Source organism: Platichthys flesus, chromosome 1 (genome assembly GCF_949316205.1).
Source record: "Platichthys flesus chromosome 1, fPlaFle2.1, whole genome shotgun sequence".
NCBI classification, from domain to species: Eukaryota; Metazoa; Chordata; class Actinopteri; order Pleuronectiformes; family Pleuronectidae; genus Platichthys; species Platichthys flesus.
In genome coordinates, this window is record NC_084945.1 from 20,196,584 (window position 1) to 20,268,672 (window position 72,089).

General features: G+C 42.3%; 1 protein-coding gene across 1 annotated transcript; it reads left to right on the top strand.

Annotated features, from left to right (window-relative positions):
- Positions 1 to 4,455: 4,455 nt before the first annotated feature.
- On the top strand, positions 4,456 to 52,623 carry insyn1 (inhibitory synaptic factor 1). The gene is made up of 2 exons (XM_062388510.1): positions 4,456 to 5,636; positions 51,717 to 52,623. Exons 1-2 carry the CDS (start codon positions 5,493 to 5,495, stop codon positions 52,539 to 52,541), a joined length of 969 nt encoding a protein of 322 aa, XP_062244494.1. The 5' UTR covers positions 4,456 to 5,492; the 3' UTR covers positions 52,542 to 52,623.
- Positions 52,624 to 72,089: the final 19,466 nt, after the last annotated feature.

The following is a 72,089-nucleotide window of genomic DNA, read 5'->3' on the forward strand; positions in this document are numbered from 1 at the left end:
CGTCTGTCCATCCACCATTTTAAATCTGAGGCAGAGCAGAGCTAAAAGCTATATGTCACAACTACACCACAGTGCCACACAATGGCCAGGAGAGGAAGAGCATAATGGATGCAGATTATCCAAGAGTTTAAAACCACAAATTAAGGCTCATCTGTCTGTTTAATTGAGAAATATCAAAATATTACAAAGAAAGTAGTTCTTTTGACATTTGAAGAAAGTAAACATCCTGGAACAAGACCAAGTGGAATTTCAACTATTACATGTAATTGGCTGCCTGCATAACTTTGGGTGCAACTCTTCACTACAGTGAAAGAGGCATTTGGATCGTTGGTCAGCTGATGGACATGGTTTTGTTTTAAGCATGAAAGAACAAAAGTAGATGACAGGATATTTCTGTGTATGTGTGTGTGTGTGTGATTACAGCTGGTGAGATAATTATTCAAATGTTAAAATAGCTTTTTTATGGCTCAACAGCATTTTTTCTTTCCCTGCATAGTATTTACTCCTCTGTATCTTTCTATCTCTCTAATTTTTTAATTTTGGAGATGATGAGAAAATGTTAATATATATACACAAACAACAGAACGGTATCAATCGTATCGTCCAACTATTGTCAAGACCCAATTTAAACCTCATTTCCCAAAATGCCAGACTTTTCAAATTTTAACTGTTTTAAGCATTTATATTTTAGATGTTGTTTTGGGCCCCCCTTGAAAATGAGATACATCTCTTTTTTTTTTTTAAGAAATTATATTACAAGAATAAGTTTACCAATTGACATTGTAGATTGATTTCAGTCAATTATATTAGTTTGGCAACTCCGGTCATGTAAGAAAGAACTTCACCTTTATAGAAAAACAATATAGATAATGTATTTTATATCTATTATATCATATACTTTGATATATTGTTACTATCTACAGCTCAGGCTTGTCTATTTTTCTTTAAATTGGCACATGGGTGAGCCAGCTCATAAATAAGCCAACATGCTCCGCAGCTCAGCACTGATGTAATCATACATACTGTATGGACGCTGTACGGACACAGAGCCTGCGTATTGATCGCTGTTGCTCTCCTCTCCTCACTTTATTATAAAAAATAAATCCTGAGTACATCCTGTATGAACCCAGAAACTGTGGGGAACGTAGCCAAAAATGAACAATAATAAAAAGAGACCCCTGATCCTCGCTGTATCAGATAAGCGGGAGTATGATAGCTTATTGGGAGGTAAACAATGCAAGCCGAATGAAATCTCTTCCAGGGTTTATTCTTATGGTACCAAATTACCGATATATTTTCCTCTGGATCGAAGTGCCCTGCCTGCTGTTTATGCATTGTTGTGTCTTTTGCGTGTGTGTGTGTGTGTGTGTGTGTTTATGCATCTATGGGCTTGTTTGTGAGCCTGTGCCCAACTAGGGGGGAAAAAAAACATTACGTTCTATAAAATGTCTCCATAAATGGCATGGCACAATAAATCCAAGGCAGAAATATTAAGTGGAACCAATATTTAGCTGGACCCACTCCAGACGCCTAGTAAAACTCACGCGTCGAGATGACCTTAGCGTTAAAAAAATATATTTTACAGGGGGAAATAATCCAATTCCCTACCAATGAAGGCATCACTGACATGGGAGCTATCTATGCGGAGCACCTGGGCCCTTTTCTCTGAGAGGTCATTTAGTACACCTTCTCTCGTTTAGGGACAGCTCTACTAAATGTGCCATGAATATCCAAGCGAAAAAGGGTATTTTGCAATGTCAAGAAAGAATAGAAAACAATAGAGGGGGGATGGTGGTGGTGTGTGTGTGTGTGTGGGGGGGGGGTGCTGCAAACTGTTGCTGTGTTCTAAGATGGGAGAGAGAGACTGCACAGAGACTGAAGGTAAGGGAAGCTACAAAGGAAACATGCTCAAGGACACCTGTTTCAGCGAGCAGTCTGTGAGAGGCAACTTGTCTGTGCAGTGCTGCAGCAGCCGTGTGGAAATGCAGGGAAGAGGCACAGGATGCCATTGCAGTTGTCAACCTCCATAAAGAGCCACCAAGTTCTTCAGGATGTGACACATCAAGAAATTGATGCAGCACTGAGATAACTCGCTGTGACTGTGTACTTAGAGAAGGATAACATGGAATATGAGGCATCTCTTTCTTATTTTTTTCTTTTTAAGAAGCCAAACTCGTTCATTTATTAATCAAAGAAAACATGCAAAAGAGAATTTATTATACAGCAGAATATTCCCCCAATTAGCCTTACAGCATCAGCATAACATCTGTGATCCTGGTAGCAGAAACCACAGAGGACCCCACAACCAACTCAAATTTCCTATCTGGAATCCACTCTGCATTTTTCTTTACAATTATGCTAAGGAATGCATGGAGCCCTTGGCTGCTCACTACACTTATCAGCCAAGAACCCTCTGGAAACTGGAGTACATCGCTCAAGAAGTTGTCCTTATGAATTTGCTTTACTGTTTGATTATCTCCTTCAGAAAACTTATTTCATATGAGGGTAATCGCCTCTGATGGTGGGCTTCTGCAGGGCTGTTTTTCTTGTAGTGAAAAAAAAAAAAAAACCTGATGAAGAGGACGGAGGAGAGAAAAAGTCCTGCCGGCCCTCCCTCCCTATTTCTGTCTCTCAGTCAGATGAGGTCATCAAGCACCAACCTGCTTTGTATTTTAATGATGTAACAGCCGAGGGAATTTTGGACACCTCGTCCTGAGAGACCGCTTGCCCGGCGGCGGAGGAAGACTTCATCCTGATTTAAGAGAGCGATAAACACCCTCGATAGAACTGTGACAAAGGCGAGATAGGCAGTGTGAGGGGAGATAGTGAGGGAGTGTAGGCGCCGGCAGAGAGGAGGCGGGGAGGGGAGCGAGGCAGAGGAGGGACTGTGCGATTCACTGTGCCTTTAAAGCGCCAGGCCCCTCCTCCGCAGAGCCGAGCAGAGCAGTCGAGTGGTGCTGGCAGGAACCTGAGCCCCACGATAAACTCTGGCATCAGCTTCCCTTCATCCGGCAGTCAGCGAGGACACAGCGAGGGCGCAGGGGCAGGGAGACAGGGACGGAGGAAGAGAGAAACAGAGAGCGTGACAGAGAAGGGGGGGGAGGTAGAGAGAGGGACACAAAAGAGGCAGATAGGCAGAGTGAGAGAGGCTGACAGCTCCTTCCTCCCAGCAGCAACCTCAGCCCTGTCTGTTGCCTCCTGATGCAGGCGAAGGCTGACTGGGATGACGGGTGGCTCCTTTTCGGCAGCACAGTGATCTGAGTGATGGTAGCGGCCGCGTCGGCATCACAGTCCGAGGCAGGAGCTCTCCTCACCACTCTGGCTCTTAGTCATCCTCAGCCTCCTCTCTGCCTTCTCAGAGTGCCATCAGGGCCATTCATCGCTCGCATCTCATGCCTCCTGCCTTCTCCGCTTCCTCCTCCTCCTCCTAATTCTGCTCCTCCTCTGATGAGCCACAGCCTCAGAGTGAAATCACCCTGCTGATAGAAGCTTCTCCCTCTGTCAAGACAGTAAGTAGGGGAGGGACAGACAGAAGCTTGTGTGTGAGTGTGTGGGTGACAGTGAGAGAAAGGAAGAGAGAGTGTGTGTGTGTGTGTGTGTGTGTGTATGTGTCAAAGAGAGAAACTGTGAGAGAGAGATAGAAACAAGAGAGAGAGAAAGAGAGGACAGCAAGGTGGCGAGAAGCAAAGATGTGTTTTTGTGTGTGTGAGGGACTGCTAAGGAACCAGCAGGTTGTGTGCAGCATGGATGATCCCTCTGTGCGTGGACAGTGAGCTCTGGGCATAGCAACAGCCAAATGATGCACGGGAAAGGTGAGTAGGTGTGTGTAAGTGTGAATCAGTATGTGTGGATGTGTCAACGCAGCTCGTTCCTGTCCATCTCCGAGTCTCCCTCACTCTCTTCATGCAGCTATGAAGTAGAGAAAGAGGGAGGAAGGAGCAAAAAGAGAGGAGGATGAGACATGACAGAATAAGTGATTGCTTTCCTTCCCATCTGTCCAGGTGCCATGTGTGATTGGCCAGCGCGCCCCGTGGCAGTGGCATCGCCCTGGATTTGGCGAGAAGATCTCCCCCCCGCTTGTTCTCTGGGGCTCCTCTGGGAAGCTTTCATGGGATTTATTTGGTCCTGCTGGATGGCACGGAGCTCGCTGCCTCTCTGAAAAGAGTCCAGGGAGAAAACACACACTACACGGATAAGAAGTAAAATAATTATCCAATCACAGCACAAGGAGGCAGAGCGGGTTCCCTTAGCAACAACTGAAGGAGAGAAGAGAATCCTTTTTTCCCCTCTTTCTGCTCCCTTGGCTTTCGGGCACACCCCTGTGGACTGCCGGGGGTCAGTGTTTTTGCGAGAGGACTTGGCACGTGCGGTTGCATAAGAAGAGCTGCCACCCGAATTCCAGAGGAAGGTGCTTGTTCGCCTTCCAGCCCCCCCCCCCCCCCCACCCTTTTTGTAACTGTGTCTCTTCGACACCATGATTGTTTTGTTATCCCTCCACAAATTCTCATCACAAGTCACGTTCCGCTGGCCTAGAAATCAATTCATTCTGATCCCACGCCACCTGGAATAAGCCCTGCTTTGGGGAGATATTGGACGCTCTGTGCAGAAAAAAGAAAGAAAAAAAAAGTACACACTTACCTTTCTCGCTTTCATGGGCGAGGAAATGAAGGACAAACTGATTAAGTCATAATTTGCAAAGAAAAATGGATGTGAAGCAAAGTTTATGTTGAAGTGAGTTTCTACTGAGAGTCATTTTAAACATTTTCCCGAGGAGGAAACGTCAACCTGCACAGAGGGATATATGTCCTTTTCCCCAAAAAAAGGTTCTGTCCTTTCTCTCTTTAAAGACAGTCGCCCTCTGAGGGACTATATTAAGACGGCAAATCGTGTCCCCGCTGGCCATCAATAATGTAGAACAGGATAATTTGGAAAATTGAGCCACTGCTGGGAGTTCCATTTTTTCTATCTGTGCTGGATAGCTTGTTAGCCTGCCATTATGTTACTGCGTTTCATGAGTAGAAAAGATTGTGCAGGACAAGTGGCAGAGGGAAGAAGTCTCCTCTCGGTATAGACGTTTTTAAATAGCTCCTCCTCGAGAACAATTTCAAAACGTCCACAATGACACATTAGATGAGTTGGCTCATTGTGATTATGTAAGAGTTTCATACCAGCTTTAGCCCATGTATTTTGCCTCTTCCTTTTTCCATGGATTTACAGCGTTGGACTTTTCCCATGCTTTTTTTCTCCTCTTTTCTGGAAGCGTCGACCAGGGGGCATGGATGTCAGAGGGTGACCCTGCGCCGAGTGTGCGGGCGAGGCAAGGTGCTTTGGCTGCCCAGGTGCTTTTAAGATGTTGAGGTCTCCCTGCGCGTCCGGGGCCCCTGTTCGGATCAGTAGCACTGAGGCTCCCCGTAGCCAAAGACATGGACCCCGACTCGGCTCCCCCACGCCCTCAGCCTGTTGGCCACTGGCCCCACGTCGCCCTGTAAAGGATGTCCCTCAGCAGAGCTCCGGCCCGGGACACCTCTGAGACCCCCAGCCCGAGAGAACGCATCCGCAGCCACATGAAGATGGTGATCGACCAGCTGGACGGCATTCTCAAAGAGCTCAAGGATGTGGCCAAGGAACTCCGGGAGGTGAGGTTCAAAACTCTGCTCACACAGATCAGGCTTACGGGGGGGATTTAGCGAGGAGCAGGGGGAGAAGGAGGGAGACAATGTGGGTGCCAGGTGGGTGTGCTTCTCAAGTAGGCTGCATTTAACTAGGTGTGAAATTCCTTTTTTCGCAGCATGGAGATTCTGATTAAGATTTGAAAGTGATGAGATCTCAGTTTTTCATTTTTTGGGGTAACAGGAGGATATTGTTTCTTACAACCGCAGTGAGGCCGCCGACCTTTTCCTGAGAAAACATTTGCTGATCGGGCATTTACAATTGTCCTTCATGTGTTCCCAGTTGTCTTGTGGGAGGTACAGTAGATTTGAAGAGCAGCTCAAAAGCAGCAAAGCCGGGTTGAAAGGAAACAGAGGCATGCTTAGATAAGATACAAGACTTAGTGCTGCGGTAGTTATATAACCATTTTGTTAAGGATCAGCTGGATTCCTACTGGATTTTTTGTAACTGACATGGTTACACTGATGTGTGTGTATGTGAGTGTGTGTGTGTGTGTGTGTGTGTGTGTGTGTGTGTGTGTGTGTGTATACAGTTCAAACAATGATCAGGGAAGACAGATATCGCATGTGTGCATGGGCTCTTACATGCATCTGCAAGTATATGCACAAATTAATTATGAGTGTGATGGCTGACATTCAGAGCACATCTGTTCACGTGTGTGTGTGTGTGTGTTAACACAAAATGGCCTTCATCATCTCTCACTGAGATCCTCCCTCTGCAGCGTCTTCAAAGCCGTGAGCTCCTCTTGCAAAGCTCCTCCAAAGAAAGAGCCGATAGGGCGACAGAGACAAATGAAACCTGAGCAAACAGGTGTGTCCGACCCATCCCACATCTTCCAAGCGCATCACATTATTAGCCTCCCACCTGCCTCCGATCAGGGATGCAGAGGGGGGGTGCGAATCTGCGAATGTTTCCGAATGTGTTGAGGAAGTGAAAAACACTGATGCTGGTGCGTGTAATGACTGGAAGCAAGAGGGAGGGTTTGGAATGGCCACGGCGAAGCTGCCACAACTCAGTCCATCACTGCACAGGGACCTTTCCCTTCCCTCTCGTCTCCCTGAATCCCAGCTCAGTCCCAGTCACCCTGCTCTACTTTATGTACTTGCACAGTTGGAGGTGCAAGGCCACAGCTAACGGCGCACCTTCCCTCTGGTGAGCAGGAAAAGTCGGCCTGCGTGTGGGAGTGATTGATGATTATGGGACAACTGCAAGTGGAATAATGTTGGCCGGGGCTATTTATAAACAAAAGCACGGCCGGTGCCTCTGCCAGCTGCACAGTGGCTCAAATGTCGTTTTTTTTGTTATTGGGAAAGCACAATCCCACATATTGAAATGGCTAAGGAATCACATTAGCTGCAGTGGCAGCAATAACGCTGGTATCAATATCCTGCAATTAGGTGACCTGTGAGACTGCAGACTGTATCAAGGGGGGATGAAGAAACAGAATCAGTGTTGCGCCATCAGATGCATGGGAGCCTAATGTTCCATAAAATCTCTCATTCTTGGCCACATGAAAGGAGCGTCGTAATAGATAACAACTGTCACATAAATAAATGATGAATTGCCATGTGCATGTGGTGAAATAAATATCTCAGTTGTGGAGCAGTAATGACTGATTATCACCCACAAGGTCTTGGGGGAGCCGGAGACGCTGCAGTGCTCCGAGGTGTTAAAGCTGACACCACGGAGCCCGTAGCTGGACAGAAATTAAGACGTTGCCGGTGTGTTACTATTCTTACTTCACAGTGCTGCGCTCACAGCTCAAGATCACACACACCTACAGTGTCCTTGTTCAGCACTTGCACAGAGCCAGTTGAGTCAAAAGCTGGATCCAAAGAGAGAATCCAACCCCACATGGCATCAAACGTGCGTACACCGCAGTGTTCATTTGGACTAATTGATGCCTCCGCATGAGTTGAAATGTGACGTTTCAGGAGGTTTTCTAATCAAATTTTAGCTGTGTGATCATCGCTGTGTTATGCAGCAGCCATTAAAAAAAAGCCTGTTCTCCGGATTTTTTTTCAGGCCATTAGTGCAAGGGCTGATGCCTTTATATTTTCAATGAGGATTCACAAAGTCGTTTTTTTTTTTTACCATTTCTTAAGATGTAAATATTAAAAAAGGCCAAATGCGACTTCTTGTTTCTTCAGCACAATGTTATACTTGATTTCAACACGAATGATAAACATGGATATTAAAAATGTGGGTATTAAAATGGAAATATCCTTTTAAGAAGACCTTCACCTCCACTGATTCCACCCTTATCCTCATAAATGCATCGTCTAAGAAAAGAAAAAAAAAAAAAAAGGGTCATCCATGTCTCTTACTTCCTCTCCTGCCAGAATTCATCATCCTCATTGCGGAATATTCCTGCCCTAGAGGAGCGCCTCAACTCTCTGTTAAATAATGGCAAAACAAAGAGGTTCACCCTTTTCACCAGAGAGTTTGAATCACTGCTAGCATCACTGAGTGCAGTTAATCCAACACTGTTGTAAACCTACCATTAAACTTTAACCACATTTAGATGGAGATCGTTTCCTGGTTGGTCGGCACATGGTTTCTATACTGTTAAAGACATTGATTCAACAATGTTAAATGAAAAAATCACCTGCTCTTAATTTTACTCTTAAAATTTCCTTCAAATCCTCTGGTCCCTGAGTTTTGTAATGTCAGTTTTGGATTTTACCTGAGATACAGGAAACAGCAAACGTCACTGGTCAATCACATAATGTAGTGATCCTCAGTTGGGGAGCCGTAATCATGCCGGACAATATATGTTAATACTATTTAGTTTAAGATGAGTTGATGTTCAACCTCAGCTGTTTCTGCATCTCCGCTCAGTAGAGACTTGGCAACTTGTGTCAAGTGGGCACCTACGTCCAAGCTGCCACATAAAACGTCTTAATCTTTCATAAAACAGGATTTGTGGAGATCGTTAAAGTGAATCATCTACTGTAACCGTGTTTTCAGCCCATGTTGTAGCGCAGTCGTAAGGCAGTAACTGTCTTTCACATGTCAAAGAAAAATGTCACAGAGAACACATGTAGATCGTTCCCTTTCAAAATCCCATTACAGTCAAACGCAGCCTGTCTTACTTGCGAATCCCATTACGGGCGTCACGGCAGGTAAAATGAAAAGGATCTCAAGGAAGGACATCGGACGGTAATATTCTGATAAACTCTTTCCATTTGTAATAATAACACTGGCAGGAGTGGCAACTCTGGAGGAAATAATTCATTTTGGTATCATGTCAACCTTGGACTTTGGAGGATAAGCAGAGGGAGACAAAAATGACACCGCAATAAGAATAACAAGACATTTTCTGATGCAGAGTTTTTCCTTTTACTTAAACTGAATTACACTGGAAAAAAAGGGCAACTAAGGGAATGAAAGTGTGGGAGTGCACCCATGTTGAATATTAGAGACATACAGACTGGCAAATTGAAAGAATTTAATGAAGTGCCGAAGATAAAAAATGAGATGGGGGAGAGGAGGCAGAAACATGGGCTTGGGGGGGGAAGGGGCTTGGCAGTGAGCCGCACATCCTTTTATGGAACCAAACAGGAATGACGGACTGTTATTATGTGAATGTAGTTATTATGCAGAATCATACAATGAGCAGAGAATGCCGTGTGTCTGCACTCGCCTCAGGACAAATGAACACAGGGAGGCAATCAGGACTTGTAGACTTAAACCTCCAAATGAGAGGAGTGAATATAAGCTGGACAAAGAGCAATTATCAATAACGGAGTGCAGCTCGTCGAAGGACCTCGGCCTCCATCAGTCAGCCTTGTCACAGTTGTCTGCACATCCTCCTGCATATGCCGGAGACTTGCTTACTGTTTTCTACTCAGCCCGAGGCCAGCAGATGAGAGGCAGCAGGAAAACACTGGTGTCAGGTGAAAAGCGCGTCCTCCACATGTCAGCTTTTTAGGAATGAAGTACTGAGTAATAGCTTGATTAATGACACTGGCCACCGTGCAGTTTTAGTGTTATATAATAGGTTTTTGAAAGTGCGTCATGAATGCTTTTGATCTACGGAAAATCTCAGTCATCAGGTTTTCACCTGTGAGTAGGAGCAGCACAACTACTGTATCATCTCTCACCCTCAAGCTCAGCTTGTTTATTGGAAACGAGTCCGATGGGGCCCAACTGGGTGTTCTATTCAGGATCTATTCATCTCCCAGTAATGCGGCCACATTATTCCATTGGCCTGGATCTCAAATCAAGGCATTTGTGCTAAAATGGAGTCTGTCAAAGAAAATCTGTGCTGTTAATGATCTGATCAGAAATGCCATCACGCGCTGTTCTTTCATATCTGAGGCTCTCTTCAGTACTGCATTGTTAAAGCCTGGTGTGTAAGGTGACGTGTCCAAACCTCTTGCCTCATATCAGCCAGTAATCCAGCCAGTGGTGTCTCATGATCGAGGCTGATCATGATCAGTTGTGACAAATCCACATAGAACGAGGGGGGGGGGGGGGGGGGGCACGGTCAGCTCTCGACTGAAGCTACCCAGCTCAGCACTGAACCAAGTCTGTTCCAACCCCAGAGGCAGCCCATGGGAGACCGAAACCAAAATCAAAAGGCTATTTTTCTCCTGCAGGGGCCACATCCTCTCCTCATTCCGTTTCCCCTCCTGCTGCTGATGCTGCTGAGCAGGACAGCGAGCGGAGACGTGCCAAGCAAGAAAGGGTGCTATCGCTATCACTTTCTCTCAGGAAGCAGGAAAATATGAACACTGATAAACACATGCAATAGTTGATCCTATTAATATGGGAAATTACATGTATGTGAGTGTTTAAGAGCGTTACAATAATATTTGAACATTTGCTGATTCCGGTGAGGAAAATGGGTCATACGTCACAATATTTGAGTAATTTCAAACTTTATAACATATCCAAATTTATGATATGGATCAAATTTTCATCACACATTAAAAGTTTGGATAACGATGTGGATACCATGGACAAGTAGTGCACATGTGCAAAAAGTTGGAATAATGTATTCATAAATTAAAATCCATTTCAATCTTACTATTTGTGGTACTTTCTGTTTGTCCAAATGAGCAGAGGCAATTTCAATTTCAGTTACAAAGCTGATCCTGGTGGATTATTTCCCACAAAGCAAACAGTTGGGCGGCAGGTGTGGTGTGTTCACTGCCCAGTTGACCACAGCCCAGTCATCTCAACCGGAGCATTCACTTTCTTCAGATTAAGTCATTGGCTTTAGCCCAGCCTCCGACCACGTGAAAATGCAAACCTGCTGTCCTTCTGGGGCAGCAAAGCCTCAGTGGGCAAAGCTGAAGGCAGGTACCCTTCAAACCTGACGTACCTGGGCCAAAGGGTTCCTTCTCATTAAAAGTAATTTGGAGGAAACGACAAGTACCCGGCTACTTTGTCTGTCAATTTGCTCCTCCTTGCCTGACCTCTTTTGTGTGTGGAAATGAAATTCCTAAATTAAACTTGGTGACGTGCCCCTAGCAGAGCTCTCTTTGCTCAGGACAACAACCAGAACAAGGAACCTGAAGCCTTGTCTATTCCTCACTGAATACCAAACACCCGGCCATCTCCACACCTGTGCTGCTGCCTTGAGCTGAGCTCCACGTAAATGTGTTCTCGGAACGAATCAGGGTTTCACTTTCTCTCGGGACTGATGAGACACTGCTGCGATATTCGAAGCCCAATGTCACAACATCTTCAGCTTGAACTGATTTTAAATGGACCCAGCTACAGCCAAGCTCATGTTTGAGGTACACAATCCATCAAGGTGACCCCACTGACTAGAGCACACAACAGATACCCTGATACAAATGGCACTGCTTTGACGAAGGGCGGGGGATATCAAACACCCTGTTCATTGCTTGACTAGACTACCTTGCAACTGCAGATAGAATTGAATTCCTCAATGCCCACGTGAAAGAGAAAGCAGAATTGAGGACAGACTGAAAGGAGAGCAGAATCAAGGATGGAGGGAGTTGTGGTACACAACGGGTTAAGAGTGAGCTGCATCTAACCTTGAGAGCTGTGCAGAGAATAAAACTGCACCATGGAAAGCATTCCCCTGAGTCTCTTTTACCTAGCTCTGCTGTGGAGCTCCAGCTTCTTTAAGATGCAGGCCCAGCATATTGACTAGCCCATCATGCCTGTAAGACCTACTGGATTAGCTGGCCCTTTGAGCTGCGCCTCCCTCCGCGAACCCTGCACTCAGCATAGACTGTAATGAGGGCTTTAGGTTAGACCTCTGCTGAGGTAAACACTCCAAAAATTGCGCTCGTCATGCCCATTGATTTGTATCAACAAATACTCCTACTGTGGGCTAGTTACAGATAAAGCAGGGGTTGTTTTTTTTTTCTTCCACAATGCATGTTTGTACTTTGTGATTCAGCCACTAACCCTTTTGCGTGTCCCTCGGCAATGATAGAGCTGAATAGGATGAAAAGGGATCTTAAAGGCAGAGCAAAGAAAGACAGACTGAGAGAACGAGAGAGATGAAAGGGGGATGGAGATAATGGTTTCTTCTGGTGCATAGAGTTGCGACAGACTGGGTGGAACAGCTTATAGATCAATTGTTGCAATTGTGCTGGTTCGTGGGCGTGTTCAGGATTGTTTTGGCCTGTCTGTGCGCTGTGAATAAAACCAGTAGGCTGTAGTTAATGGTGTGAAAAAATGGCATCCATGGAAGTGCACCAAGCCGCCTCCAAGAATAGCTACATCATCTCATAGTGTCAAAGCATACTGTACGCAGAGGGACAGCTTGCTCTCCATTAGGCCGTCCGAACGACTGTCTCCTTTACCACGTGGGGACACTACTTCTTTTGCCAAGTGTGCAGCTGCATGCATGGCATACCGAAAAATACCTGCAGATGAAGTCATCAGAATCTGAAGAGATGCTATATTTTTGTAGCGTGTGAAAGTTGTCAGAGCAGCAAGGCCCAACCCACTTAGCAGCGTAGCAGCTCAACCCGGCTACATCCCAGGAACTGTGTTATACGGAGGAATCATCGCGATCCTATTTTCTTTTTTTTTGTCCCTCCTTTTATTTTTAGCAGTAGTCTGTGATGCATCGTAAAGCAACCCAGTTTCCAATGTGATTGTTCAGTCTTAACCAGCAGAAGCCGCTCAACTGCACTAACTGTAGCCGAAACACTGCACATGTCACATGTCCATCCTTATATGGAACACGGGCGAAGGTGAGATAGCACATGAGGATCAGCAAGTGGTTTCTTGAGTGATGTTTGAACCGTGTAAAAATGATGATGCAGCTGGTTGTTTGTTCTTTGCGAGTGTGACGAGTACATTTATAACAGTGTGACTCACTTCTCCGGGTCTAATAAAGGCATGACGTCCGTGATGTTGAATATCGCAGGGGAACGTAACAAAAAGAGAAGAGACAAAAGAAGCCTAATTAAAAATGAGTTGAACGTCAAAACAAATATAGATTATGTATGAATTAACAGTGCCTTTGTGAGGATGTGATTTCAGGGTTGTATTGTCAGCTCAGTTTCATGCTCTCACTTGATTGTATCATGTTAATGAATAATAGACTTAGGTTTGGCTCAGTAGCTCGTATTAGGACCTGAAAGGACATCAAAATCAGTTTGAGGTATTTTGTATAGTGGAAATGCGTATTCTAAGTTCTGTATTGTAAAATGCAGTGTGTGTCACTGGCCACTTTAATGGCTATGACTTCATGGAAACCACGATTCAAACTATTAACCCTATTCAGAGACAATACACCTTTTTAGATTATGATGTGGAAGATATAATATTTCATTCATAATGGAGCAAAGCCTGTATATGACTACAACTCCTTTATAGTTTTTAATTTTTCAAGGCATGAGTCATTTAGCAGATGCTGTGTAGGTGGAAAAATGGTGTGAAAACTCCAATAGGACGTTACAATGCCATTTGGACGTATACAAGTCTACGTACTGCGGAAAACTCAACATGTCTTAATTCCATTATTACTTATTCATAGTATGATCTTAATCAGGAAACGCTGTTTACATGGGATATTCATACTTATTGGCTAAATTGTTGCAGTCCAATGAACTGTAATAAAGAAGATGCCAAAATATGTCATAACTATCATGGGAGAAAGGCGCTTATAGACGCTTTGAGTAACGTTCAGCCTGACAACTTGCAGAATTAATTGGCGCTTGCAGTTTGACACATTTAAAGTCTGTATCATTCATTTAGATCCCAGTGCGAGAGGAAGTGTCACTGAAGTATTTCCATGTTGTTGATGTGTTTCATAAAAAACACTGAATGACGCCTCCAGTTCCAAAGCGCGATTATATTATCTCAAAACGATTCTATAAGGGAAGTTGTTTGATCTTAACATAAGCATAGATTCTGGTCATTTATCACCAAGTCTATTCTCCTGGCATCATTTGTTTGTGTGGTGGCGAAACAACAGGCACAGAGGACAGATTAAGGACACGGCACTCTATGGATAACTCATTTCTTAGGGTCTATAACGTTATAACGTTGCTTTATTGATTTATCTTCAGAGTGCAGAGTGCAAAACTGCAAATTAAAAATCTCCAAATGGTAAAACCTTTTCTAAAGATCTCAGCTATGTGTTAAAGCAATGTATGTCTTTGGAGATTTGGGGTGTATTTATTGATAGAGCTAGAGTTTGGATAATTACATCTTCATATTTTTTACAACCTTTCATGGCAATGAACAGAGTTTGACTTTCACAAAATAATTTCTCTCATGCTCTGACAGTTGAGCACAAAGGAAACTATCTCACTTTGTTTTGTATGGCTGAATTTGACCCAGGAAAACTGTTCTGCCAAGGCAACAGCACATTGCTGTTCTTGAGGGATATTTTGTCCTTAATTAAACTCGTGCTTACTCTGGGATTGTGCAGAGGTTCCCTCAAAGCTCATGAATAAAATGGTTGGTTTAGACTTTAGTTTGTGAAATGGTAAAAATGGTTTGATGTAACCTAGATTAACTTCTTGGGGTTGTAGTGCACAGCCTGGGAGTGTGCAGGCTAAAGAACCATGACCCATATGTATTCAATAATTTGCATTTTAGTTGTCCAAATGGTGGGGTTGAAGTTTTACTTGTGTGGCTGAGGAGCATAAGAGCATTTCTGAATGAAACTGTAAATGACATTTGAAAGTCTTGGAGGAATAGACACATCCGCCAAAAATATTGCATATATTGCATTAATATATCTCGCAGGTAATGGGCTAATGCAGAGGTAATACATCTCGGCATTTGAGCAACAGTGCGCCAAAAATGCCAAAACATAAGATTCCCTTACTGGGATTGGTTTCTAATCCGCCTAATTAATGCCAACGAGACAGAGATCCATTTAACATTTAAATGTCATTAATTACTTCACTTTGTGAGGAGCCTGTCTGTCTGAATATCTTAGCAGGCTGTCTGAGCTTGGCCCAGGGTGTCATAACTAATCTGCATTGCGACCTGAGTGGGACCTGTCTTAATAGATGAGTCAGATTTGATTCCTTTTTTGCGTTTTTTTTCACTTATCGCACAAATTAACATTTAATTTCACAATGGGTGAGACGAGAATAAATCTACCAACATTAAGCCATTTAGATTGTTTTGGTATAAATATCATTGCAGTAATGTGACTCAATTTGCATTGTAAAACTAGTGCGGGAGACAGTATCAACGATAAAAAAAGGACAAAGAAAATAGATTTTAGAGATTAGTATCAGATAACTGCACTAAATCGATGAATCAGACACGCCTCTTTGCATGCTGGGAGTTGGATGACCAAACAACAACGAGGAGATTTTAGCCAACCATTGTACGGCTCAGTGGCTAAAGGCTTTTTCTTTATAACTGGACTAATGGTGTTACATTTCGTTGGGGATGGTTTCCAAGGAAAAGGTGTCAAGGATAAGGTATGTGTCAGCATGTGCTGGTGGATCAGGTACTGGGGCTGCAGGTCATGATTAAAACGAGTTATATTTCAAGTATGAATTCAGCTCATTTCTGAAGGAAGAATCCCTTTTGTTCCCCTTATAACAAGTAGCCTTTGTTATGATATGTTTATTCATCTTTTACCACAGTCTTTGTGATTTTCTAGTAAGGGCAGCAGCTGTAATATCTTGGTCGTTTTACATGTTAATCCGCAAAATTAAACCATGCTGAGTGCCTTCCAAGACGGCCCTCCATGAATCTGGAATCTCTCTCTCTCTCTTTACTGTCGTCGCCTCGCACTGGAAGCTCACAATGGCAGCTCGCACTCTGCAAGTGGCACGGCATGGATGGCTGCCGCCACTGTCACTGTCAATAACGTGACAACGCAGCATCTAACGCAGGGGTAAGGCAAGATGAAAGAGGCACAGCGGAGAGAAGGGGTAATTATTTGCACAGCTAAGAGCAGACGGGGACAGAACATGTCAACAAACTGCTTAAGTGATTAATATTTTTCCTCATCAGCGCAGTCACCTGTGCAGTTGCCAGTTCATGGGTAAAGAGATGAAGCCCGAGGTCGGGACACTTATGCAAAGTAGATGACACCGAGAGTTCTGTGAGGGTGAAAAGTATAATTAGACTTTTTGGTCTTCTGTTATTCTCGAGGATATTAAGTCGGGATGGGACTGCAGGTTGATGTGGGCAGCGGCCGGTTTTGTGCTGCAGGTGCAGATTAGAGAGGAAAATCCTGATTGTGATTGTGCAAAAAGCAGTTTGGAAAAAACAGAATTAATTTACTTATGATTTCACTGATGAACGTGCATTAGCAAACTCCCAAGGTTAATAACCTTCTGGAATGTCTTCTCTATTTCCAACACTGCGCTGCACCAAGCATATCCGTATAAACAGTGCACATTCACATTTTGAGATAATATTTCCAGTTTTAATATCCCCCTGCCATCCAGAGCAGGGTGCACATGATATTGCTTTCAGCTTGTCTTAAATATGATAAACTTTTTTAGAGGCTGCTGTTTGTAGTGTCACGCAGACACACTAACTCAGGGCTGCTTAGTTTGTTGAGCTCCAGTGAGCACAAATGTCAGGGATCACAGGTGTCAGGCCATTGAGAGGCTGTCTCTGCCGTCACATGGTGGAATGATCATTGAAAGAATGAGCTGATCGAGGGTCTCAAGATTCTGACAGGCCCCAAAGTATCATTAGCTACTTTGTTTAACCAGATTCTGTAAGATGCTGCAGCTGTTTGATAAGATAAACTTAAATCCATGCCATATAAGTAAAGATACTGTGAGTTACATATGGGCACATGATCACAAAAAGATGTGATGGTTAGAAGTGTCAACAGCATATCTGATCTATAGACATCTGATTAGATAATTTGCATTCAAGGGATTTTAACAAAACAAACAAGGTAAATACTGAGACTACTTAATATAAAGTCAATGTACAAAATATTTACTTTAAAAGGAATTCATAAATACAAGCTGGGCCTCATAAAGAAAAGCATAATAATATTAGTTAATATGTGAATTTTCTTCAATCAGAGGTGGCAACAGATTGTTTATCCAAGCAAAAGTGTCAAAACTGTAATGGGTCCAATTCATTTTTTCTTGTATTACGAAATAATGAACTGATGTTTGACTGATGTTCCCCAAACTGATTGTGTTGATGTTGTGTTTTATTTGAAACAATATCGTCACAAAAATAACAAGAAGCCACAGATGAATCTTTAAATAAATCACCAGCACATAAATCAAAAGGACTTGTGGTTTAAATCAGAAATAGCTGAACAAAGGGTAATCAAAGGGGCAATAATTCAACCTCTAATTATAACAATACTATGAGGTCAACTGCTTAATTATTTTTTTTAATTTGAAGATAAAGATCATCAGAAAAAAAGCTATTTCAATGACAGATCCCATTGATTTTAGCAGTGGACACCTCGACCCTGTCCACTGAAGCTTGCCGCTCCGTGTGGTCATGCATTAAGGTCGACTGGAGTTAATGTCCTTTGATTGACTGACTTCATGTAAGTTGTGCTTCCATTACGCTACTTGGCTCGCATACAAAAATACACTATGCAGTATATTCAATACACTCCGCATTCCTAATCGCCAACCATGGTCGTTTCTGCGGAATCCATTACACAAGAGGTCCTCGTGTTGGTCCATACTGACTCACATTTACTGCAGCATATATTGCTCATTCAAACAGTTGATGTGCATGCCGTGTGTGGTAAGAAAAGAATGAAAAAGATAAAGAGTCAGAGAAGTGAAGCCTCTCTTCTGTCCTCAATTCAACTATGACTCACAGTTGTGTGGCTCACAGTGAGTGAGCACAGCTTGTTCAGTGGCAATGAGATTGTTGGTAGAGATACTAAGAATGATTTTTTGTGAAGGGAAAAGAAATGGACAGATCTTTTAATCAGTTACTAAAACAAGCTATAATGAACAGTGTTTACAAAATTTAATCATCTGTGTATGATAATATGTATGGTTTTAAAGGTCAATGAATACAGTGTGGTGCATAACACAATGTGTTTTGCACTGTGAAGAAATATAGATCCAACTTATGTGTGACGAAGACCATGAGGTAAACTGCGACTGCAACGACTCCCAACAAGCTAAACTCTCTGGCACGACCACATCAATCATACCAGCCAAGTCTGCAGCTCGAGGTTTATCACCATTGCTGTGTGCATGGGTGACTTGCCAAAAAGGCAAACTATTTAACTAATTGACCCAATGTTTAGAGTGTGTCCTTGTTGGGCTTTACAGCCACTGACATTGATTCAGACGAAGGAGGGGACGAGAATTGAAGCATCGGGAGGCTGTGATGATGATGATGACCTCCACATTTTAAGGTCATGGCTGGAGTTATAACTCCTAGAATCAGCTGTTTGTGTTGGCAAAGAGGGCAGCGTGATGAAGTGGGTTGCCCGTGCACACTCAGGACTTTCAGTCAGGTGAGGGTGAAGACACACAGGTCATCCATTGTTGGGTTTTGAGTGGGGAGATTTTTGTCAGCACAAAACAAGTAGGACAAGGGTATAAGCACAGGAGGGCATCTGATGCCCTGTCGCAGCCTGTGTAGGTGTCTGCGTATGTGTGGGGGAAATATTTCGAGGCCGGGAATCAAGAGATGATGGAGAGAAAGAGAAGATGGAGGCATTGTGAGAAAGGAGGAGCCAGAGAAAGAAAAGAGAGAGAAGGCTTATCTCTTGGCCTGCAGACAACAGTTCTTTTTCAGAGCTGGAGCAGCGCACTCAGGGCCGGGAGGGGGAGTGTTGTTCCTCTTCGCGGTGCATGAGCCAGAGGGTCAACAGTTCACCCCATAATTCCACGAATGAAAGTCAGTTGGAGATACACAACGATGAAAAGGAAACAAAAAACGGATCCAGCTATTGAAACCCTGTCAATCCTGCGTCTGTACTGGGAGCTGACGAGAGCGATGTTAGCTGAAGCATATTTGAAAGGGAAATATTGCATCCATCTGTGCCCTTATGTTGTTGTTTTTTTTTCTTTCTCAGAACTAATTTAGTTTTAAGTGATGTTAGAAATTCACAAGTCCTTTGCTCCGAACAAACATCAGCTCCTTTGTTTTGCAGAGTCTTTTGTGACAACCAAACACGGCTTTGGTCTCCATTTAGTCAATGACAAGTGCTATAATCTAAATGTAGGTGATAATAAATCGGCTGCGAGAAGCTAAATTTGTTGTGGCGCACACCTTTTTAAAAGGAGTGTATGTTTTTAGTGCAGCTTCAATTCTAAATTATAAAGACAGGCAAGAAAAACAAGAGCAAAGCAAAGAACAAGCAAACAGAAAAAGCCTTTAAAGTCAGACACCAAAAGCCTCCTGCTTCCTTCAGAAGATATCATATCTTCTATTTTCAGTTTATAGAGAATATTATATAACGGAGCACACTGTGAAGAAATTATTCAGAAATGTAATCTAATGTTACATCAGTTCGGAGGAGAAACAGATTTTTATGTGATGGAGGGCTAAAGGTGCAGCAAAGGATCAGGACATAATTTTCCAGAAAGTAAAATAACTAAATTAGTATTCAAATTGGATTTAGATTTAAAACTACAAGACTATTTTTAAAGGGCACATATAGTTGCCATATATATATATATATATAAATAATGAAAGGATAGACTTTGAATCAGATCTGTTTGTGACAAAAACATCATCATATTTGTGAGTGTCTTAACATAACTAAATACCTATTAACGTACAATAACTCATTGTGTATGTTGTTGAATCCATAGCATGTTAGAAAGTAAATCATAGCAAGGACATAAACCAACTTAAAACGTCTTTGAATACAGAAGTTGGTATAAGATTATTATCACTGACAGTATTTTTTTTAAGTCAAATTCCTTACTAATGAAAACACATACCTTTAAAATAACGTAATTAAAGAAAAATGGATTCACAGGAAAACATTACCATGTAGCAGTCCAGCTGATTAAAGGGACCTTTTGCATTTTTGTGAGTCAAAGAAAAATGTCTCCTCAATTTTCTATGTTTATGAAAACCTCATCTTTCTACTTATCACACGTCTTTACTCAGATCAGTATTCTTTCTTTCAACTTGGGAGAAAGTCCCACAATTCTTTGTATCCGCAGCTAAGTTGCAGTTATGATGCCCCAATTTGATTCTTCCAAAAAAGCAATCGAGACTTTTCAGAGCTTTGTTTGTTAGTCAATGCTGTCCCTATTGACTTTTCTTTTAAAAGTTCAGACAATGTGTTGAATAGAAACTCAATAAGTAAAGATAAAACTCTTCACATCTAGTGCTACTTTTTAGTCATTAAGACACAGGAAAATAGTGTCCTCATCATTTGTGCATCTCAAAGGGATGGAAACAAATGAGCTACACAGCAGTGCAAAGAATTCTAGTTTGAAAACCTTTTCTTAGTCTTCTACTTTGACACAGGGCGCTGACGTTGTGACCTTTGCAGAAAATAGAGCAAATGTAAATCCCACACAAAGCTCTCAAACTCCTGCCTGTAGCAACACAACAAGGTGCTTTGAGGTAGCTGTGAGCATTGACTAGCTGTGAACACAAATGTGTCCTGGCCCATATATGGACCACCACCTCCTCAGTAGACATTCTATGATCTGCAACAGAAAACATGTTTTCACTATTACCTACATAATGATTACTAGGGGGACACCACCACAATATGACCTTGCACATAGTGATTTACATTTATTTATATTTCACTATATAATTATAAATTATTTCATAGTATGACTACAAACAACACATCAAATCTTTCAGCCCTTCCTGGGCTGAAAGATCTGGTTCTTTCATACTCAGTTTCTGACAGACAGACACACACACACACACTCAAACACAACGGGCTGATCTGTATAGTCTGACTGACATGAACAAATTAACAGATATGACGAACAGTACTGGTCACTGGAGACACAATATATTGCCAGGTGTGAACAGACGTACGTGGAGCTGTCCACCTTTGATCGGATCACCCATGACAGACGCTGATGTCAGGTCTGAACACAGCCTCTGACTACCCCCGCTCCTCAGCTTGACCAGATGCAGCCCATCTGGACACCCGGAGGAGAGTGACATCATGTGCCCTATTTTACACCTAGCCTGACACAAGTGCCTTTGCTACTGTCAGACCTGAATGCACCTGCACCCATTTGAGTGCCCATGGGCGTGTTGGTTTTAAAATGAGGTGTGGTCAGGCGCATTGTGAAGAACGACACTATCTCCTCAGCAGATAAGTGCTCTCTATCTTTGTTGGAAAATACGCCATTTGCAAAACACCAAAGTGCAATCGGCACGGAGTGAATTGGAGGTGGCACCCTGATTGGTTGATGGCATGTGATGCCCAAACCACACCCATGATTAATTAAAGGCAGGGTTGGTAAGATGCTTCTGAAAGATCATATTTCTTCAAATTCTCTTTGCGTCCAGAAAGTCATCAGTATATATAAAGATGTTTGGAAAAACCGGGTCCCTCGCAGGACTGTAATAGACCAAATGAAATGATTGGCTGACGCGACTCTCAGTCACTAACCGACTTGCCAGCACAATCCCTGTTCGTGCTCAGGCTGCGCATGAACAGAGACTCCATAAGCCGTAGAGGCAGGGAGACATAGACCGCTGAAGCAGAGACAATAGCCAGAAGATAGCGAGTGACAGTTCAAGTCTTCAGCCCCTCCTATCACGGCTGAAGGGAGGTGGTGGCATGTTCTGGTTGGTTATTGTAACCTACTCTTGCAAAAATGTTTCCTGAATTACCAACCCTTGCTTTAAAAGATGGTATATTTCTTTAAAACTGTTGCTGTTTAACTGGCAAAAATGGATTTGGACACACCTGAGATGCACTAGCACCATGTGCTTATTGATCATTAAGCAGGGCCCCATTACACTCCCCTAGTCTATTTACAGATACATAACATGGGCAGTTATGTAACTGTCCATAAGCCATATTCTGCAGAGAGGTGGCATGGGCTTGATGCCCTGAAACTCATTTGGACAGTCCCTGCCTGAATGACAGATTAATAAGTGTTGACTGTGGGCCCTGCTCGCCGCACGAGGCTCAGAGGAGGTTAGGAAGCGGTGAGAACAGCTCAGGAAACCTTTAGTTGCTGGATTCGAATCTGCCTTTAACTGTCAGTGGTCAGGCAATTAGATTAACACAGAGCAAAAACACAGCCTCATGCTGTTCTCAACCTACTCCTGCCTGTCTGCTCAGCACTATATGTATGAGCGTAAGCTCAGGGAGACGGCAGCAGGAGCAAACCACACATAAGCTTTGACCACGTTCATTTTTAAATGCAGGTTGTCTTCATGGATACACCTCGTGTTTCATGTCACGATGTGTTTTATTACTATATTGTATCATATCAATAGTTATTATTGGGAGTTTTTTGTCCTTATGGTTGAATTACCTGGTTCTCTTACCATTTTTTTGCACAAACCTTTAGATCCTAAGGCCAATAGGTTGCAGTCTAAATAATGAATGAATGACTTTCAATGCACTTAAACCAAGAAAAAGTGAGCAACAATGATCAATAAATATTACTTCACATATATGTTTTTTTCTTCTTTTGTGTTTACAGCATTGAGCCTAGTGAAGGCAGAGGATTATTGATCTCTGACTTGAGGACACAAGTGAATATCCCAGAGGAATAACAAACTTTGTTGCAGTTTGTTGCAACTTTGGTGAACATGAAGTGTATGAACAAACACTGTTGTACCTCTGGCTTTGCACGTCGAGATCTGATGCAACCAAGCCTTAAATCCCAGAACAAACAACAAAAAAAGAAATAAATAATGCTTGAGCGCTGCTATGTCAACAGTTTAGCATTACAATGAGGTGTGCAGAGCATACCAGCACATTATTTCAGAGAGACTGGCTTCAAATGCCCCCGATACTAAAACCTCTGATCCATGAAGATGCTTCATTTGGATTTTATTTTATACTCGTGTACACCTCTCAATATGCACGTCCTTCATCTAAGAGTGGCGAGTCAAACAATATCAGATAATTACAGCCTGATCATAAAAAAAAAGTGACAGACAGAAAACAAACAATTGCAGGTTGCCTCAGGTATCATTTCTTTGAGGGGCACTGAGCCATTAAAGGTGAACACAAGCAACAAAGAAGACAGGAAAAAGGAAAACGGCGGCACAATATCGTCACTCAGCACACACACACACACACACACACACACTTCCTATCCTCCTTTCACACCACAGGGTCAGAATAACTGTCACAAGAGTTTCATGCCTCTGATCTGCCGGAGAAAATATTGGACTTGGGGGAGGTGCTGTACGCTCACAATATTGAGGACAATATAGAGAAAAAGCAATCTGCCATAGCAGTTTAATGTATTTGATGAACGGTGAACCACAGCAAGCTCTTAACTGTTAACTTCATTTTAGAGCAGCGGAGAATTCTGACGACGAACCCCCAGTAAACTTCTCTGACAGCCAGTGGCTTTATTTTCCTTCTATTTTATACTTTATTGGATTTACTTCCTTTATCTGCTATTGCAGTATTTAGTGTTGATGATTTCCAATGAGAGAGGGAAAGAAATAGGCCATCGGATTCTCTTAATTCACTGCACACACTCTGACCCTGTCATTTCATTAATAGATGCGCACTCTCTCTTTTTTCCCCCTCTCCTGCTCCCCACAAAGCTATTCATTTATTGCCACTTTCATTACTCGGAGCAGAACGGTGAGTTTTTGACATCAGTGCTGGGTATCTGGCGGCTAATGAATTGGGTGGACCGCACTGATTGCCTGTGCATCAGCCTTTGCTATCTGAGGACCCTGATGTGGCGTGTTCAGAGTGACGAAAAAGATACAAGGGACTAAAAGCCACAGCACATTTACATATTACATACAGGCCACATTAGTCTTTTTTTATTACCAATTCATTCCTTCATTACCGGCCAACTCTACATATGAGCTGTCTTGAAGATCATGCTGGTTAACATGTTTATTCTTAATACTTTAAGGCAATATGGATTTTAGGGACCAAGGCAGATATAAGGAAGAAATCGATTTTGGATAGAGCTATATCAGCTGAAATATGTATTAAAACAAAATGCCAATGAATCCCTTCGGTAAAAAGAAATGTAATTGAGGCTTAGCATTTTTACAGTTAAACCATAAGTTCCTTCAATAAAAAGGAAAGACAACTAAAACCAATTATCCATCTTTTATCTTCACCGCTGAGGCTTTGACGGTCAGCTGACACTGACTGGGAGCTGGAGCCAATCCCAGCTGACACTGGGCGAGAGACGGAGTACACCCTGGACAGGTCACCAGCGTATCACGGAGACAAACAACCATTCACATCGATTTAGAGTCACAGGCAGATGATGCAAGTAAGGCCCTGGCAGAAACAGAATCCGAACCAAGAACCGTCTGGCTTTGAGGCAACAGAGCAAACCACTGCACAGATGCCATTTTTAATCTGTAAAACAAATTTTTGATCGGCACTTATCATCAAATAAACTGAGATAACAATACGTCTGAAAAGCTCTTTTTGACCCATTGTACCTCCATTTCCATGTGATGCAACATAAGAGAATACGTTTTTTTATTTCTCTGAGGTGGATCCCGGCATTACAGTGACAGGGCAGTGTTGGTGTAAGTGTGTGCCTAAAGCACCCTGTCAGCAGCAAAATGCCATGTCATTAGAAGCACCCAATCATGGCCAAAAGCATGTGTGCTACTCAAGTGTTGTGGCCAGAAGCAAGAAAGGAGAAAGCCAACCCACACGAACATCGGCCCTCCAGCAACAAACAGGAGCAGTTCAGGTCTGGTCAGGTGTGTTCTCTCTGAGCTGGAGGGGTGAGTCCAGCTCCTTATTTTGGGTTAAATTTAGAACAGTGTCCTTAGCTGCAGATAGAATACTAATCAGGCCAGTGCGAAAGACGGAGCTGCAAGAGACTCCACTTCTGTATCCCTCCTCTGTTTCTACTGCATTAAAGCTTTCAGGCTTTGAGGACACCGTACTCCTGAAGTAAGCCCAATGGCGAGACTGTAAACCAGAGATATCTACCAACTACCTCTCACACTGTTATATGAAACACTCAATGCATTACAGGAACACATTGAAGTCACTTAGCGCTTATTTTCACTGCTGGACCATCCAAATAAAGTGTGATCCATTAAATGAATATTTCATGTGCAGTTTGATGGGAGCTGTCAGAGACTCCGCAAATATGACCTGTAATTTATTGCCCCTGCTCGTATCCTCTGATCCATCCTCCATTTTGCATTAGAGAAAATGAATACTTTTTGTCATTTGTTTGACGGTATAAATTATTGAGTAGGTACAGTATATATTCGCATGCATAATTTAGGAGTTTGAGTTGTAGAAGGGAAAAATCAGCGTTTTATGTTTCTCAATCGATCATATTTCAGATGAGAGGTTGTGCTACCACAACACTGCTGATGTACACAATTTCACTACATCGTAAAACAACTTTCCTTGTGGTCGAATGTTTGCCGTGGCATTAAAACAACTGGTCAGTCAAATATTACATGTTGCAATCTTTTTATTTTTAATAACGTACATTTGCACATGGATAATTCATGCAACCTCAAGTGCTGGCACAGGAAGCTTTCCTGGCTTTCTATGGGGCATCTTGTCCGTGGGACTTTTACTGCTTGTTTCTGACCAACATTTGTGGCTGCGACCGACCACCACCTTCTCTCTCTCTCGCTCTCTCTCTCCTTCTCGCTCTTTTTCTTCAGTAGAAATGAGAGCAGATGCCAAATGAAACCACTAAGCAGAGCAGCACTGAAATAAGAAATAGCTGTAACCAGGACACAGTGCGTGAATATTTAGAGCAATATACATATTTTAGCATGCCGTTTAATGTCATTCCAGGTCAAAGCGGATCACGTCTTTCGCTGCACGGATTTCACTGCTGGTTGGAGAGCAAGCTAATGTAAAAGTACAGTAGTGGAGTGCCAAGTAAGCACTCGTGAAGATGTGTGTTGTTTCTCAGAGACAGGGAATGAGCTCCCTGCATCTTTCTTTCTCTTTATCATGCTCTCTCCTTGAACTCCCCTGAGTGAATAGAGACACTCTGCTCGGGGGATCTAAAGTCAGGGGGCCGGGGAGACGGTACCCACGTGTCAGCAGTAGACTCGCTTTGGCCTTGAGAGAGAGAGAGAGAGAGAGAGAGAGAGAGAGAGAGAGAGAGAGAGAGAGAGAGAGAGAGAGAGAGAGAGAGAGAGAGAGAGAGAGAGAAGGGTTGTGAAGGTTAGAATTAGGGCGAGACGAGGGAGCTAAAGACGGAGATTCAGGGTGCTTCATCATCTCCACTGACAACTGCACACAGAGGGAAGCAGAGTACATGTCCACTTACAATCTGCAGCTTTATCCAGCCGGCTGCCAGCTCGCGGTCACCTCGCAGACGTCTGGCCAAGACCATCTATTAACCCAGAACAGCTGGCCACTTTCCAGCTTGAACGACTGTGCTTTTAATTGCGTCCTGGGGGGTGGGGTGCGTTTATATCCTCTGCATATACATTTTGATCATTACAGCGCTGCCTCTCGGGATCATTGTTTAAAAGTATGACGGCCACCGCTCGGCTTAAAGCTGCTGTCGTCGGGATGTCAGACGAAACATAAACGGATTTTAATACAAATACTTTTTTTTATACTTTAATTTCCTTGACCCACCTAAAACACACATACACAGAGAATGCACCGGCATCTCCACGACAGTACAACAAAACTAATAAAACCTGTCTCCTGAGAAGATGAAATTGCTGTCGTCCGGAACACAGCATAATCATCTAGGATTTATGCTTCAAGCTTGTATCGGGATTAATTGCACATGGAGTGAGGAGGGTCGGGAGAGCATCTCATAGAATTGGATTTCACCAAGTCCATCGTGCAATTGCATTAAAGGAAAAATGCTTTCCTTGTACTCTTCTCCTTCATCCCAGCTAACTCCACACAGCAGCTGCTTAACCATGCAGAGATACAGCGCGGCGTCACGTATTAGCTGGTCCGTCAGCATGGCGTGCAGAGTGGAGTATTCGTCTGGCATTTACGTTGAAATAGCTCCGCGAGCCAACATATGATGAGACTAACGCCTGAGGATTATCCCGTGGCTTTGAAGTTCTCTGTTCTGGTTACTTGTGCCAAAACACTTAAGTCACAAGGTGAAACTTGACAGGAAATAAAAGTGGAGGTCTAACGTTTTTAATGGATTGTGAAAAGTGAATACTCCACATTCTCACAAACAGAATCAAGGTGAAAGCTTTGTGAAAACATGTGGATATGGAGTCTGTGATGTTACTCGTGTAGATTTCGGAGGAGATGTTACAAAGCTTTTTGTGATGAATGCCAGTGTTGTCATTCACCATACACTGGAAAATAAGCTGGAAAATAAGCTGGAAAATAAGCTGGTCCTCAATGCCATCTCATATGATTCTATAGCATAAAGAACCTCTACCCTAGATTCATCATTCTTGTCTGACTCCTTCAACAAATTATTTTAAATACTCCTCAGTGTTTCAGTGTGAATAATTATTATCCCCCTATTTTGATAAATTGCCTAATTCTTTTAGTTACCCTCTTCATGTCTTCAATGAAAGAGTAAGGTCCAGTGTGATGGAGGCAGCAGAGATTTAGTGCATCTCCAGGGCATGATTGTGGTACTAAAGCCAACATGACCTATGGCTTAACACAGTTTATAAGACAAAGAACGTATTGCTTTGAAATAATCACAGCTTTGTAACCTTAGTGGGAAGATGTGGCTTTCTCATAAGCATGTATGGTATTCACATATTAGCAGCTGTGTGCAGTATGATGTGTCAGTGTCTTGTTGGCCAGTGGTGTCTTTGAGGACCTTAGTGAGATGTCAAAGAAGCAGTTTTAGAAGAACGACAATGTTCACCATGTTGCACAGCACTTTTGGTGTTAAAGCTTGAGGTAGCAGCACCTCTAGATTGCTTTCAACCATGCAAAGCCTCCAAGCATGATGAGAAACACATCACCCTCCAGAACAACACGTACCAGTGTTTCTGTTTCGATGCCCCTGTCGACCGTATGTCATAGTTTGTACCTCCACACTAAAATAAATAAATAGATTTGTGATCGTACAAGGCCATGTTTTAGGTTTGGTCAGGCTTAGGTACTTAATGATTTGGGTAGGGATAAGGAAAGCCATGGGCTTAAGTTGAAAAAAGCATTAGATGCTGGTCAAAAGTCCTGTTACTATGAGTTCACTATTATCTCGGAGTCCATCTGCGATTCAGCCCCTGTGGGCAACAAAAACCTGCCCAAGCCATATTCAGGAAACATCAGTTGTCCCTCCCCCACCAACCTTGATCTTGACCCTATGAAGGCTTTGAAGTCAACACCATTGTCGCCTGACTTCATCCTTTGCTATATTACTATAGTTGCTTGTGTGCTTGGACGTGAACATATTTCATTATGTGACACTTGGGTAAATTAAACCAAGTCGTTTTTCTTGGAAGGGCAGTCTCGTGCTATAATATGCTCTCTGTCATACTCTTTCTATTGGAACAGCAGTGTGGGTTAAAGGTTCAAACAATACAGCTTTTCTTTGAAACGGTTGGGACCTCTTCATAAACTTGCAGAATAGAAGACCAACTGTGTGTGCACAGGTCAAGATGTATGTTGACATCACCTGTGAAAGACATTCGTAAAATGTTGCTAGTGCGACAACAGCAGGGTGCCATTATGTAAGGAGAGGTCAAGTCGTTATATAGGGGATGGAGAGCTAGAAGACACATTCATGAGCTCAGAAAAAGGGAGGGGTTGACAGTAAACCCGGTAAATCCATTTGGTTTTTCAGACATGGAAGGAGAACGGAACTGACAATAGCTTGAGGGGCCAGTGCTCCATGGAGTGAATACCAGAGCGGAGGAGAGGAAAAATAAATAAAGAATGTGTCACCTAGTGGGAGGAGGCACCAAGGCAGGATCTGTCAGAACTCTGCTGCTGTCTGCAGATTAGATCTGGGGCTATTTAAAGAGGGAGAGCACGCCAAAGCCCCCGACACCAGTGTCCACACTGCACCCGCCACCACACTCCCATCATTGGCATCAATCACGTCGTGACAAAAAAATATGAAGCATTAATTGATGGCACACAAAGAGGGTGGGGAGGCCGGGGCTTTTTATCCTCTGCCTGTGACTGACTCGATCACGTCACACGTTCTCTTCATCTGTGCAGATTCGTCCCGTAAAAGCCAAGGTCACCAAGGAGGGAATTTGCCTGATGATGTCAGAGATGCAGTCAGAGCTGCGGTACACATCTTAAAGGGTTATTGTAGGCCTACGAATTAAACTCCACAAGCTGCCATCACAATAATCACCGTTTCCCCATTTGGATCAAAGTAGCATGAGCCAGCCCGGCAGTCAGGCTGATGTGGTGGGGGAAAAAAGAGCTAGTGATTGATGCATGTGTTTGCGTGGGTGTATGAGTATCTGCCAAAAGGAACGAGATTGGCTGTGTGCATGGGAGTGTGTGTGTGTGTGTGTGTGCACATACTGTAGTTTTGGGGTACCTATTCTGGATGTGTGTTCTTGCTAGACTCCAGTGAGTTTTCTGTCCTCCCACAGTAGATTGATTAGACTGAAAGCTGTTGGCAAGTGTGTTGAGTCACCTCACTCCGACTGTCAGCGATGCTTCTCCTCTTAAATAAAGTAAAATTTACCTAATCATGTTTGCCTCCCAAACAAGAGCCGTGGATGATGAAGCAGTGTGCGCTACCGTACTGCGAGGCCTAAATTACCCTGTGATAGGTTCTCCCTTCCCCACTCCCTCTCACTCTCTTCTCCCTGCAGCAGACGGACTCTCTGCTACAGAAGTGAGTCACTCTCAACCAGCCGTTATCTCTCCATCCAGCCCTCAGAATTCACCACTCCGATTGGTATCATCATACAAGGCTCGGGTGCCAAAGCGACAGAGAGGGAGAAACCCTGAAAGTTGTCAAAACAGTGGCCAAATGAGGACTTGCAATTGCAGAATGGTGCGGCATTTACTCATGTACGCCTATTCCATGGCTTATTAATAGACCCCCTTTTTTTAATGTTTTCAGGAACATTGTAGAAGGGTGTGTGAAAAGCAAGGAGTTTCCATCAGAAGGTGCCTCGACGAACCCACTGGTTATTGCATCATGCAGACTTGCAAACAGGCGCTATAGTACGCCTGGAGGAGGTGGTTGGCAGGCAGGCTCAGCATATAGAGGCGAGGTCACAGAGAAACACAGAGGGAAGACAAAGAAGCGAGGGAAGTGCAGGATTCTCACTAATGTTCCCCACAGATGGCTCGATGGAGCGTCCGCACGCTACCACCACCTGCTAATTACACACCGCGCCTGACTTCACACTTTCTCTTTCTGACCGATGCCTAATTTATTGAAAATATGAGTATGCCTTACGTGGAACAATACATCTCCATTCTTCACGCCTTCCAATTTGTGTCAACAGCACAGTACAATGGGCCCACTATTTATGGACGGGCAATTTAAAAGCATGAAAGCAAGAGATGACGAGAGAAGCGAAAGGATGGAAAATTGTCTCTCCTGTCCTTCACCTTCACTGTACACAGCGGTTATTTGTCTGTGGTAATTGGGCATTTTAATGTTCCCTGAGAATGCAGGTAGTGAACCCCAGTGCTTTGTGTTTTTCTCTCACAAGTTAGCAGTGCAAACATTGGCAGATAGGAGAAAAGCTGATGGATGGATGATGCATATTACGATGGATTTCTTATTTACATTAGCTAAACCATATGAAAACCTCACGATCCAGATTCATTCATTCTGAAATTGGGCTTATTCTCTTGTCAACGTGTGGACATTTGAATTGCAAGTGACCTGAATGAACTGCTTAATTTTTTGAATGCACATTGAAGAGGAGACAGGAGACGGCATGCCTTCATTTCTTATTCATCTGGACAGTCACAACCCATTTTTCGACAGTGGAAGGAGAATGTTCAAAAATGACCACCAGTAAAAAGCAAAATAAATATTAATAGTGCAAGAAAATACTGCCCTAGCTAAACCATTTTTTCCCTTCACTTTGGTGAGATTTGTTTACCAGTTCCTCTTGCCGGGAGGGCTTGTGTGAGTGAGCTAGTGCTTCTCCACGCACCACCATGCTTCCCTGCCAACACTGCGACCTATAATTATCAAGAGACACTCACACACACACGAACACACACATTACAACACAAATCAAGAGAATTGTTTGGGAGGAGATTATGCTGTGGTATCGCTCTGAGGGGAACATATATGTATTCTCTGCACATTCCAGGCACATAATCAATATGTTTTGGATTTTATGAGTAATATTTGAATATGTTATTAAGGGAGCTGATCCATGCACATTGGCTGATTGGTCTCACAACGAAAGGGCTGGTAAAAGCAAGATGAGAGAGAGAGAGAGAGAGAGAGTTTGTTGCAGTTTCCTAATGGAGAGCCACATGTGCGCAACTGGAATTATGATGACGCTAGTGCTGCTTTCACTGGCCAGATTCTATATGAAAAGTTCAGTCTCTACCTGAGTGGATACAAGCTTGGATTGATGCACAAACGAATAAAGGAGAATTTGGGTTTGTATGCAGAGAGAACATGTTTTAGTGACGCAGAGTTTTGCAGTCCTTGCTTCAGTGTAATGTCATTTTACTATGGTTCTTATAGTGTTAAAAAAGTGTAGTGTTCCTAGAGCAATGGTTTTTATAGCTGTGAAAATATTTTCTCTGTGGACTTTATCAAAGTTCAGCAAATGCCTGACTAGCTTGCAAGTGCACATCTGTGCTCGGTGTCGGGTCTCTCAGTATCATTCCCTCGCTGGGGAACGCTTGTTCGATAACATAATACCGATGATGAGAATTCAGCCTCCTCCCTTCAGAGATGACACACTAATTGCTTTATTGATAACTGATAGCGCACTGCTGGTTGACATCTGACATATCACATCATCACAAATTCTGCTCTATTCAACCTGGAATACAAAGATTAGATCACAGGCAGTCTTCTCACTATCTGCCCCCGCCAGACTTCGCCGGGGTAAGTTTTTAACCTCACACCTAGGTGAGTCTTTCTACCTCATAGCTACTCTCACTATTTACCTGAACACAGCCGAGCTAAAAATAGCAGAAGAGTTTAGATGATGACAAAGAAGGTCATTGTCGGCCTCGCTATCTCCGCAAGGTCTGGCAAGGAGCCGGCTGATTGTTCATTTCTATTGTTAGCAGCGGCAGACTGTTAGGAAGATGTTATCCACACATTACAGTGAAATGTGTTGACATCTGTCACCCTGATGATTGATCGCCTGGAGGCAAATCTTCAATTTGCAAGCTTTTGGTTGCTTTTTTTGCGAGCTGTAAAGTGTGGGTGGGTGGACAGGAGAACGTCTATAAATAGAGAGGCTGGTGAGGGAGTGATGGAGGCAGGTATGTGCGGCATCCAGATGGTGCCTCGTGGGGGAATGTCTCCCAGTGATTTTGTTTGCAAATAGGTCTCTGTAAAGTCGCCGGCTCCTCTCCTCCAACTTGCCTGCTGCGGCGGAGCTTTAGGAACTGCCATATCTGATAAAGGAGCCGCAGACTTAAAGGTGTCCTGCCGCTTGGCGGAGAGAGAGTGAAAGTGACGCACTCTGTCAGGTTTTGTCACTCTCTGAGGCGACCGCCCTACAGATTGTCACAGATAGAAATGGCAGAACCCTGGAAGCAATGACAAATTGTTTTGAGAGAAAGAAGCAGGAGAGCGAGTCATGCCAATATCTTTGACCTACTTCAGCGCAGCGGTGGGGAAAGAGGGGAGAGAGCCATCACTCCAGATATTTGTTTTCACTTCCAATTGTCGTACGTGTGGGTGTCATGACCCTTTCGTAAATGGGATTCTCCCTGGAGACGGATGTGACTAAACTTAACTACCTGTACAGTACATTACATATTGTAGGATGCATTTTCTGTTGCTAAATACTGACACAGAAGTGGATAATCTTCCCTCTTGATGATTTGATTACCCTAGATAGTTACAGTTTTTTGTACGTGCACAATAACAATTGTACTATAAAAAAAAGATGTCAAGACTCTTGCTATGTCATTAAGAGAACAATCCTTGATCTGCTCCGCTGAGCGAGCGCAAAAACGACACTGTGAACACAGTAACAGAAGCCAGGGTGATTTCACGGAGATATGGGCACATTTTCTGGTTCGTAACTGCTAGCACTGCACCAGATAAAGCTCATTTGGGTGTAAAAACCCAAACATACATTTTATGAGTACACAAATTCAATCTCCAATTATCTTTTAATAGAGCAGCTAAAGTTTTTTTTTTTCAGTCTAAGTCTTCACTACAACAGTTCTCTTGTTCTCCCTCTACCGCAGCACAAAGATATATGGAGGCACTATCTTTGTTTTTTGTTGTATTTCTGGAATTGTCAAGTACGAGTTAAAAAGTCGATAACACCTTGGCATTTAATGCGTCATTGCAAATAAGACCCTATCACAGTGCACCCATTACCACGTCAAGGTAAAATAGGAGAGCTTATTTTAAACAACACACACCTCCAGACAGTGAGTCATAGTCACAGGCCTGAGGTTGAAAAAGATTTGTTGAAGAGAGGTCAGAGGAAACCTGTTGGAGATAACACAGTGGCCACAAGGAAGAGCTTAGTGCAACAACAGTGTGAAAAGAGACTTCTAAGAATAAACACCTCATCGAGCCGTGGAAGTACAATGGTATTAGTAAATCATGCCAAGTCCAACTCATATTACGTAACCGTATGAACAGGCTGCAAACTGTTAAATAGTGGAACAACAGAGATCTCAAGGTCTCATCAATGCACCAATTTCTGCGGAATAATAGAGTAATTATACACCATGTGACTAAGCATGCATCATTACCAGTTTATTCCAGGTGAGCAAAATGGATGTATATGTCCACACAAGTCTATTTCTCTCCATATATCAAGTCCTTGACTTACAGCACATCATCCTGTTCTGACACGGTTTCTTAGCCAATAAGGAATAATGCTGCTGCAAACATATGGCAGGCTGATAATCACAACAGAGAACCAAAGACAAAGACGACGGAGCAGAAATTAAGTTTCTGTAAATGAAGGGTTAGTGGTTTACTGCCACCACCATAAATCAGCAGAAAAAAAAACCTGCATTTATGTTTTTACCTCCACTGAGCCTGAATGTTTTTGCTTCATGGTAGATCCAGCTATATTTGGTAGGTAATGATATATGGGTTCACACAATAAAAGAAAATGGGAGCACACTCCCATTAAGATAAGCACTGCAGGCCAAGGAAACCTAGAAATGCCAGTGGCATATTGATTGCATGCCCTGTATTAATAGTGGGGTTAGCCTCTGCACTCTGCGCCCGGACATTTCATCTGAATCCGTGGCCTGAGAACAATGAGCAGCGATGAAAAGTAACCCTGAGTTTAACCAAAATGAAAAAGGTACAACTGCTGTGAAGCTGAATAAGACAAGTGTAGTGCAGTGGAATGCAAAGCACAGCAAAGTCGACAGTGCAATTTTTTGTTTTAAGCAATTTCAGCCAATGTTCAAGGTCTAATGGTGTAAGTCAGTGCCTGTAGAATTCCTTAAAAAAAGCTTTGCGGCTATCGTTGTCTGATAAAGGAAAAACTATTTGACTGTTTCTAATAAAGAGACTGTTATATGAGGGGGGTGTTATGATATTATGAGATGATTATTTCCAATGACTAAGTTCAAACTCGTAGGTAAAGATAGATGATTAATAATAGAGAGACATTGATTGTTCTTTCGATGCATTGTGATGTGGACGTGGACAACTCTGCATCGATGCAAAGACAAAACATAATCAATCAAAGTTTTAAGCAATGTATATTTTAACAGCATATCATGTTTTTATTTGTAAAAAAAATTAATCATGCACAGAAATAATATTATTTGATGCATCTAGATGCATAATCATTTTAACATGGAATCGTAGCCCTGAATAGGAAACAAACTAGCATCAACCCGTTGTTACTGTCCGTTTCTAGTATAAGTCAGAACAGGAATTCTCTCTTGTTTTCGTTCATTTACATTTTAGTGCAGGATTAAAAATTTCTGCTGTTGTCACCTTGATGGCGGATATGTTTTACTTCATCAGGGTGTATGACATCTGGTTGTGAACATGTACAGATGCTGCACAGTCAGCCCAGTGCTCCTGAAGAAAAGTGTTACAGTCAGGCACAGCAGCTGACGCTTGAATGAAAAAGGGGATATGCTCAAATAATTAATAATGCTGATGTGGTAAATAGAGCAGAGATGCAGATGTTGCTTGACTGTCATGGAAGGTAAACTGGAGTAATAACTATAACACTGTAATCCACACTATGTATATACATACGATTTTAAACCAACATACACAACATAATAACAAAACACTGAAACCGAAAACATCCTCAGTCTATGTTTTCCTGACAACTGACCTTTTGAGGTTGTGTGAAGGTAAAAGGTGCAAAGCTTAAAGCAGAGATATACCGTTACAAAAGGTCTAAGGAACCAGTTTGGGAAGGAGAGTTGACAAAGTATATGACTGATACTATGACTGTGAGATATGCAGCCCTGCTCCATATGTCATAATGCATAGCATATCAGTATTATGAATTACGCAAGCACGTCCCGCCTCAGATTCCAACGCTATGAATCCACTGTGCCACACTACTGTTGGTGCAACAGCACTGAGCTGTAGTTGTTCGCACACACAACAGAATATTTGTAACTTTTAAGGTCCTAAGCTTTTGCCAGATTAAGCCATGTTAGAATAAAAAACAGTAAAATACATTTTTTGAATGGCCATATTAGTTGTTGTAGGTGCCACAGACAAATGACCTATTTTGTTGCTTAGAAATGGGGACTTGTTATGCAAAACCCATCCCTGTTGGGGCCTTTTAAGAAACTAAATTCTTAAGGAAAAGAAGATTTAACTAACTTTACTGACTTCAGGGTTTTACTCTTGTGTTCAGAAAAGCCAGAGTTTTCTTGCAGTTAACAACTAGCAGCTCAGGGGACTATGCCTTAAAGTACATATTGCACTATATGTAGAAATTACAGTTGCTGCTTGCTCAAGAAAAACAGTATTAGTAGTAATTATAGTGTCAGGCTGAAACTGACCTCGACTAAACTTGCAGAGGTGTGGACTCGAGTCACATGACTTGGACTCGAGTCAGACTCGAGTCATGAATTTGATGACTTTAGACTCGACTTGACAAAATGTAAAGAGACTTGCAACTCGACTTGGACTTCAAAATCAATGACTCGTGACTTCACTTGGACTTGAGCCGTTTGACTTGATAAGACTTGCTCCTTTCCCCAAAACACAAAGATTAAAAAGTATGTTATTAAGGAGCGCTCTGTATCTGTCATCGTGTTTGTGTGCGTCTGTGTGTGTGTGCAGCGCCGCCGCTCCAAAACGCGCACTACGCGCTGAGCGTCGGGCACCAAGTCCTGAGGGGGCACCAAAAAAAAGCAACTGAAAAATTAGCATAGTTATTATAATTATGTAGCCGAGCGTTTGGTTGTATCATAAGTCAGGCTTCAGCCGACAAAGGACACGAGAGCAGGTCATGCGCTCGGGACAGCACACCCGTTTATTCTCCGTTCATTTTACAACTTCACTCATCACAGCACCCACTTCCTTTAAAACCCCCTTTCAAAATAAGAGTCACTACCAACAACCCACTTAAAACCGGAAATACAAATCAACCCTCAACAATAACGTCATTAAATAAATTAGCTTACAATTATAATGCCGATATTATTTCAGTATAGAAATATTAGGTACCTTTTAGCCATGTTTATCACAAAAAAGGCAGAACAAGAGATATATTAAATTGCTCAAAAAAAGTTAAAGAAGATTGACTATTCTTGTTTGTACTTATTGATGATTATTTAATGTAATCATAGAGGAGTTATGCTTAGGGCACCAAAATGGCTCGCAGCGGCACTGGGTGGAATCATACTACGTCCACATCGTGCACAAATGACTGACAGACTTTTGGCCAATTTGGTCTTTTGCAAATGCAATTCAGCATAGGGCCCTGACATATAAAAAGCACAACCCTGTTCATTGTTATGTTCAAGTATTTGTTATGTTTCTCACATGTACACACACACACAGACAATATGAGGTAAGATAAATGAGATGAGATAAACACAGGACAGGACAGAAATGTTCATGTTCATGTATTTGTTATGTTTCTCACATGTACACACACACACAGACAATATGAGGTGAGATAAATGAGATGAGATAAACACAGGACAGGACAGAAACTGCTGTGGAACTAGTTAAAATGCAAAATACAATGTTAGCACTTTTGTACAAATAATAACAGTTGCACTTGTTTTTTCAAATGTGTTCATTCTGTAGGAGTGGTTTAAAATGTAGAATATTCTTGCAAAATATGAGTTAAATGTTAAAAATGACTGGTTAATAGTGCAATAGGGAAGTGCAATGTTGGCACAATTTTTTTCTGTAATTTCAATTGCACTTGTTTTAATAAATAAATAAATACAGATTTTAAAAGCATACATGATCTGTGTAAATATATTATTACTCAGTGATCAAAAGGACTCGAAAAGACTCGAAACTCAAACTGCAGGACTTGGACTTGACTTGAGACTTGTCAGTCTTGACTTTGGACTTGACTCGGGACTTGCCTGTCTTGACTTGGGACTTGACTCGGGACTTGAGGGCAAAGACTTGAGACTTACTTGGGACTTGCAAAAAAATGACTTGGTCCCACCTCTGTAAACTTGTGTCAATAAGGAAATCTGTAATGTTATAAACAGAGCAAAAAACATCATCTGCATCTGCGTGTGTCGAAAGCTGCTTTCAAATATGCACTCAGTCAGTTGCCTCAGACATTTTTCTAGAACTTTTCCTGCTAGCGCCCAGGTTAAATGTCAGCAAAATATCAGAGGGAGCCCATATGAGAATTGAGTAAGAAAATTCACAGCGAGTGGACGTGTTTATGACTTTCTAACATGTGACGGTGGCAAAACTCGCAAGAAGAAAATTACATTGAAGTATTTAAGGAGGCCACGCACATGGAAGACTTTGAATAAGCGTCAATAAGGAAAAAACGAGTTTCGAGAACTTTCCAAGATATGGGAACAAAACCATGTAATTTAGGTAGCAAATACGTCATGTCCCTCCACCTGCATTTTCTACCCAGACACCACCCCTTGCCTGGATGTTGTCAACCTTTTCCTGTTGCTGTGCATATGTCTGATCTAAACACTCTCCTTCTTCATATGTGAAGGGCACGTTTGGGAAAATGTCCGGTCCCAATCACCCCTACATTTCAAGTTCTAAAATGCTTTCAATAATGCAGGAACTGTGACATGTTGACTTGAGTCTACACTAATCAACACCTGACGACAGGAGGCTGAGTTATTAACACAAAGCTAAACAGAAGGGTTGCCCAGTTTTGCACATTAATATATCAGATCCTCCACAAATAACCTGTATATTTGCCAGATTTCCTTCACAACCATTAGAGTGGATAAACATGTCAAGGAAACAGTGAGAGCATGTTCTCTTGTGCTAAAAAATGGTTTACCTTTGGGGTAGATTTGGCAACTTGCCTGTTATTCAAGTTTTTTTTTTTGGGGGGGGGGGGGGGGGGGTAAATCGATTTACACACGCTAAATTGTGTAATACCATCCATGAAAACTGTCATTAGGCAGTAGCATCCATCCCCAGCCCAGGAAGACAGAACGTGATAGGAGCCATAACACAAATCTGGACAGAGGGATTTTTAATTAGAAAAGGAGAGCAGGTGCATCTTCTGCATGGTAACCAGGCATGGATCGTTTCTCACCCAAACCTAAATAGAAATCGTTTGGCTGAAGGGGACGGCGACCGCAAAAATATTTTGTTCAGTCGTTTTCAGCTTTCATCCCTACATTTAATAATCATTGTTAGCTATGCGTACCTGTGTATGTGTGATTTTGGACTACCATGCATACCTGGCGTGTAGGGGCGTATAGGGGATTTGATCGCAAGTTGGCATATGGAGGTATATCAGTTCACAACAGGCATTAGGGTTTTCAAAAGACCAAAGGCATAATGATTTTTAATTTGTGGAAGGTAGCAATGCACTTCTTGTGCCAGGTCTGCCGGATATTAAAAGAAGAAGAAATGAAAACAATACACACTGGGTCCTTGGTGCGTTTGACACTCATATCATCTTTCTGTGGGCTGTTTGAAAAGACATCATGGACAAAGCTGACTAACACGGTTTGAATAGATAGTACTCCTATCATACCTAGGACGTCAGCTGAGCAGGCAGTTTGGCCCAGGACACATTCAGACACTGCTTAAAGGAATATGGCCCAGACAACCTCCGAACGTGTTCTCAGTGATCAGATCTCAACAAGTCCTCAATGTGTCTCGGATCATTCATACCTGTACTTATGGAGCTGTCCATTTGTTATCGGATCAGACCAAATACATCTGGTCGGATCAGGGCCATTGTTTTATTGTAGGCTATAATCTGCAAGAGAGGGACAAAGCTGACAATGAGGCCCTATAAAGCTCTGCAGTATGAATGACTAATATGAAGACATACACGTAAATCTTTTTGTGCGTGCGTCACTACAGGTACCCACATAGAGGGTAACAGTGACCAACCTGTTTTAGAATGGCTCTGGTTCTTAAAGTACATTTCCCATGAAACTCCTTATAAACTTGTAAATTTGCATTGGATAGTTACAAGATTATGGCTGATAATAATGAGATAGTTGTAACTCTGTAAATAATATTTGTAGTACATATTGTTTTTACTATTAACTGAAGTAGTACTACGATGTAGTTCAATTCTACAGGGTCAATATAGAACCAAGGATCCAAAGGACAGGCCCCAAGTTAACAAGAGTTGCAATTAGATATCCATTGTACAACAGTACATATTTTTAGTCTAACTTACCTTTTAGTTTGCCTTACTGCACGTAGCAACAGACATAAACTGGTGTGATGCTTTAGAAAAAAAGATGAAATGTTACCACATTATGTTGTGATATTTTGATGTACTCACACACAGCGGTTTCTAGTATCCATTTATTTATGTGAGCCATTTTTACTGTGACAAATCTACTTTAACGACAGTGAAATCCTTAATACGTTTTACATTTTTTGGGTGTGCTGCTTTTTGAAGGGCAGACTTACTGCTTATCTATCTACTGTTTCAGCCTGTGTAGATAAACTGGCAATGCGTATGTGATGTGTCAGAGTGAGGGATTTACTGCTGGATTGGGCTGACCCAGTTCCTGTAGAGTTGTGTTCTCCCAGCCAGAGAGATTCTCTCCTATTTCCAGCACAGGTCACACACGTTTGCTGCGCTCTGACAAACTACAATCACTTTACACCTTCACTGGCCCCCTACACCAAGACATGTTGTTATTGAAAACTCTACTACTGAGTCATTAAAACCGGTCAGTGTGGCCTGGCTGCGCTCACATGCACACCTTTTTTTGCCTTGAATGTGAACAGCGTGACCTGGGAGTACTCGGGCCTAATCCCAGTCCTATCTCAGGGAAGCAGACAGACTGAGGAGCCCTGTAGCGTGGCACTACCATCTTTTTCTGCTCATTACCGGCCCTAGGCTCCTCAACACAGATAGAAGCAATGAAGGAGAACCTCAATAAATGATCAGTGTGCTCTGCCAGCACCAATGCACGCTGCATCTGCTGCCTTCCTGTTGCTGTTCCCATATTATCCCCTTAATGGTTGAACAACCAATAACCCTCTCCAGGATATTAGTATAAACCTACAGTTGGAGAATGAATTTGTCCAGCCTAATGGCCTCAATTTGGCTAAAGAAGTGGTTGATTTCGTAGGCCTTAAGGACTTCAGAAGCCCACCTCGTCCAAAGCCCCAGAGGGATATACGAAGCCCATTATGTGTCGGAGTTTGAAATGATGCTTCTGATTAGTGAGTTGTCAGGGGGTTTTGGCCCTCTGCATATCACAGCGTTGTTTAGCACTTTAAGACCTCCATAAAGAGACTTCTTATTTTTTTTTTGAAAAGATGAAAAAGCAGGAGGCATGTGCCTGATGAAGTCTCGGGCTTATAGCCCTTCTCATGACAGGATAATTACACCAAATGCCTCCAGCGAACACTTCAAAAAGACACTTCATCCCTGTGCCAGCACGGAGCAACGCATCTCACCAATCAAGATGGCCTGACCTAAATCCAGAGTCCTCCTGGCTTGTGATAATGCCCGCCCACAGACTCACTGGACCTCTCTCTGCGGAGTCATCTGCATTAGAATACACTCAATATACCAGTGCAATGAACACACAGGTTTACTCTGGCTGACTTTGCTGCAAAAACATATTGACAAGTAATTCCCATAGAGTGTAGCAGGATGTCACATGCAGTGTTAATGAAGAGAGAGAAAGATACAGTAGGAGTGTGAACTCTACAAGCATGGAAACATGCAAACACATGAATACTTAACCTGCCTCATTCAAGCAGTGAATCGTTTCTGCAACACACTAAGAATGTATAAATACATTATACACGTTACAGATCACACGTATTCTGCCAAATTTTTTCTTTTATTAGATGCTTTTCTGAGACTGAATATGTTTTTGGTGTTATTTATACACAACCATGTCAAGATTGCAGGGAAACATGTGTCTGATTTTGTGCGCCTCACTCAGGGCACCAGTCTTCTGCTCCACAAATCTGCCCCGAGCTCTGACATCACGTGGCCCGAGCTTTCAAGGCAACAGTGCTGTGCAGATATGGAACAGTATGCACGATGTTCACATACAGCTGGGTTATATTACGCACATATCCAAAAATACAAAGTGTTCCCAAATTGCTGTTTCATCCCATTGTGAATAGGATCCCAGGAGGAAACTGCAGACTGGACAATTTTCTAGTGAATCCACTAATTATGTTCTTTCAGAGCAAGTCGGGGATGATACATCTGCTTCTGGGGGATAAGATAAACCATATCACCACAATGTGAGTGACTTGGATGCTCCCCTCCTCACATATCGAGGAGAATTAAGCAGAGAGGAAATAAGCATGTCAGGAGGAAGTACAAAGCTGCAGGAGCTAACTGCATTAAAACAATATTTGCGAAACAGCATGCAAAGCCATTCTGATAATTGCTGAGTCTTCGTAACTGGCACACACAATCACAGCGCTAGAAATGATGCACAGGGGCAGGCTGGAAATCTATTGTGAAATGTTGAGAAAGAAATCAGAATCAGAATCAGAATCAGAATTCTTTTTATTGCCTTGTATATTTTCACATACAGGAAATTGCCTTGGTGTGGTTGGTGCACTTTACAAACAACAATATAAAAACAACAATATAGAGCAATATAAACATCAATATAAAAAACAACAATATCGAAAAAATAATATATACAGTAAATGTGTTGTGTTCGGTTTTAAGGTGCAAAGATTGGTGGTAGTGCCAATAATGTAGTGTTATAAATTATGTGCGAGGGTGGGGGGGGGGGGGGGTCAGCAGAGTCAGTGTGATGGGGGGGGCTTGTTTGTGAGCCCCACTGCCATGGGGAAAAAACTGTTCAGGTGACGCGAGGTTTTAGTCCTGACGGCCCGGAACCTTTTCCCAGATGGAAGTCTCTGGAACAGGTGGTGACCGGGATGGGAAGGATCAGCGATGATCTTGCCTGCTCTCTTTCTGGTCCTGGAGTGGAACAGGTCTAGGAGAGCCGGCAGGTCACAGCCGATGACCTTCTCAGCTGACCGAATGATCCGCTGCAGTCTGCCCTTGTCCTTGGCAGTGGAGGCAGCGAACCAAACGGTGATGGATGAGGTGAGGATGGACTCAATGATGGCTGTGTAGAACTCAACCATCACTTTCCGCGGCATGCTGAATTTCCTCAGTTGCCGCAGGAAGAACATCCTCTGCTGGGCCTTCTTGGTGATGGAGGTGATGTTCTCCGTCCACCTCAGGTCCTGTGCTATGATCGTCCCCAGGAATCTGAATGACTCCACTGTTTTAACTGGGGAGTCGCACATGGTGAGGGGGGCGGTTTGGGCTGGGCTCCTCCTGAAGTCTGCCACCATCTCTACAGTTTTTGAAGCGTTCAGCTCCAGGTGGTTCTGGCTGCACCAGGAAGCCAGGCTGTTAACTTCCTCTCTGTAGGCGGCCTCGTCCCCATTGGAAATTAATCCAATAAGGGTGGTGTCGTCGGCAAACTTCAGGAGTTTGACAGAGGGATGGCTGGAGGTGCAGTTGTTGGTGTAGAGGGAGAAGAGGAGAGGAGAGAGCACACAACCTTGAGGGGCTCCAGTGCTGATGGTCCGGGTGTCAGAGACAAGCTTCCCCAGCCTCACGCGCTGCTTCCTGTCGGTCAGGAAGTTGGTGATCCACCTGCAGGTGGGGTCAGGCACGCTCAGCTGGGTCAGCTTGTCCCGGAGAAGAGCTGGAGAGATGGTGTTGAATGCGGAGCTGAAGTCCACAAACAAGATCCTGGCGTAGGTGCTGGGGGAGTCGAGGTGCTGGAGGATGAAGTGGAGTCCCATGTTGACTGCATCGTCTACGGACCTGTTGGCTCTGTAGGCAAACTGCAGCGGGTCGAGGAGGTGGTTGGTTATAGTTTTGAGGTGGGTCAGCACGAGTCGCTCGAAGGTCTTCATTACTACAGAGGTCAGGGCGACTGGTCTGTAGTCATTAAGGCCTGTGATCCTCTGCTTCTTGGGAACGGGGATGATGGTGGATGTTTTCAGGCAGGCGGGTACAACACATTCAGCCAGTGAGGTGTTGAAAATGTCCGTGAACAATGAAGAAAGCTGATCCGCACAGTGCCTCAGTGTAGAGGGGGAGACAGCGTCTGGTCCAGCTGCCTTGCGGGGGTTCAGTTTCTTCAGGAGCTTATTTACATCTCTCTCCTGAATTGAGAGAGGTGTGAAGGGGGGGATGGAGGTGATGGGGCAGTCTGGGGCCATTTTGTGGGGGGGGCTAGTGTCTTTGTCCAGGCTGGGGAGAAGAGGTGTGATAGATGCGGGGGGGGTTTGAGAGGGTCTATCGAATCTACAATAAAAGTCATTCAGATCGTTGGCAAGTCTCAAGTCTTCCACAGAGTGGGGGGATTTGGTCTTGCAGCCAGTGATCACACGAAGGCCCTTCCAGACAGACGAGGAGTCGTTGGCTGCAAACTGTTGTTCCAGCTTCTTTGAATACAGTCGTTTGGCCTCCTTAATCTCCTTGCCAAACGAGTATTTAATTAGTCTGAACCTATCCATGTCCCCACTCTTGAAGGCCACCTCTTTCTCCAAACGAAGCTGTTTGAGTTTTGCTGTGAACCAGGGCTTGTCGTTGTTATAACACACCCTGGTGCGTGTTGGAATACATCGGTCTTCACAGAAGCTGATGTAGGACGTCACAGCATCTGTATATTCGTCCAGGCTGTAAGTGGCAGTTCTAAAAATGTCCCAGTCTGTGTTTTCAAGGCAGTCACGCAGCTCCTCCACAGCTTCTCTGCTGCTCCAGTTCTTTGATCTCAGCACAGCAGGTTTAGAAATCTTGAGTTTCTGTCTGTAAGCCGGGATCAGGTGAATGAGAGCGTGGTCGGACAGACCCAGGGCAGCGCGGGAGACTGCATGATAAGCCTTGCTGATGGTGCTGTAGCAGTGATCCAGGGTGTTCTCCCCCCTGGTCGGGCATTTAATTAACTGTTTATATTTTGGGAGCTCCTGAGATAAGTTCCCCTTATTAAAGTCCCCAAGGACAATAACGGGGGAATATGTGTTCTCTCTCCTTCTCTCCACTCCCAGTATCTGCTCAGCGAGTTGTCGTTGAGCCTCGCGCACGTCAGCTTGCGGGGGGATGTAGACTCCAGCCAGGATGAAAGAGGTGAATTCCCGGGGAGAGTAGAACGGTCTGCAGGTGATGAAAAAAGTTTCCAGGTCCGGAGAACAGGACTGTAAAATGACTTTCACGTCGCTGCACCAGCCCTGGTTTATATAAAAACAAATCCCTCCGCCTTTTGTCTTGCGTGAGAGGATCGGGTCGCGGTCCGCGCGTAACAGCTGAAAGCCGGTCAACTGTGCGGCGGAGTCCGGTGTGGCTTCGGTCAGCCACGATTCAGTAAAACAGAATACAGAAGAGAGGGAGAAGTCTCTATTTGTCCGGATGAGAAGGCGCAGTTCGTCCATCTTATTGCAAAGCGAGCGGACATTAGAGAGGAGAATGCACGGGAGTGATGAGCGAAATCCTCTCTCCCTGAAGCGCACCAGAGCCCCAGCGCGCTTTCCTCTCCGTCTCCGCCTCAGTCTCGCTGCGTGGCCGAGGAGCACCGCACCTTTGACCAGTAAATCAACTAAATCCACGGAAGATGCGAGAAAGTTGGGACATAAATCAGATGGTGTTGTGTCCCTGATGTTAAGAAGCTCGTCCATCGTGAAAGTAATCCGAGTTGGGTCGCAATTAACAGAATTAAATACTAAAAACAAACACAGCAGTGCGCACCAACACACCGTGGCAGCCGTTCGTGGCGCCATCTTCATTAACCCTTAGATGTGTTTAAAAGGTTCCGCTGAACACGTTTCAGATCTTTACCATTAAGAAAAAAAGAGAAGCCATGCTAGATGCTGAATGCTGCATAATTAACAAACCCGCTCTGCAAACATCTCTCAGTCTACTCTGAAAATGACTCCTGGAAGAACGGGTGGCACAGGAACAGATGGAGAGAGGCCACTTGAACACGGCTTAATGAGGCAATCCACTGAAAATTCACTCAGTGTGTATTTCAAATGAATCCAGTGAGGGTGTTATGTCTTATTTATTTTCGTTAACTAACACCTGATTTTTTTTTTTACACGTGTACAAACTGCATGTCTTCAGATGCCACGTTGGAGAGCGGTTTTCATTTTCGGATAAATAATAGAATATGTACAACAGCTTAGAAAACATGATAGCCTTTCCATTAGGATGATTAGAAACGTCATGTTCTAAAATATATATATATATGATTTATAAATCCCCATCTGTTTACTAAAGTTTACAAAATATTTTCATACAGAGAGAAATCAATGCACATCAAAACAAGCTTGTCACATTAAACATCTGTTGAAAGATCAACACAGTGATTAGAGCATGTGGTAAATATACCCCTGCTCATCAGATGCAATTTTACACCCAGATTTTCACATTCCCCGATTTTGACCTCAAACTGCATTTTTCAACAACACATTAAACATCCGTAGTGGAATAACTTATTCCTCTACTAATGTTCTAGTATATTTTCAATTAGCATTAACAGAGGACAGGCGCTCACTTTGGGGAAAAGAAACTGGCACGGCCCCCACTCACAATAAATAAATCATGATACCAGGTAGAGCTGAATATTAGAGAGAAGGACTCTTGTAATGATAGTGGACTGTACTAAATCTATTTCCCAAATCACCACTCAGCCTGAGAAGAGGCTCTTCGGAGAGTTTTTACATTACTGACCACCACTCTGTCCTAGATTACCCTTGCCTGTCTTTTCCATCACTGTACCCTTCTGTCAGAGACGAGACTTCAAGTGCCCTCTTTCACTCTGACCCTCAATTACCCAGTCCAATCATTTCAGACAGGTGTTGAGGTACAGTAATAAACCCTCGCCTGATGCTGCCCAGGCAGCCTGTCTTTTAAAGCACCTATAAGAACTCTGAAATGACTGGACCGGGAGGTTGATCAGGTGCTGTCACCTACAGTTGACTCGCGGCTGCCGGCTGATAGTGTGCAGTGAAGATGATAAAAATGGTAATTTCATCAGTGATTGGTCTGCATGGATTATATAAACACAATCAGGTGTGTGTGCTCAGCAACCCTGCTTCTACTCCGATGGGCCACATTGTCACTGCCAATGCTAATAAATGTTGTTAATATTTTAATTTTGTTCGGCTACATGTGGCATCTATTGCACTTCTGTGAGTCCTGAGAGAGGGAGCGCTCACATGTAGCTCTCTGAGGTTTCTACGTTCTTCTCTCCCTGGTTAATACGTTTTTTGTTTGTAGTTTTTCCCGACTCTGGTTGAGGGTTAAGGACAGAGGATGTTGCACCTTGTTAAGCCCTATGAGACAGAATATAAATTTGTCAATAAAGGCTCTACAAAATAATTTGTGATGATTGATTGAAGTGGAAATCTAGTCCAAATATTTAGGATATCAAAACATTTTTTTTTTTTTTTTAAATGACTGGTCACCATAAGATGGAAAAAAGGAAATGTATTTCCTGCCCGAAGGTGGTTATGGTTTCATCAGTGTTTGATTGTTTGTCTATTTAGCAGGATAGCACAAACACTACTGTATGGATTACCACTACACTTTGGTGGAAGGATGTGTTATTAGTCTGGGACGAACCCAATCTTTTTCATCTATGGATCTACATAAACAACTGATCTGCATAATTCAGGGACTGATATCCATGAGTGTGACATTCATTGCAGCTTGCTTGAATTTAAGGAGACTGTTGGGCTTTGATGGAGGTTTGAGTTCTACTGAGTGCCCTTCTAGTCTTTATTTGTCAAAGCAACAGTTGGAAGTTAAGTGCAATTAAGGCTGTCTGAGACAGTGTCTTCTTTTAAGTTTCAGGAAAAAATATACTGTTTTTAGAAACATTTTGGAAACTATTGTTTCCATTATTCTGTATAAACTTTCTTCTCAGTTTTAAATTTCTGTTTTCTAGTTGTGCAGAACTTTGTCCTTTGTGTTGAAACATGGTCTACGAAGTTGTTCATTATTATTATTTGTATTATTATAGTTATTACAATCCTCAATGTTTCTGCCTTAGTACAGTAACAATATCTTAAAATATTACATTTGTGTGCTGCTCATTTCATATTGATAAAGCCATCATCATAGTTTCCTGTAGGTTCCATTTGCAGTTAAGAAAATGAGTGAAGTCGTCAGCAGAGACACAGATCAAATTAAAGACTCGAGTCAAACTCAAATCCCCAGCACTTATATGCACACTTACACTATACATTACAGCTAAACTGGGTTGCAAATGGAGTCTTTTCAGACACAAGGATGTGCCATCACGGCATCATAAACTTTGTAGAGTGATGGCGCCATAAAGTCCATGGGGGATACACAGCCGACTCCAGAGGTTTATCACAGCTTCAAGCTGCATATCCTGAGTTTTACATTTGAGGTAATCAAAACTAAGGAGATGTCAAAATAAGGGCTGCATATCCGACATGTAACTATGTGCTTTGTCCACCCACTCAAGTATTTAGAATAATTCTGACTGATGCGACTTATGGGAACAGGATAACTGAGTGTTGACAAAGTAAATTAGAGGTGGTTGTTCCATATAGCGTGAGCAATTGTGTTTACTCCCAAAATGTTTGTTTATTTTAGGAATCAGATATGGCACCTTCGACAGGAAAATCTCTAATAGATCTATTTTCTTTACCAATGTACATATGTGGTGCGGTTACACTGCAAACTTGTCATAATTACTTTAACCTCTAATTTAGATTCTTGCAAATTCTCATAATGCGTTTTCTTTTCCAAACACATCATGCACATTGTCCTGATGTGTTCATTCATCCTTTGAGCTAAAGCAATCTGCTCCTCCAGTTCACTCCGGAGCTCCCTCATCGCACATCCTCGGACTGGAAGTAAAAGCAGAGGCTAGTGTTCATTGTTGCTTCATTGAGCATGTGCTGCATTGTGACCTAGAAAGATTCAGCAGACCCTCGGAGCCGAGACAGTTATCAAGTTAAATTAGCCCACATACTGAAGGCAGGGATCAGACCAGCCGACGTTGGGCGCTGTTACTGTTAACACTCAGGAATGCATCTTAAACTGGGAAATAAGCGATGTTGATGAACCGCTGCAGAGAAACAGCAATGTTTGGGTGATCAGAAAACTCTATATTTGCATTTCTTTATACCCTTCTTTTAACATATCAAAGTTCAGTGTCTCGTGAAAACACATTTAACTCGTTGATTAAATCGAGTCCCAAGTAGTGTTAACAGGTAAACAAAGCTATTCCGCCTCCTGTGGGTCTGAGAAACATCTTACATTAACAAGTCTTTGAGTAAAAAGTCTGCAAATCACAACACAAACAGGTTAAGTAATTCCAGTATTAGAGCACTCACACGGCCCAATTCCCTCTGGGCATTCGGCCAATAGGGAGGCACCATCCAAGTACTCACAAGGCGTGCAACGCCAAAACTGACAGGATCTGCAGAGAGGCTCATTGACAGATGAGCCAATGCTATGCATGCCGATGTACAAAGCCTGATTTGAATGCAATTGTTTGTACTTAACAGCACAAAACATCACTGTTAAAAGCTGAGGACTGAGAGGCTGCATATGTTAAATGAAGTGAGAAAGAAATGAAGCAGCATCTAATCATTCTTCACACTCTTTTTTTAAGGTGAAGGTTTATTGTATCTTAATGTGTTGTTGCTCCTAATACAAGACAGCGTTGTTATGTTTTATTCAAGGAGTTAGCGAGCAAATTTACGTTCGATTCAGACCATAATCTCGGGATATTTGCATAAGATCATTGAGCTCATGAATGTCAGCTGCCACGTTTGCATTGCAGATCACTGGGGCTTTTCAGCGAGCGCAGCGGCATACTCCCTCCTCCTCTATCAGCCGGTTTGGAGTTTCACCCTCTTCAGGCTCATAATTTCTCTTTTTTAAAGTAGGACAAAGAAATAAAAAAATTAAATTCTACATGCAGGGATAAGACATTGTGTTGTTGATACAACCGCGCTCATTTGTACTCATAAAAGGCAGAAACAAGCCAGCACTGCATATAATTATAGAGAAGAAAAATAACTAATGATCATCTTTCTAAGAATCTCAAGTGGCTCTGCTATTCAGCTGCAATTATTTTGCAGACCCATATATATACAATAAATATATAAACTTTTGAGGAGTTCGAACCAAGCTGGCTTATTTGTTGAATGGGTTGGGGGAAAAGCTACAAGCCATAAGCTACAGTACATACGTGCTGAGTGTTTCCATTTGACAATAGGTTGTTGTTGAGAGCGGAACCTACTGATTGAAGATACTAAAATGTCGAGTATAGAGGGCATGGGCTTTAAGTGTTGTCAACAAACCAGTGTGATTCCAGCTGAAGTGTTTTCTATTCAACAAACACTCCACACTGTAGGTTATATTTGAGGTAACAATAAGCAAAGTGACTGAGTGAACATTTGGCTGCATTTTGTTAGATACTGACATTACAATAGCACTGGAATTAAAAAATGCATAAGCACGGAACCATCAAGAGGCACTGCGGTTTAGTGTTTTTACCATACATACGTCTGCGTGGGCTCATCTCATTCATTCTGGTGCGATCGCTATACAAGTCCAACATCAAGACAAAGTGAATCAGCCACTGGACTGTGTGTGCGTGCAGCTTTCACCGCTCATCTAAGAGGCTTCTTCAATTCAGCTTCATCCTGTTTTCTCCCCCTCTCTCTCCGAGCAGGAGAAGCCTCTTTGATGAGTTGCGACCCGTCTTCAATGCTACAACCTCATTTCAGTGCAAGTTTAATTTAGTCTTTAATGCAGCATAAAGCTATTTTACAACACCTGTCCACGGAAGGCCGTGGCAGAAGTAAGGGGCCATTTTAAAAACACGAACAAACAATTAAAGATTTATTGTTGAAACGTAGTGTAATGAGAAGCTGTAAATGAAAACACAGATCTATTAGCAGCTGGGAATAAATCTTACTTTTTGTTAAACCTGCCTTTCGGGGGCCGTGGGTGTAATCAGTGGGATGTTAAACATCTGGAAATAAATCTGCAATAAAATATTGTGTAAGCTGTAAGCAATATCAATATCAAAGTGGGTTTAAATGCTTTTCGTAAAGTTAATTTTATAGCTTTGTCATTGAATTAAGTCTATGTATGTCTGTGTCATGTCTATGTCATGTATCTGTTCAAATGAAGATCAGCACTATTATTTGTAGTCTAATTATGAACCCCCTGTGTACCTTACACTACAGATGATGTCAACATGTGCAAATAATGGATCAGAGCAGGGTATAGGAAATCCATTTAGACTTGGAGATCATCATGGGATCAGACCGGTCATGATGCCTGTCAACATGTTGACATGCTGACGATGATGAGTACTCGCCAGTCTTTACTACAAAGTCACAAGTACTTGTCAGATCAAACATATCTTTTAACTTGACCTTCATTTTGATCTCAACTACACACCTGTAAAGTTGTGTGGTGTTGTGATTTATTGCAGTGACAAGGTCTGTCCACAGAAAGACAGACACAGACTGACACCTGGCTACTGGTGCTGAGGACTGCCTCTGTGGTAGATTCCATTAAAGTAGTGCAGTACAGCATACACATACTTACACACACACACATGTGCAAATACATACACACTCATTCACAGACTCACAAAGACTAATAAGGTGAAAACAGTACCGGCCCCACTGTCACAGTGGGTTGTAGTTGCTCAGATATTTTAGTCTGGACAGATGACACTAACATATGTAAAAAGATATGAATCTGAATTCAGAAAGCTTTCTTTTTGCACTTTTTCCAAAAAATGTGCTTTTCTACAACATCTCAAGAGTTCTCTGTCTTCTCTGTTTCAGGTGGTGGGTCAGATCGATAAACTTACGTCCGACTTTGACTTTGACCTGGAACCAGATGACTGGACGGTGGCGACAGCCAGCAGCACGTCCAGCAGTGAGCGAGGCTTGGGAGAGGCCTTCAGACTCGACTTCCTCAATTCAGATGTGCTTTCAGATAGCTGGGAGTTTTGCAGCTACCTGGAGGCTGCTGGAGGCGCCGCACGCAGACCCGGTGAGCAACCAGGGGATCTACAAACGGAGCTGGGCCATGGGACCATCCCGACCCAGACACAGACCCCGACCCCACCCCCCACCACTGCCTCTGTGTACTCCCAGATGAATGGCGGGCTGCCCATACCCAACGGGCCCCGCATTATTACCCCGGACTCCTCCAGCGAGGAGGCCAGCAGCTCCACGCACAGCCACAAGACTTCTCGCACCTCCGGCACAAGAGAACGAGTGCGTTTCAGTGACAAAATTCTGTACCACGCTTTGTGCTGCGACGATGACGAGGAGGAGGAGGAGGAGCAAGATGGGTTAGAGGAGGACAAGAGTGGTTGTGCGACACCAGAGAGCGATACTGAGCCCAGTCCCCTGGCCAGCTCAATGGCCCCCAAACGTTCTTCCTCTGAGCACTCACTCCACCATAACTTTCTGGACCCTTCCTACATCTCCTCATCAGTGAAGGGGATGACAGGAGCTCACACACTACCCAGGAAAAGTCTCTTAAACCCCAGCTGCCGCAAAAAACTGTTACGAAATAGCAGCACACAAACTGTCTCTGACAAGAGCACCCAAACTGTACTGCCCTATGTTCCAGCCAAACAGAAAACAAAGGACCACTGAGAGAGCCCTGATTTTATCTTAAATCTCATGAAGAGGACTGTGCATTATTTAATATTAAATTCATAGCTCATAGATTAATACACAAATTAATTAATTACTAAATAAATAAATGATATATGGGAAAACACTCGACTACCTAATGTCATTCTGAGGCTCAGGGAAAACAATGAAATGAAGTTAAAGCAGATGATTTTGATGACAGTTATTGATGGACCAAACGTTCATAGGTTTAAAGAAAGAGATTCCAGGCAGAAATTAAAAAAGCAATCATAACTAATAGTTCAAAATTGGGATGAAGAGGTCCCTCTCCTTCCTCATTCCAGTCACAATAAATTAGAAAAATATGCCTGTTCCCATAATGTGGAAACAAAACACTGCACATTCTGTACTCTGAATCTGTATAAATGTCTTTTTTTCCATGTTCACGTTGTTTCAAATGTCAAGGGGATCATTGCTTTCAGCAGGTAAATGTATCGAGATGCACATGTCAACTCTCGTTCCTCTTTTTGATGTCGACAAACAACTTTGAGTGAAGAGCCAGAAAACAACTCTATTTACCTGCCCTTGGTTTTATAATTCATCTCAATGCGATCGCTTCTTGGCTTGCGGCAGGTGGTGGAACACACGAGTGGCAGGCGGAGAAAATAGATACATAAAGTAATTTGAAGATATGCGGTACACAAAAGTGACATTTCCCATTTTCTTTCCTTCCCCTCCTCCGTGCCAGCCATTGACGTCATAAGGCTTAGGATCTCAGCTAAATGGCAGTCCACTAAAAGATTGTTGAAGGTTTGTCTGTCCGTGCAATCGCCCAGCGGGGAAGTGAACTCGGTAGAGCAGCATTTTATTCACAGGGCTAAAGCCAATAGCCGTTCCTGATCAATATGTTAGAGGGAGGCTGCAGTGAGAGGTCTCTCTGCTGAGCGTGCATGCCACTCTCCTGGGATCTGCGAACAAAAACTCACAGTCAGACCTATTTACTGACACTGAGTGGAACAGAAATTAGAACTGGGCCCCTAAAGAACTGACATTTCAATAAATGTGCGTCAAGGAGCGAGAGCATATAGTGGAAAGAGTGTTTCTGTTCAAAGATTTTTCTTCTCTTTTTTTTTTTTTTAACCGAGCAATAATGTTCCCTGGGGGACAGCTTTGTGAGCCTTCTCCCCTGGTGCACTCACCCCTACTTTCCCAATGTTGTGTTTTCAGTTTGAAAAGTAAAATGCAGTATAGTCTCAAAGAGGAGAAGTGACTCCTGTGAAGCTGACCTTTGTGCCTCTGATCACCTAATGTGGGCTTAACCTTTCGTGGTGTGGAGAAACGGTCAAGGCATCTTATTTAGTCACACTAAAATATCGTTTTGACTCAGTTTGGTCAACTTTTTGTCAAATTTGTTAGGTGAATTAGAGTTTGTAGTAATTAAGATAGTTGAACATACTGTCTGAATCACTATGTGCAGTAAACTACATCTGAGAAGTCAAATTGTCATTCAAATATTTAAATCAAATTCATATAGATAAGATTACAGTCGGTAATTAATGTTCTCAAATAATCTACAACAGGTCAAAGCAATACATTTAAATTCAACTATAAAGTATAAATCAAATGATTGTGCTTCTGTAAACCAGTGAGGGTATTTGCTTACAACGGAATAAAAGGTAAACACGTATTAGATGATTCAAATCTCACAGAAACACACAAAATAGTATGAATTTTATAATCTTTTACAAGATTACATAACAAAACTATATTGCGTTTGAGTCTTTATGGTCATGCCATCACCTCCTGAGGGAGAAACATGTAGAATGCAACATGGGTAATCATGGGGAGTCTTTTTTTTCAAAGCTACAACTGCTTAAATGCGTAGGAGATGAGCAATTATTTGTGCAATCTACAACAAAAACCCAACTGCTTCCTGTTAACACCTACACACGTATTCCCAGTGTACATGAGTGGTAAAGCGATACGCATTCTAAGATGTGTTATTATCAACAGGGATTCAAATTTATACAGAAGCAAAACGCAGTATCAAGGTAGAAGCATGGACATAGCCTCAGTCGTGTCTTGGAATGTGCTAGGTCCTCTATCACTGTCCACTGCAGCGCTTCAAATTATGAGTTGGTCCAGAGAAGCTATTCGCTTAACAACTTTTGTTTGCGTGTTCATTCAAACAGTTGCTTAGTGTACTAGCTAGGGGAATTAGAGCTGTGTGTTTAGGAAGCATCAAGCCTCAAGAGCCCGATGTAAGGGAAGCCGAGTGAGCACTTCTCCACAGCAGGCAGCTTGGTAGAAGCCACACAAGCATCAATTAGCCTGGAGCTGCTGTGCAACATATGCATATACCAGAAATAATACGGTGAATTTATTTTTTGTTATTTCTGCTGGTTTTGTAACATTTGCCTTTGTGTTGTGCCCGGCTCGGTTAATCCCAAGTACCTGTGAAGAAAGAGCCACTGAAGAGAGATCAATGGCTCTATCCCCAAAGCATTGGCTGCCATTTCCCTGCAAGATTGGGGACCAGCAGGTCATCACAGCCATTAACATAAACAAACAAAGCTATGCTGCCACACAGGAAAATCATCAAGCACAGACAAACAAACTAAGCCCTTATTGTGATGCCTAGACACCCGCCAGACATTTCAATATGAGAGGTTGTTTTTCTCACTTCGTTTTCCAGTCTAAAGATTTTATAAATCACATCTGCAAATGAAATCAGCTCTTCGCATATACTGCAGTTTTGCACCTGCGCAGGATACATTATCCGCGGGGTCAGATTTGATGTATTTGAGCAAAACATTAGCAACGTCTCTTTTGCCAACTTGCTTATTATTCATCTACTAAGGTAGGGCTTTGTCCTCTGTGCTCTGTAGGACAAGGGTGGGAGGCATCCAAAGATTATGAAAACCTGAGCACACTGATGGGGGGGGGGGGGGGTCATCCGGCTACTGGGAAGATCGTTCTGTGATGTCACTGCATAACATATGTTGTGTGTCTGTTAAAGTGAGCAACATACATGTGTCTTGTCTGAACGTCCACGGCCACACTGTGCAGGGAGATCACAGGTATATTCTACGTGTTGATTTTCCTATTTCACTGTCACAGCAATTAATGAATATAAAAACGTAATTTGTCAAGACTTGTCCATAAGACAGGATTAAACCAAATTTCTCTGAGGAGGCTGCATAGTGAGTCATGCCATCTGTGTTTTGACATCAGCATTGGGCATGTATTAGATCACATTCCTGATCAATCTTCTAATCACTGCCAGCGGGACACTCTGCTGAGTGACTGACAAATAGTGTGGAGCCAAAGCACTTTAAAAGGTTGATCATGATTCTAAAACACAGACACGTATGCCCCCAGCCCCTTCCTTACCCACCTTTCATATATAATAACGCACCTCGCTCTCACCGCCTTCTGCCTCCATCAGTGAGCAGAGGGAAAGAAATGACAGCTCTTTGTATTCTCTGCTGATTGGTGAGGGTCCGTGAAGGTAGAGTTCTGTGCAGTCTCACTGATTACTATGGATTGGCTAAAGGCCGCGGCTACCCAAAGGTTTATTTGTTTCATCTTTGTGCCATTTGTACCCTGGAGCGACAAGAACAAACTATTTATTCTACACCTCCCCTCCACCTTGTACTACCTCCCGGATGTTTCCCTGAACACACCCCTTTCCATTCAGCACATTGCTTGTAATGTACCTCACATCTTCAACTGATCCCACCAAGGGATTGGGCAAAAAAAACGTAGTGTCTACATTTTAAGGCTTGAGTTGTCGAGCAGAGAATTGAATGGAAAGTGTACCACAGATTGAACTCAACAAAATAAAGTCAAGCTTAAAGCTAAGATCACCTGATGGGACAAGGTCATAGACAGAAAAACAATCTGTTGAGCTGCAGGTGCATAGAACAGTTGCCACCAAGTTGCATGGCACTGTGTGTCCCACGTAGAGGACATCATTGTGTTTATGCATACACAGCCACCAGTGCAAATCAGCCACGGGGTCTATTGCACATGGTGACCTGGCCAACCCATGAGCACCTCCCAGCACCTGAGGTATGGCAGGACAAGGCCACGTCAACCATCAGTCACCATTTGATTGGGCCGAGGGAGTGATTAATGAAGATTCTTGCAATGGCCGCAGATAAGATTAGACCTTCACAGGTGATGAAGGACAGGGCCTGTGGCTGCGAGTGGGGGGCTGGGCGGTTCCTGGGACAAAACGCTGCCTTCAGACGGCTTTAGCACACAGTAATTAAAGTTAATGAGAACCCTGTCACTTTCACGTACACCGTGGCATTAGGATTGAACAGCGTGTCAAGCAAAACAAAGAAAGGTAATGGGAGGTAATAATTATTCCATGATAGGTCAAAGAGAAGGCGAGCAAAAGGCATTGATCAAATAAAGGTCCCAAATAATTTTCGTGGACTTGGACCTTGGTTGGGGGAAGAGTGATATTAATGCAGTTCAGCTAATGAGCACAAAAAAGTCCACAAGTTTGACTACTTTCCTGTGCTTGACCAAATTTCACTGCAATGACTTGAATGCCAAGTTGACCTCCTTGTCCCTTATGACAGGTTAAAAACTGTAGAAACGAATTCTGCTTGCCATCATACACTGTCAGTCCAGCCATCAATTAAGAGTCAATGAGTAACAGAAAAAAATCATACCATACCTACATCCAATAAAAAAGACATAAGCCAACGGTTGGGTATAATTTCATGACACAGTACACTGGGGAAGAACTGATCAGCACACACCCGGGCTAAAGGTAACATATTCATCACATCACCTGACTGATAATTGCAATATCTCCCAATATGAACTGAAAACGTGGCATGGCTGAGCAAACGCAGAGGAGTGCACAATCACCGCCAAGGCAATTTCTGCTAGCAGGTGAAAAAGAGAGACAGAGAGGGAAATGATTGCTGCAGAAATGCTCCCGAGTCCTCAAGTTGAACCACCACAGAAATATAACCTTGTTGCAAACTGTATTAAATTGCACACAAATGATGTGTGTAATGACATGCTCAGGTGAGCGAGGAATACATCAGGAGACAATTGAATCGATCCAGAAAAATACACAATTACAGGAAAGATCACTGACACCCGCTGCAGGAAGGGGCGAAACATTTTGCAGAGAGTATCATGATCAGGAAATATATATATATATATATATATATATATATATATATATATATATATCACTGAGTTAGCAGTGTGTTTTGAAAGGGAAAAGAGTCAAAGAGAGGAAGCTGCCATTAAACAAATTTGTATCTGAAAGGTGGACGATGGATTATAATTGCAGCTGAGTGCCGCTCAGTGTGTGTTCATCAAATTTTGCCGATACATGGGGGAAGTCAAATAATAAGGTGGCTGCAGTCTTTTCCAGACAGCTCCAGCTTGGCAGCCTGTCAGCTTGTCCATGGCATTTTACAGGTAAAGGCCAAGAAGGCAGGGAACTGCTGACAGTTTAGTAAGACCAACAAATATGAGTTAAATGGTGATAAGACAGGTGCAATGTACAAGACCAGTCCCTAAGTGCCTCTTATTTCACCTAACAAGGGGCTTTTCCCATTGCTCATATGTACTACTTTCTCTATACTATTTCCTTCTCTCTTTGTCTCTTTCCCTCTCTCTCTCACTCATTCACACTCTCTTCTATTCAGTCGTTTCTATACACCTGTCTCCTCTGGCTGTAATGAGCTCTCCACTCCAGTCCGGGAGGCTTGGACTGAGGTCTTCATCAAATGCACCGCAATTCGCGAGGTGCCAAGGACAGGTAAGAGTCATTCTTATGAGGCTGCACTGTGAAACAGAAGGGAGGGGAAATAATTGGAGTTTGGTAATGCCATACCACCGGATGATTGATTGGGCCATGGACAGGCTCTCCGTCCTCAGCACTTCTTGCAGAACTCAAAGTGGACCTCGGAAACACAAAATGGCTCTGATTTCAGTAAATACAGTTGTACGTACCTTGCTTCTATTAGTAAACTTTTCACCGCAGTTCGACGGACTGTAAAGTGGCTCACCCGACAGAGGGGGGTGCCTGGATGTTGTGCTACGTTGCTGAGCACTTCCAATAAATTAAAGCAGTGATCATTCTCAAACGACTGCAATTAGTCAAATGTCAGGCTCGGTTTGTTCTCTGGCGGTGCCTTGCTGACCAAGTAGCTCAAAGGTAAGTCAAAAGATTAATAGCTGTGGGATTTCATTAAGCCAGGTGCTTTAACAGCAGGAGGAATAAACACAAATTAATTAAAACCTCAGTGCTGTCCCTTAAGTTCGGTCCAGAATTAGGCACAAAGGGCAGAAAATATGTTTCACAGCTCAAGACATTGATCCAGGCATGTTATAGTTTATAGCCCTCAGCTGAGAAAGGTCATTACTACCTGTCCACATGTCAGCTGATGTCAGAGACCAATGATGGAAAACAAATCCCATCTGAAAAATGCCCACATTGCCCTGATCAGTAAAACTTAAGGAGGCAGCTTCGTCCTCCTTTAGCTTAAAAAAAATGTTCTATCCATTTGCCCCGTCAGGTCAGGGCCATCAATATTTAGGACGTAAATATTTTTTTATTCTGGGGTTATTCAGCTCTCTACAATTCATCTATTTGAATAGCATGTAGTTGAAGTCTTCAAAGGGTCAACAATTTGGAGCAGTGGAAAACCTGAACGAACCTGATGGGCGTATTATTAGAATTAATTATAAAAGAGGGAGACCTTTGCACACTTGCCGTGAATGGACCAGAGGATAATTATACAAAATCCAAAATGCATTAGACACAAACAGACCCTAATAAAGAGAGAACACGATCTTCGACAGCAGTAGTATGCTCTGTCAGGTATTAAGCTGAAATAAATTACTATTCTTGGAACTAAAATGAAGAAACGCAACAACAAAAAATACAATAAAAATAATAATAATATAAAATCCTTGTTTCACTGACTTCCTATTATATCTTCTCCTGCCCCACCGGAGCAGATACAGAGTACAACATTGTCCATTCACATCCATTTGTACCATTGAAACAGTGTTAAGGTAGATCACATCTCCTTTCAATGTCCTGAGTCCCAAGTGTCTGAGTATAATTTTGACTTGGTCCAACCATGGTCAGTATCCAATGGACCCATGAAGACCCATCTCCTAAAAGTGCAGTGGAAGTAGTATTTTGCTACAGAGACTATTTGTGTCTTGTTCCTGTTTATTCCTCTATTAAGTAGAGGTAAGTATGGGATATAGTATGTATGGTGGGATGCCAAGTTACGTCACAAACAAACATCACTGCTTTTCGATTAAAATTGATCCTACGGCAACAAAAGGCCTGTAATGTAGCTCGGATAAAAAGCAATCAGGCAGCAGTTTTAAGTTATGGCCTCGTCCGAGTGGTCAATAAATGCTCTCTTTTGCTTGTGTCCTCAGTGCATCAGCATGGACTATAAAGCCTGGAAAGCACAGCCGTTAAATGGCTGTGCGGCTCTTTTGCTGGCCTGGTGTCTGGCAATCTGGCAGGGGTTTCTGGCACCCTCGGTGTCGGACCCGGACTTTAAGAGCATGTAAAGTGTAAATCTCCCAGCTGACAGTCAGATCTCTGCCGTCTTCCAACCGGATTTACCACTTTGCACTGAGCTATAAGAATCCAGGTATAGCAGGAAAAACAGCGCCAATTTACAATCTCCTTCTCCTATAAAATAAAGAAACTATTCCATAATGGCAAAATAATGTAGGCATACTTTGTTGTGCAGTTTACACTTTGAAAATAAGCAATAATAGAGAAGAGGGCGTGTGTTCAGCTGGTAAGTATTTTTATAATAACCACACTTTGCACTGTTGGCTGCTAATCTGCTGGACTCAGGTCAACTGGACCAAACTGTGCAATGTATGCTAAGTTTCGATAACTTAAGTTGAGTTTTAAGTTTGAAAGACACAAATTGACATGTATCAAAATCAAAAATTGTATTTAGCCCATTAAGACATAAACGGTTGAATAGAAATGCCCTTTATCTCAAAATGAGATAGAGGCTTGCAAACGTTGCAATGTCTTCAAGGTAAATATACATGTTGCATCTACAATAATAATGATTATTATTAATTTAAAAAGACTATATAATTATATCAGTTTGAAACATTGACCTTATAGATTCAAGAGGTGGATAACGATTAAAGCCCTGTGAACAGCAGCCACACTGAGAAACACTGAAGAGGTTAAACAATTTGAGTGTAAAAATTTTGAGCCATGGAGAAAACAAGTGTCAGAATGAGCAGATGTGACTGTTCATCACCGGCACTAGACCCCAACACACCCACAGAAGTTTAACGGTAACCAAATGGTCTCAATCTCACACATGGTTCTCCTCCTCCAAAATAGCTGTAGCGTTTTATTTGCAATGGCTCAATATTGCACGGCAGCAGAGCTTAGTGAATCACAGGGCACATTGGACATGGTGGTCCAACTTGTGCCTGAGAGAGGCGTAAGTGTATTAGCAGTGCAGAAAATACCAGTGAGAAACAGGTACAAGTTATCATTGGGTGTATAAGAGGCTGGCATTCAGCGCGTCTCACCTTTAATGGTGTTTCGTTCTTCAAGGTCAAAAAGGGACATTTCTTCTTTCTACTACATCAATGAGGGCTGCACTCCATTCAGATGTAACATAGTCCTGCGTGTGCATGATGGCTTTCAAACAGAGTGGAGCCAAAATTATTATTTATTAGTTACTTAGCTATATTTCCTACACTGGCGAGTCAAAATGTCTCAGCAAAGGGCCTAGAAGTAACACCCAGGCCTCATTATATTTCTATACATAAATGTCACCAATGAAAATAGTGCAGGTAAATCCAATGTGTTTGACCTGAATCTACATTGAGTATTTGAAACAGTATTCAACCTGTCTACACTCCAAAGCAGAGCATGCAGGTGAGTGCATATTTTCTGACCCAGATCCCAACCAATCAATACTAGGCCAATTTATCAATCAAAGATTGTCAGGCTCTACAGTCTGTATTCATACAAACAGGACCATATGAATTACACTTTTAATGTGGGCTATGTAGCCATTTTAATTAAATGAGCATTGGACACGGTTTTAAGATTTCTTTTTCCAATTCTATAATATACCATCATTGTGACAAAATACCCTGAATTTGTATACACCTGATCTATTGAGGTATTATAGTTGCACCGCAATTTTTTTTTCCACAGTCCTTTTTGTACTGCAATTAAAAATAGACTGCTCGGGAAACTGCTGGATAAACTGTCAAATAATGACTATGGTCACTGCTTAGGTCTTACTCGGCTTTAATGAGGGGCAGCAAAATTACTCACAGCATGATACGTACACAACAACATCTTCTGATCTTCTTTCACACAAAACACACACACGTTTTAGTGTTGCCATGGTTGCCTTATACAGTGTCATACAACTGTTTTCTGCAAGTTTGGATAAATCCCAATCCTTTGGGGGGGGGGGGGGGGGTATCATGCATCTACAAGTTTAACATTTAGTATACGTGTTACATCGTCATACAAGTGACATGATTAGGACATGCTTTGGTTGCTGGTGGATGAGAACAGGAAGCGAGGACTGGTGGGTAACAGGGGGTTCTGTTTGGGTTTATGGTTGGAGACCGGAGACTGAAAAAACAGAAATGCTTTGGCTGTAATGCTGGAAGAAAACAAGAGGGAAGCCGATCATGCAGTAAACAGGTGGTCGCTGACAAGTAGCTGTTAGATTCACCCAATTATTTCACTCAGCCAAGACTTTAAAAAAGGTCACACCGGAAATGTATGGTAAAATATTGATAACATGTCAAATGTAAGAAAAACAAGCATTTACAAACTTTGACAAGTGAATCCCACTCTTCACAAATGCAATGTACTTGCATGACAGTCACCCAGAAAGCCTGGCTTCTAACCTGGCTCCACTGGATACAATTAGAGCCATGCTAGTAAAGCTAGTCTAGGGGCACCAGTGGAAATCTTGTTCCACAACAGGATGAATATCTATTATCATTATAAACTAATAGAGTGACCAATATGAAAATGCCGGTTGGAATGGGCTGTTTTCTTGGTCCTTTGGTGATGCTGGTTCCAGCTTTCTTGCTGAAACCGCGACCTTCAGTAATTGAGCCAGAGCAACTAAAGAAAGAGCTGTTCACCTTTTATTTAAAGTCCAGTGAAGCTCGACTTAGCATGCAGAACCTCGAACTGGAGATTCACTTGTTGCTGCCATTTTTCTCTTCGATAATTCCAGGCGCCACTGCTACAGAGAGCAGCTTGCCTGTTTGTTCAAAGTCGATTAATATTGAACATATCACGTGACCAACTTCTTCACTGCACTTGGGACCTTAACAATACACATGCCAAGTGTGAAGGTGATAGGATTAATGGTTCTCAAGATATCTGAGCCACATGCAGAAAGGCAGACACACATTTGTGGAATTATTGGATAGATGATGAATAAAGTGACAATTCAGTTCATTATACGCAGAACAACAGGAGAGGTGGTGCATCTAGTGTTGCGTTTGTGAGCTACGTTCACCTTTCTGCTGTTGTTACTGGGTGTAAATGTCACTGACTGATGGACTGCGCTGGCATTGTCAACCACAGAGATGTAACCCCACCAACAAGATCAACATATCTCAGCAGCAGACTACAGAATAGACTGTTCCCAACCACAATGCTATTTTAGTGGTTCACCACAAATAGCGATTAAGAACTACATATTCCTAAAAAATATTTTAGACTTCACGTTTATAGTTCATACTTTTCCAAGAAACAGATGTGCAGTCATGAATCCATTGTCTTCCAAATTACTTTTTTTTCACGCTGCCTTCCATTTTATTGAGGCAGCTGCTCCTGTGCTTATACATCCATTCATCCGCCCCAAAAGAAGTAGTGAGTTATGAAAAGGAGATCTCTTCTCAGGCCATTACAAACTTTTTCCCTGAGGTAAAAACCTCATCACAGTGTTTTTAGAGACTGTGAGAATAGGACTTGGCAGAGAAGAAGAATACATTTCTGCTTAATTAATCCCATTCCTTACTTTGGGTATTAAAAGGCAATGGTCTGTTTAACAACTTTCGGGGACACTAAACGGGTAATTGGTCACAGCCTAATCATTTTTCATACATTTTATGTGTATGTCCTGGGTTGGCTGTGCTCCCCGTAGGGTCATCCCAACTCGCCATCTCGCTTAGTCCACGCCCTTTCCTCAGCTACCGACCTCCACACAGGATTCGGTAGTTTCCTCTTTTCTCCGCCGGTTTCTCATTAAACACGACATGCACTGCGCTCAGATTACAAACAGCTCAGGCGTCCTCACCGCCAGGTCTAACCACCTGCTTCTGATCGCGCCTGGGACAAACCTGCATTTCCTCAATGTGGGGAAGCTAGAGGCAGCGTGGTGTGATGTAGAAACCGTCTTCTCCAGCATGAGAAGAAAAAAAATGAAATGAGCGTGGGTGCCTGGGCATGATCTATTATGGCACACCGACTGGCAGCTTGTGCCAGTTGTTGTACGCAGCCAATCCTAAGGATAAATACAGCATTTGTGACATTTACTCAAATGGTTGGGAAATTAGAAATTAATGCTGAGAGTCGCCCAATGCCCAGGTGTAAATAAATTGTCAATAATGCTCTCAATTCTCTATATAAGCACATCTATTTAGACACAGCCAGGATTCAGCATTAAATACATTTGATGGCCATGTCATTCTTTTCACTGATAGAATATATTCTCAAATAGCTTAACAGAGCAGTGATAGCTTTTATCTTGTCCTGCTAATAAGCTCTAACCAGTCACAGAAGCAGACGCTTAGGATACAATCAATGAAAGAAAAGTGCCAACTTCACACTCAACTCCAACATCAGTCTGAGAATTCAATTTAGCCAAGTACTCTTAATTAATGTAAAACAGCATTCAAATAGTGTTAATGTCTTCTTTTTCTCACTAATTTAATGGCTTTGCCTTATCTATCCAGACAGAGTGCTATCAATAGATGCAGGTAATGAGACCCTCCATGGGTCGGTCCGACTGCTGAAGGTCAGCTCTGCTGATGGGAGGTCAGCAAACATTGCTCCCTTTGTTGAATTTTCATAAGGTTTTTTTACTGTGAGTAACCCAACTACCAAAAATCATTTCCACCAGGCAATTTCATTATGCTAACTGATGTGAAATCAATCTTAACATATCAATCAGCTCTGAACAAGCCAAACCTTCAACCTAGATCCGGGGCTATTAACCCATCAAACGCTGAGGTCATCTCTGAGCCGCTTATGCAACGCTGGCTCATGCATCAAGCAGGCTGAACGACCCCGAGCACATGTCACTAGTGCTAATGTCACATTGCTGCATGCCATCTGGAGTGGCTGCGGCAGTTACACTAACGTTGTTCCATTCCTCACTATCTGTTATCTTCTTGTAGCAAGCATTTCAATTTGTCCGCTGCTCTTCATGACATTTGTCCACGAATCAATGACCATGACCAGCCATGTGTCACAGTAAAAGCCACAGGTGGTGTGACTCCAGTCATCATTAACTTTGAAACACCCAGGAGACCTTTTCTCGTGGCGGACATTTTGACCTGCGGGGAAAGCACAGGTTTAACTACAAACATTTATGATGGCATGTGAGTGAGCCATGCCAGTGAGCCACTTATTAACAACGCCAGGGGCAAACGAACAGACAGGCAATATTACCTTATGTTACCAAGTGTCAAAGCTGACCCTGTTAGACATGTCTGTTTACAACACAGGTGTCACAATAAAATTGTACACTGCATATTAAACAGGTCTCTGTCTTCCAACTAGATCTTGTAAAACTATCCTTATCTGCCTGGAACAACAACCATGGAAGACTGGACCTATGCCCTAAGTCAAGAGAGCGATCATTCAAATCTTGTGCTTTTTACTTAATTTGGAGCAAGAATCTGCACAGTAGTGATTGTGGTGTGGAGCTACAGTAGGCTACAGTCCAGCCGATACACGTGCTTGACCAATCGAAAGTCAGTCTCAGCTATCAATCATGTTGTTCACTTGGTATTTATAGCATCAGATTACATATTAAAACCAACTCACCGTAAACACTTGGACATCAATCAGTGTGATGACATGACAGAAACTATTTACATGACGTGTATTTTGACTTCAGTTAGTCCATGCCCCCTCCACTAACATGGAGGTGACCTGATTTATATCCTTTACTGCAGCCAGTCACTAGGGGGCGTTCAAGATGATTTGGATTCACTTTTGGGGAGCTGTCATCTTGTTTATCTTTATGTAAAGTCTACGGTTTAGCTTCATACTGATTCAAACTAAAGGTGCCTTCAGACACTTCTCATCAACTTAAAGAAGCAACCAAGTTAATCTACAGAAGGCACTTCCCTCAGTTTGAATAGCGCCATGAGTCCAGGATGAAAGTAAATACGTTATCAAAAACGTTAACCTGGCTGACCAAATGAAGTCCAGACTACTAACAAGAGCAAGTAGTGTACATGATATGTATATCTGAATTTGAATCCTGCCAAAGACTGTAAAACCTTTATGGGTGTTTTGATGGGCAACAACATGAGTAGAATCTCTCCTGGTGCTGCTGTTGGTCATACTGACTGACAGACTGTCAGTATGTTTGTGTACGAGAGAAAGGGAGAGTGAGCAAAGCCTCTGTACTACTGGTCTTTTCGATGCCTTTCGATTTCAAAAATTGTCTCCCGCAATTTAGTTCACGGTATTTACTAAAGGATGCTCACCTGCATACACATTTACTCTATCTGTACACAGCACACTGTCTCATAGTGATGGCGATGGGCTATGAGGGGATGGCATAATTTACAGATTATCAAGGGAGATGAATCTTAAATCATTTTGGTTTTAAAAGGATGGCGCCCCCCCCCTGTAAATCGCCTAATGCGGACACCACAGATTTTTCGAACCGTATATTTCAAATACAGCGGCCCTATCAAGTAAAGTGAGAAGGCAAGTGTTTTTTGTCCCCTCATTCCATATGATTTGTCTGATCGCAGCAGGGACCATATTCATTCATTATTAATGGTTTTGGAAAAATGTCAGAGCCCCTGTCTGTTTATTGCTTTACAAGGCTCCTGTGTTGTGGTTAATCCTCTTGCCTTTAATTAACATAACAAAATTATTAATGTCTCCTTTTTATCTTTATTATCGTGTCTTAAATCCCTTTAGCAGCTGAGAAGCATGCCTAATCACAAGGAAATTGGTTGTGATATGTGTTATTTCAGCTTATTTTCTGACTTGCAGCTGCTGTTGAATAAACTCAATTGGGGCTCATATGTTTCCCCTGTCTGAGAAAAGGAAATTAGTCCTAACCGGCCCAAAATACTCAATGATTATATTTGTTTATACATTTTGACTTGGACCAAAATAATTTGAATGTCTTTTTAAATAACTAATCACCTCTAGGATGTAGGCCAGCTTCATTGCTCGGGTATTAGATGCTTCACCTAAAATGTTTGTGTTCTCTCCATATTACATTTCATGTAAATAAAAGTAAATACTGGCTTAAACTGTAATGTCCGCCATTGAGATTAAATGTAATTTGTGTTGTTTGTATCAGTTTATGTCAAATGTATTTTTAGCTACTGGCTTGTCAGTGAAGTTATTTTATTTGCAGTGTGCAATCATCATATTCCCAGCATCAGTCTGAATTCAGATCAACCTGTCAGGCTGTTGGCTACACGCTGGAACCACCAAGAGATAAGACTTGTTAAAAACCTTGTATATGGCGGGACAGTGTATAAGCATGCAAAATATTGTGCTTCTCTTTCCATTTAGACATTAATTTGGCATCTTGGTCAGAGCGCAGTTATAAAATCCTACTGCACCGTTAAGATTCTCTCCTGACAGAGTAACAGAAAGTCAGCTGGTGTTAACACTGGTTGTTTCCATGTTCCTGCATGCAGTTCTCAGCAGGCAGGCAGAAGTCAGCAAACACCTGACTCTGAAGCTTTGAGTATCGAAGCAGCCAACAGACGCGAGTCACTCTCCCTGATTTAACTGTGGAAACAAAATCATTTTAAAAGTACAACAACCAACAGAGAAAGTCCTTCACCAGCACTCAGCCGCCGACCAATAGTGTTACTTTGTCACTCAGTCAGTCACAGATATCACAGGACATAGTGCTGCTCTTGCTCAGTCAAGCCACAACTAAAAACCGTGGATATGATAAACAGCTTAAGCTCCTTCCCTTTTAGATGAACAATACATTCTTTCAAAACAACCATGTAGGGATGGGAACAGATCCCCTTCTTCCTCTCCCACTTGTCAGTCCCCTCAGAGTGTCACAGCCTTTTTGGGGAATGTTGACACCTAAAAAACCTAATTCCACAGCAGCTTTCTTAAATAATTCAGTCCATGTTATGATGGTTTGTTCTTCAGTGAAAATGCTGAAGTAAAGCAGATATAGAATGTTGTTTGCTTGGGTTAGGGTTAGGGTAAGGGTTAAGGTTAGCCCTAACCCTAACACTTTCACACAATGGTTTGTCAAAGATTTGTTGTGGAGGCTTGTGATTTATACAATACTAAAATTACCACTAATCATGCATGAACATCCTATTATTTATTAATACAAATACATTTCCAACATTAACCTTATTTATCCTAAAGACTGTATGCTTCCACATTTCTGCCACTCTCCTGGTTTTGTTCTGTGGTAGAAAAGTCTGTGTTTGTCATTACTATTACATGCTCTTCTAGACAATTTAACCCCCCTTGCATACAAAATATCAGGAAATTGCCTTGCACCATCTTCAGCAGTAATCTTTGATGGTAAATGTGAAATGATTGTGCCACACGTCTACATCTTCATTACCAGCAAGGAAGTGAGTTTGGTATAGTTTACTTGAATGGTTGGTTGAATTTGCATTAGGAGATGCAACATCACAGCATCCTCAAGGGAATGAAATGTATTACATTTACATTACACAGACCATAGAAATGCTCTCACTGACACATATTTTACATTTTGTATGTATCTTATCAGTGTTCCTTAATGCTACCTGTTAACCTCCAAACTACATTTCTACAGCAAAATGAGTGCAGCACAGACACACCACAGGTTTGTGATGTGATAGTTTGCAAGAAAATCTGCTGAAGCAAAGGGGAAGTAATGTCACTCAATCTTTCAGCTCTGCTGAATAATTTACTGAGATAAAAGGAGCTTTTTGGAGCTAAAAGATTTGGTGGTCACACCTCCCATTTAGTCAAACAGCCAGAACATACAAATCGAACTCGATTAAGTTTGTCATTTGCAAACTTATCATTTGCCAGTTTTATACACAGTTAACAGCCACACCAGTCTTCAAACCTATGAGCAGAACAATCCCCTACTAACCAAATAATGTGGACATATGAAGCGAGGACATATATAAATATATCATCAATAGATCAACACCTTCCTTTCAATTTACTACACGTTTCATCCCCAAAGAACCAGTACAGCTCTCTCCATTGCATCTGTTGTATGAGTGTACCAGTGTTTAGTAGAAAACCTACAGCAGTGTGAATAGCTTCCAGATTTTACACCACATCTCTACCTCCTGAACTGGAAGTGCAGCCACCCAGATAATTGCTGACCTGTACAAGAATCAGACCTGCAATTAGAGACCAATTAAGGAGGACAAGAAAAGGATGTTAGAACAGGAAACATGTCCGGTGTCACCTATGGGTCCCACCGACAGCTGTGAGGCTGGAATGTGGTTAAAATCTTAGCTGCATGGCCTCAGTATGTATATGACGGGCAGATAAAGACAAGATGGAGCTTTAGAGGTGAGAAAAACTATAGTGTGTGTGTGTGTATGTGTGGGTGTGTCTCATTGCGGCAGAGATAAAAAAAGAGAGAGAGAGAGACAGATGTTAGCTGATGCATACCGACACTGAGAAGATTATCTGTATAATATCCTGTAGTCGCTGGTGCACTGCCAGTTTCCCACCTTGTGGTTTGAGTGTGTGCACGATTTGAGAATAGATAATCTACGAAATTTCTCTTTCTGTTCATGGTAACACCCACAAGCATGCAAGAAGTTAAACTCCTCTAATCTGAGCCAAATCCTTAAAAGTTTCACGTTACAGCTCCACCTTTACAGGAAATTCTTTTGACATTTTGCAGCTTTTCAGGGAAGAGCAATAATAAATCAAAATGAATGTGTAGGTAAACTCCTGCGACTCGGTCTCTGCGACATTTAAAAGAGAAAATGAGTAACCAATTCTGAACGAATAATATAATTGTGTAAAAACATAAAATACAATCATAAATCATTAATGAAAATATTCATTATTGTGCTGTTGGCAAACCACTTTAATTATGGATCTCCTTTTCATTTGTCTGTAATTTAATACAAATACACTAATAGCAGAATTCAGTGCAGTGATAACCAAAGTTAACTTTGGTAATTGCAACTGTTGGTTTTGATAAACAGATTATTTAGCATAGTGTAAGTAGTTTGTGGCAGCTGATTGGAGAATAGTAAAGCTGGTTATATAACATTTTTTGGTGACATTAACATAACAGTAACTCCTACGTACATTTTGAGATTCTGTTCGATTCAGAAACTGTATTCACATATATTACAAACAATGACTCATGGTTCACATTTTTGCTGTAATATGACTGAAACAGCATCTATTTATTGTTTGCAAGGTTACTTTTGTAACGCTTACCTCCAACAAACAAAATGGAAATATAGTAATGAGAAAATAATGAGAATTAAAGGTCTTTCCAGAGGATGAAGTTCTCCTTAATCCTGATGGCTTCTCACGACTGGATGGACCCAATGTCTTCCTTTTCTTCAAGAAGAGAGGACCACAAAATCATCATAAGTGCTCGACACCCTTGTATCTCCTAACTCAAATTTTTGCAACGAATAGAAAAATAAAGCACATTGTAATTGTAAATTAGTACGCAAGGACATTTTTATATGGATGAAGGATTTAAAAAACTTCAGGTGAAAAATACACCATTGCCCAAACTCTGGCTGGAGTCTATACTGTTTGTTGTCATTTAAAAAGGGGACAAGATAGATTGATTACTGCTCCTTAAAGACATTTTATTTGGTGTTTTGAAATGTGTCTTTCATTTGTAATTATCTGAATTACTCATTTGAATGAACAGAATGCTTAAATTTTTCCATAGTTCATGGTCACATTAATCTGAAGTCCGGCCCCTGACAACTGTCTATTTGTTAAAAAACAATATAAAACATAAAATGTGGAGAGTTAAGTTTCATCAATGTGATATTTTACTCTTTGTGTAAGCGGTCTTCATGCAGCTTTGTAACCTGCATAAATCACACAGTTACAACCCACTCAACTATAACTTCACAGTGGGTCTATTCATCAGGTGCTGTGATGCATAGTGAGATTTTCAATGTCAGCACAATGTGTACAGAACAGTAAATCAGAGAGAATATGTGTGTGTGTGTGTGTGTGTGTGTGTGTGTGTGTGCGTGTTTCTGTCAGGGGCTACCTATGGGGACAAATTTCAGACTCAACATCTAAACAACAGTCAACTGGGGACAGCTTGTCTAATTGGAGACAAAAGCTGTGTCCTCAATTGAGAAAAAAGTTGATATTCGGATCAGTGTTTAAGGTTAGAGTCCATTCATTCATTCCCTTGGGACTGTGTGGGAGTGTGGGTGTGTGTGTGACCAGTTTAGTTTAACTCGTTAGGGCCTTCTCCTGCATAAACACTGACCTCATGAAGACCAAAGCCTGGTCCTAATGAAGCTAGACCTAACTTCTGAGGTGTTTGTTAAGATTTGAGGTAAGGTGTGGATTGTGGTTCGGTTAAGGTTAGGATTAGGGATGAGTTGGCCTCGTTAAGGTTTGGGATAAAGTTTTGGCAAGGCTAGACACAATGAATGGAGGTCAATCCAAAATCCGAAAACAAACCTGTGTCTGTATGTCTGTGTGTGTACTAACAGACAGAAAAAACTGCTGACATTCATTTTAAAGACTATGCAATTACAAGTGATTAACCTGAGCTCCGTTGTTTCCGTCTGTGGTGCGTCTCAATGGTAAGATACCGAATTAGAGGATATTACCTATATACACTGTTTAGAATAGAGTCTGGACCCATTACGATCACATTGGTAAGTCACCGCTTCTTACTTTCTTAATTTACGTGAATATCAATAACCTCTGGCTGTGCACATCTCTAAGGAGAGTTATATACTCGCAACAACGTTTTTAATTTCATTGTAAATAGATTAGTCACCAACAGAGATAGTCATAGTATAATGAGGGATATTAATCATAGTAACTACCGAACTTGCTGTTCATTTTCAAAATCTTATAAACACACTTACTGTTGATGACACACTTCTCACATTACTGCCATCATTTTGCCTCGCTCTGTAATATAGGTTTATCTTTTATGTAACTGCATTATGGCCTGAATTAACAAGCTTTACAATAGTGATGATGAAGGGCTTTGAAGCACACAGCCCTAATTGTGTTTCTGGGCATCTTAATAGTGGTGTGTTTATGTGAATTAGTGATTAATTCAGCCTCAGCCGAGTTGCTGA

Coding starts and splice junctions, on each gene's coding strand:
- insyn1 (XM_062388510.1), top strand. CDS start 5,493: ATGTCCCTCAGCAGAGCTCCGGCCCGGGACACCTCTGAGACCCCCAGC. Junction 5,637..51,716: donor TGGCCAAGGAACTCCGGGAG/GTGAGGTTCAAA, acceptor TCTCTGTTTCAG/GTGGTGGGTCAGATCGATAA.